The sequence below is a fragment of the Coloeus monedula genome (assembly GCF_965178545.1).
Source record: "Coloeus monedula genome assembly, chromosome: 5".
Lineage (NCBI taxonomy): Eukaryota > Metazoa > Chordata > Aves > Passeriformes > Corvidae > Coloeus > Coloeus monedula.
In genome coordinates, this window is record NC_138785.1 from 60,109,204 (window position 1) to 60,170,066 (window position 60,863).

The 60,863-nt window shown below is 41.3% G+C and overlaps 3 protein-coding genes across 3 annotated transcripts in view; 1 reads left to right on the forward strand and 2 right to left on the reverse strand.

Moving 5' to 3' along the window:
* Nucleotides 1–290: 290 nt before the first annotated feature.
* FGFBP1 (fibroblast growth factor binding protein 1) lies at nucleotides 291–1,007 on the forward strand (the record flags this gene model as incomplete). The annotated part of the gene is made up of 1 exon (XM_082281529.1): nucleotides 291–1,007. One exon carries the CDS (start codon nucleotides 291–293, stop codon nucleotides 1,005–1,007), a length of 717 nt encoding a protein of 238 aa, XP_082137655.1.
* A 16,866-nt stretch (nucleotides 1,008–17,873) lies between these two features.
* On the reverse strand, nucleotides 17,874–42,362 carry LOC309573151 (ADP-ribosyl cyclase/cyclic ADP-ribose hydrolase 1-like). Its single transcript, XM_082281873.1, has 8 exons — nucleotides 42,091–42,362; nucleotides 28,105–28,234; nucleotides 27,331–27,466; nucleotides 26,548–26,630; nucleotides 24,871–24,947; nucleotides 24,127–24,219; nucleotides 21,826–21,912; nucleotides 17,874–19,979 (listed from the first exon to the last, which is right to left on the reverse strand). Exons 1-8 carry the CDS (start codon nucleotides 42,321–42,323, stop codon nucleotides 19,898–19,900), a joined length of 921 nt encoding a protein of 306 aa, XP_082137999.1. The 5' UTR covers nucleotides 42,324–42,362; the 3' UTR covers nucleotides 17,874–19,897.
* A 14,612-nt stretch (nucleotides 42,363–56,974) lies between these two features.
* Nucleotides 56,975–60,863, reverse strand: part of LOC309572791 (ADP-ribosyl cyclase/cyclic ADP-ribose hydrolase 2-like) — a 15,802-nt gene continuing 11,913 nt past the window's right edge. Inside the window, exon 9 of the mRNA XM_082281257.1 lies at nucleotides 56,975–58,731. Coding sequence (XP_082137383.1) covers nucleotides 58,617–58,731 — 115 coding nt within the window. The 3' untranslated portion in view covers nucleotides 56,975–58,616. The remainder of the gene's footprint in view (nucleotides 58,732–60,863) is intronic.

The following is a 60,863-nucleotide window of genomic DNA, read 5'->3' on the forward strand; positions in this document are numbered from 1 at the left end:
TGTCCTGGGAGTGATTTTTCTGTTCCCCATTGCACAAATAACTAAGTAACTGGAAGTTACTCCACACCTACTTACAAGGATAATTCATAATGGTATTTAAACCGGGTATTATTTACACAAAGGACAGATCATTTTGCTGATAACATTACTTTAATAGGTATCAAAGAGCAGTGCGATGCCATATCTGAAAAACTTCAACTGTCAAATGTAATCCAGCATTAAGTGAAAATGTTTTCATCTTTTTGTTTGTTTGTTTGTTTCGAAGGCAGATAACAAGCAGAACAGAGACCATGAGGATCAAAAGCTTTGGACTTCTTTGTGTGTTGATGCTGGTCTCCCAGCTGCTACTAGCCAACTGTGAAAGACAGAAGGAAAGAAAAAAGGGAAGACAAGGCATAGAACATGGTAGAAAAAACCAGAAAGAATCTAACCAAGGAAATGAAAAAGGGCAGAAGTCAAAAGGAGGAAAATCATCTCCTAAAGGCAAGTTTGAAACCAAAGAAAATGCTGAGTGCACCTGGTCAGTGACGGACACAAATGGTGTTACTGTGCACGTACAGTGCAAGCACGGTGACAGTGAGTTCTGGTGTGAATTCTCTGGTGAACCTTCTAGCTGTGCACAGTATGCAGCAAACCAGAAATCCTACTGGAAACAAGTCTCCCGATCCCTAAAGAAGCAGAAGCAGATCTGTCAAGACCCCAAAAGTGTACTAAAATCTAAATTATGTAGGAAAGGCCCACAAAGTGCTCACCTCAGGTTGACTCACTCAAGCTTACTAACAGCAGTGGGTCCTGCCAAAGAGAACAAAATGCATCACACAAAAGAAGTTGCTCAGACTCCAGCAGATGCCTCTGTGACTGAAAATAAGCTAGAACACAGTCCTCAAGACTGTGTTGAAGATGTAGATTACATTGACCAGAAAAAGGTGGCTGAGGAATACTGTCCAGAAAGCTTGCTTTCCTTCTGCAACTTTTTTATTACAATGGTCCAAGACAAACGATGCTGAGGAGGTGTTTCTAAAGGTCTGAATCATGAAGGTCTGGTCTCATCTGAGTTACTGCAAACCATTCCAGATTTTATTCTTATGTTATTATTAGTGTATATAAGCAAGAAGGAATATATTTTTCTGATTTTGTATATACACAACAGACTACATTAACATAGCTGAAGATGTTATAGATGTTATGTGCCCACAGATTGCTACCCAATGGATGTGTTACCAGTGGATGTTACATACTCTGTGCAGAAGTGTATCAGTAATCTCCTTGGCCCTCTTTGGGGTGTGCTAGCCAAAGTGATGAATTCAGTGCCATGCACTTATGCACTCCTTGGTTATGTACAATGCCTTTGACCTAAAAGTTATTAAGAAAAATAAACTTCAAAATACATTCAAAACTTCAAAATAATAAAAATAATAAACTTCAAAATACATTAAAAGTACTCCCACTCTATCTCTCTGTGTTTTACTAGATTTCTCTGAAAGTGCTACACCTTTGTCAAAGAACGATCTTTCACAGTATCTAGGTGAAGTGCTCTTTATAAAGTAGCTTTAAAGATACTTCTGCAGATTTGCAGATTCAGGTTTTGATAGCGAGCTACATTGTGGTTAGACTTTCATCATCGTAGTAATGAAGGGCAATAAGATTTTCTGATTTGTCAATAAGTGTGCAAATCTTCAGTTTTTTAATCTCACCAAAGGATGTCAGAACACTTTAAAAATATAAACTCCCTCTTTTCTCCTACAGTCTGAAGCACATTGTACTAATTTTCTGGTAGGTAAACAGAGATGCAGGGATAGAATGAGTTATACAAGTTGGTACATGAGCCCAAGTCTGGATCCCTTATTCAACAGCTAAAGAACTCATATTCAACACTGCCTGCATGGTATTTTGAAATTTTATATTCTTTTATCTTCCTGTATGGACGACACTAATATTTTTCTGTTCATTAAACTACATCTGTATTAAAAAATCCAAACAAACAAACAAAAACCCACAACAAAAAACCCCAGCCAGAACTCCAAGAACAGAGATTTTAGAAAATGTAGAGTTAAATAATGACAATTGATCTTAGCTAATTTTTGAAACTTCAGCTGGAGGAAATGTAAAATACAACTTACACTTTTCTTGTGGATCTGAACACAAAAGTATGGTCTTCTGCTAGTGGTCCACTTGAAGAAACTTGAAACTTCATGAAAAACAATTTCCCTGATCGTTTCTAGCAAATTAAACTAGCATTTCTGTTTCTTGAGAAAATACAGCCTGTTTCCTTCTGTAAATATGTCATTGCTAGAATATTTTTAAGATGGGTAGTTATGAGTTGAATGTGGGATGCTGCTATTAGTCAGGCAAACTGTGTTTGAGAAGGATTCAAATGTATTTTACCAAGTACAAATGGCACATAAAGAAGCAGGTTCTTCCTACTGAAGTTCCAGTCTCTGCATGCCCTCTGGAAACACTGGCTGTTACCAGGCTATGCAGGATAAATTTGGTTGGACTGGTGCCCACAGCAAAGTAAAATTCCAGTAAAAAGGGCCATCAACACTAATAGCTGTGAGGCTTGAAGACACAGCCATTGTGGTGCCAAGTAGGGTAGGAAAACAGCTACCATCTCTTTATTATTAAGGTAGATTCATAAATACAGAAAGGGCAGCTAAGTTGCAGCTGTTAGACACTTTGTGTGTTGTTCTACAGCCCTTTCCATTAGGAGATAATTGAGATGAGAAAGTCAAAAATGCAGAGGAAGTATTAGGAGCTTTATTTGGTCCAAGCAATCATACACTGCAGTAGTTAGTTATTAATGTCTACTCTGGTATACAGACATATTTCTATTAGTTCCAGATTATAACCAGAGCACTGGGCTGGCCTGACTTAAGAGGTTTACTTGCTTCAGATATTTTGGAAAGTGTCCAGTCCTATCTACCCTTAGCTGCTGTTACTCTTGGGAGCACTCTGGTGAGGACTTTGTTGCCTGAAGCACGATCACTCTGCTCTGAGTTGCCAGAAGGCACTGCTCTCCCGTGGCTGCCAGCCAGGCAGGCACATCAGGCCACTGACATATCCCAGAGCAAATTCCAGCCCGGGATTCCAGAGATGTGAGTTACATCTCGGAGTGCAGGATGCAGCACCTGGACCCATGTGCTGGAGTTGCACGTTCCTCTCCACAGATGCACTGTATTTCTTCTGCCTCATCTTCTTGTTTCCATTCAGGGCTGGCTTTTATCTTCACGTGCGGCTCTTTGCTGGAGGAAGACATGCTCATTCTCAGCAGTTCACAGGTGCATTTCACCTGCAATGCAAGCAGTTGTGCAAGGACTGTGGAGCATCAGGAGAAAAAGGGGGTCTCTGTGCAGCCTTTTTCCTCAGAAGGTGGCTTAATGTGAGAGTGAAGATGTCAAAACTGTCTCAGCCAAAGTAAGGAATTTTTTACTTCCATGGGTGTATAGTTTTGATTGTTCTTCAGAAGGGTGCATTTCAGAATAGCAGGGTCTGAGGCAAATATATCTGGAGTCTAACTTCATTACAGCCTTTTCTATAATTGCACTGATCACAACTCTATGGCTAAGAGGATCTAAGGTCTCATTGCACCTACCAAGCCTTGTGTTTCAGCTAACATCCACAATCACTTGACAGCAATCACGTATGAGTCTTTCTTTGGGGCATTTACAGAGTCACTGAAGTTGGTAAAACTTTGGTGATTCTGGAGTCAAGCTACTTAACATCAATAAAACATTTCCTGGTGTTGTTCATCTGAGGACCTCTGCTCATTATGAAAAAGTTCACAGCTGAGCTCTATTCTCTGACTCTTTGTCCCAGTGGACCAGTTGTCATTGTGTCAGAACTTCATGTTCGAAGAACTTGATGGTAGTGACTTTTCTAACACCGTTTCTAGCAGGGCAGGCAGGACCGCAGTGAAGGAAAGCAATGAATGGGTTTAAATTTTAACTGTGTGGTTCAAGTCCTCTGTCCTGCCATATTGAAGAGATAACAACCTCAGCCGTCTTAGTGTTAATGTGAATTATGGAAAAATCAGTCCTATTTTACACACGGGGAAACAAGGTACAGGAAGGCTGGATGACCTTGACAATTATGGGAAGAAAATCAGCGGCTGGATCAGCAACCAGGCAGAGGTCTAGAGTTCCAGTGGTTCCCTTCTCCCACGCCTCATGATTAGACCATGCTGCACAAGAACTGCATGGATTTGCTCTTGAAGATATCCAGCTAACTTCTAGATACTTTAAAATTATTAGGAGTATCTGTGTGAAAAATTAGCTTACTTATTAGCAATATAGCTTGTTTTCCAGACAACCCTGGGTATTATAATTTAAATGTTTGCTTGGGAAGAAAGATAGGATTTTGAAGATAGTAAATTCATTTTAGCTTCAGACATGAAGCTTCAGGAAATTTCTCTTCTCCTGCAATATGGAATACTTATACATTTGGTAAATGCTTTAGATGATGCATGATCTTTTTAGATAGATCCAACCCCCGCATATTCCCACAAATTCTTAAACTCTCCTCAAACTTAGGAGAGTCAAAAAATTAGTTTATTTTAAAAAGAGAAGAGGCAAATTTGAAATTAGAAAGTTTTTTAACAGTTGTCTCCTAACATATGATGGTTTTATCTGGACAAAGTTACATGTTTCTTAGTATTCACTAGGAAATAGGAAGATAATGTTAATGCCTAGGAAATAGCTTTGGCAGTACAGCACTACCTAAGAACCTGTAGAATGTCAGCTCCTTCAAAGTTTTATTCATTACTATTTACTGCAGTATATTTTATGCCCACTTTCATACACAATTTCATTTGAATGAGTTTCCGCTCCTTTTGTAACCTCCTTTATTCATTTACCACTTTGGCAACGGGACAGATTACATATCTAATCTCATGTATTGCTGGACTGCTTGAAGGAGAATAGAACTGAGTAACCCAACCTTCCTGCTCCCAGTAGCTCCCCACCCTCCTCTTCCCCTGAGGGGGCCAATAGGTATCTACCACCTGATATCACCTCACCTGGATTTGACCAACCATAGTATAGACTGTGTTCAGACAAGACATATTTTGCACAGCCGTGCTCACTCTGTGTGGACAGAGCTGAACCTAGATAATGAATTCCACTCCCTTTTTCACTTTTCCCTTATTTTTTTCTGATGCTGCCCCGAGCAATGCAGCTCAACACTTGTTGGTTGCTGCTGCACCTCACTCGTACCTTTGCCAGGTTCGCATTCCAATTCAATATATTACATAGTTTGTTCCTCCAGGTTATTCCAAGAGTGATACCACACCAGGAATTGTTCAAAAGGAAAAATCCAGCTTCAAGGATGGGAAATTCAGCAAGTTCCAGCCTGCAGGGATTCCTTGCAATCTTGTCACTTGGATGGTGCTCCTGATGAGAGCATGCATGTCCTCTGCCTGTTATCACCATAAATGCTGCAAATCCTAGGGCATTTCTGTGTTCTAGCATCCTGAAACTTCTTTCTGCTTCCTCCGTGACCAAGCAGGGGAACTCTGAACCTTGGCTGCAGTCATGACCTCCCTTCAAAGAGCCAGAGAGGAGAAGGCAGAGTGCAAGCCTCCTAGTAAGGTGAGGATTATCAGACACTGAACACCTGGAGGGCTTGGAGGGATATCTCTGTGTCTCTCCTGCTCCTTCTGTTGCTATTACTACAGTGAGACAATACATGGTGACAGATAAAGAGAGGGAACTGGCCATATCATAAAGCTTTTTATGTGTTTGCAGAACTTTGTAGTGGTGCCATGAAGATTTTTTGCCTTTTCTTTTATACCCCTGTTATACCTTTTTACAACTTCTGTATTCTCAGTGCTTTTTGCCTACATTCTTGGACTTGTTTGTCAAGCTTGGAGTCTAAACATTCTAGAAGCTTCGTAGCTAGGGATCAGTGTGCCCCAGACCCCAAGGTCCTCTCCAGAACACATTTTGTAAACTAAGATAGAACCATCCAGGGGAAGGCTCCTTGGGGAGGGGGGCTCATTTGAGCCTCTCCTTGGGGAATCTTTGATAGATATGCTAATTAGTAACACCTATAATGTTATACCCGATCTTTCGGGGTGGGCTTTTTTTTTGGTGGGGTGCATTTCGGTGCATTTGACCTGGACGTGTGCACCTAGGGATCCTTAAAATAAATACCAAGGTAAAACCCCTTTTCCCCTTCTAACCATGTATGACTCTTGATTTTAAGACCAGGAAAAGGCATCAGCAGCAGGAAAGGATGCATTAGGGCCCAGCTTATCTCTTTAACACGGACTAATACGTAAGGGATTTCTTCAGAAAGATGCTGCTATCCATGTAAATTATGTATTTTATTTAGCTACAAGAACCTCTTCCAAACTTGCTTCCAAACCTCACTGGAAATATCTGGTCTTTAAAGAAGTGATAGTGAGTAGGTGGAAGAACAGTGAAAAGTTCCCATCAAGCCAATGTTACTTGTCTGCCTTGGCCACAGATCATACCAGGCCCCACATGGAAATGATAAACTTAATTAACCCGAAGCTCCCACTGGAACATGCAAGTCTCACACTGATCTCCAGGCAAGAACCACACACATCAAAGGGACTTTGTTATATAATGAGAGCCTGTGACATGCTCAAAGCCGTCCACCAGTGTGCGCATTTAAGTACTCTGTGGTTCTTTGTGTATGCCAAGGAAGAGAGTTGTTCCAGCCAGCCAGAACGTTTGATGCTAAAATTAATCTTAAAATGCAGGAATTACAATATTATCTGTAACAGGAATGTGTTCTATACATCCATAATATGTGCACTAATTATACGTAATAAGTGTGCTCAGATAATAGAATATTATTTAAATAATACGAGTTACCTTTACATCTTTTGCCTGAAGGTTCTGTGGTTTCTAGAGTCACTCTAGAGGTGGTGTGGTTCCCTGAAAAATCTTGTACTGCTTTTGGGCTACTCCACAGCAGCTGAATCCTCACAGATGTCGGTGCCATGGCAGCTCAGTTCCCAGTGCTTTTACAAAGCCTGCAGTCCTCTGTGTCTGACAGGGAGGCCTCCAGGTGAGCATTAAAATCAGAGGCGCTCTATTCCTCACTCACATGGGCAGATGACACAGAAGCAAGCTAAAGAGGCAAGTTTGGAGACAGAGAACAGTTGGAACACCAGGGATGCTGGGTTATGTGCAATTCCAAAGGAAATATTGTCTCAAAAAAACCCATCACATGAAGTTATGGGCTGCACTTGCTGCTGCAGATGGGGTGTTGGGGTGCAGAACCCCTCATCTGGGTTAGTGATCAGGTTGGTTGCTGTACAGGGTCTCTAGAGCTCCCAGGCCACTATCACTACAAGTGAGGATATCAGCTGATGATGTCCTGGCCAATGTCCAGAGAGGTAATAACATTGTGCTGCTCAAGCTCTTCTCAGAATTTCAATCAGATGCAGCTGTCTTCACTGTCTTAAACTGCTTTGTGCTCTGACTTTTAATTCTCTGGTGTGGGTGATCTCACATAGGCAAGGGACTGGGAAAATATTTATTGAAGTCCCCCAAGTCTGAAGGAGGACCAGTTATGAAGGCAATTTCCGAGTGATATTTAGAGAGAAGACATTAAAAAAAAATAGGTTAAAAGTTATATTTTAAACACAAAAGCAGAAAAGTTGTTTTCAGAGAGGCAGATTTCATATTAACAACTAGAAACATAATCTTGGTATCCAGTGGTTTTATCTTGAATGTCCTTGTGCTGGGTGTTTCTTTTATACTACAATCCACAGAAGCCTATGTAAATGGGAGTATCTTTGCCCTCCCAGAGTGAGTAAGGCTTAAAAACATAAATTAAGTCCACGCCAGCAGTTCAAAAGCCAAATTCTAAACACAAAGAGCCCCCTATTTATTATTACCTTAAGAATTGCTTTCTAACCTAATTTTATAAGGGTGATCCACAACAGTTGAGTGCTTTAAACTGTGAAGGGACAGATGCCAGGCAGTCAAATGCGAGCAGTATTAGTAGAAATTACATTTGTAAAGTTGACTTTTTCAAACTAAAAGGAGCGAAAATGTACCTGCAACAGAAATGTTAAGAAATGATCGATCACATGAGATTCTGTAGGAGTGATGCTTAGTTGTGAATAAAAGTATAATTCACAGAAAATTGAGACTGGTAATGTAGGAACTTGTGATCATACCTGCATGGCTCATCTGAATTTGCCCCACACTTGCTCCTGTAGACAGGTCTGGCAAGAGTACAGCTGACATTTCCATTAGCTTATTGGCTTCAGCCTTTAGAAGCATAGAAAGATATTTAGAGATCAAAGCTCTCTTACTTTCCTCATAGCACCACTCTACATATCATCCTTCCTATCTCTTGAATGCTGAATTTGACTTCTCTTTGCATTCATATTCCTTGAGTGGCCTTGTGTTTTCCTGCTGAGCTCCACCCATTTACAAGAGTACTGTTTTCAATGACATATATCTATTCAATGCTAGTGAAGCTGCCCTGGACTTGCCTAAGTACAGCTCAAAAGTAACTTTGGCTATCATTAGGATTAATTTTATCCTTTGAAACAGCTACTGTAATTTACTATTGATGAGTAAGTCAGAGGTGGCCAAATAATTAGGTGCTTGCTAACAGAATTAATTGAAGGACTGAAAACAGGATCAAAGGAGAAAGTAGCAGAGCCACAATCAATGCCTATCTCTCAACAGCTCTCTTTCCACACTCTCATATCCCATGTATTTTAGGCTATGTCTTTTAGGTTTCTTCATGAATACAAGACACAGCTGCTGCAGGATTTCAGCACACACTCCAGTCAGCATGACCCCACTGCTACCTAGAGATAATGTACCTGACCTGATGGATAGGGAACAGTTGTCTGCTTAAAAAGAGCCAAACATATTCATTCTGGCTGGCGTTGTGACTGGGACATCCAGTTATCATGGAGTGTTATTCCTCCCCTTAGGCTGATGGATCCTGATTTTTGCTGATGATGGGACATTCTTAAGGGTGTTAATGATCAGTTCAACTGATCATTGGTAGTGAGCAGTAGTCTATCCCAGCAGCTGCTGTCACAGTATCCCTCCTAATTTATATACAGAAGGAAACAAACTTCACTGTTTGCAGCAACACTTAAAATGTTTGCATTCTTTAGACATGTTCTGACTAGTTTAAATGTTCTTGTTACTGCAACCAACTATGATGACTTACTTCTCATCACAGTCACCTCAGCTTTCATCCACCAATTGCAGGTGTGCAAGAGATGACACGATATCTGATGTCTGTAAGAAACATCTTTGAGACTAGACAACTTCATGGTCCTATTTGCTCTCCTTTATTCGTGGTGATCTTGTTTCCAAATGTCTCTTGTCCTCAGAAGTCAATCAACATGCTCTAGAACTTGGCCTCTGAAATCTTAATGCCATAAGAAAAGATACTTGCATGGAATCTGGGAGTTTCTGGGTTCAATCCATCAGTTGACGAGATGGAGGGAACTGAATTATGCTTCAGAGCTCTGATGGAGGATGTTTAGTGCTCTTTCTACTGTGTTCCATTTAGTCACATGGTACTAAATCACCAAACAGATGTACTGCTGGTGCACAGGAAGCAACAAATAACAGGCACAATCTGGGCAGCGCATCGCAGTGCAGACCATTCAGGAGCCTCAGGGACTCCAGACAGGAGTTATAAAAGAAATTTCTTTTGAAAATCATTGTAGGAAAATAATTACCAATGCTCTTTTTCTTCCCAGTGGATTTATTGCAGATTGGATATGCATCTGTCTGGCAACAAGTAGGACATATGAGCAATGCTTTCTTTGCCCTTTCCAGAATCCAGCTTGCTTCACTGAGATTTAAGGAGATGTCTCACTAGGAGGCTAATAGGCAGTGAAGTCTGTCTGACAAAGATATCATTACTGGTGAGCTGCTAGGTAAATTTCAATTTGGAAAAAGAGTTCAAAATTACCTTTTCTCAACCACGGGGAAATTCATGTGCCTCTTTTGTGGTCAGCATCTCAAAATTCATGACCAAAGGATGCAGCAAATGAAACAAGCCAGCAATCCCAGCCACCACTGTGTGCAGCTTTTTGAAACACACAGGCAAAACCTACAATTTTTGGCACAATTTGAAAAGTTTCATGTCTTCTACATCCACATTTAAATCACTGAAATCTGTATCTTGCAAGAAATAACTTCCTTGGCCTCACTGTTACTTTAGATTTCTAGACTACACTGATAGCTCTGCAGTATTCATCCTGCCTTGGAGGCAAAGCACCACATCCCAAGAAGATCCCAGAGATGGAGGTTAATCTCTTTCATACATTTTACAGCTGAACTTTGCTTGTGCTTCCACTGCAGGGAAGACATGAATTCAAGTTAAATGCTGTTGGAATACACCACAGTTATCACAAAGCTGTACCTATAAAATATTAGTTTTCACCCAAATTTTTTGAAAAATCAACGAGCAGTAATAATACAACAATAGAATCAAGTAATGGCACCTGGTGCTAGACATTTTGTTCAATGGCCCTCATATGAAGAGGTGGATCAAACATGGAATTAAATATTCAAACAGTCACGCCTAAGACTTCAGTCAAAAGCCTGCAGTTATTCACTACTCTTTCATTCTATATCATCTGTTAATGAAGAAAGATGAAGTGCCTCAGGACGCGAGGGACGTGTTTGACTGCATGTAACCAAATATTTGCTGTGCTTGGTTACAAGCAGCAGTACAGAGTACCCTAATGGGACAAGGTGTTGGTGTTTTGGATCAGCAGCAGCAAGACCTGGGACAGGAATAAGGTGGGAAATAATGAGCAGCAGCAGAGCAACAGCCATGGTCATGCCGAGCAGCATTGCAGAAGGCAACGGGCAGGTTGCACAGGCTCAGCTCACCAGCAACCCTGCACAGGCACTCTCATCCTGTCTGAGGATGTTCAATATCTTGATGCTAGTAACAGCAGAAACCTGTTACAATAAAAACTATGGAGATAGGGGGAAAGAGATATGTGTTGGACCATGATTTTCCTTTGGGGAAATAAACTGTAAGACCAATGTGCATGGCCTTGCCTGAACTTCACCTATTTTTCATACAAGAAATGTAGTTCTGGATTTCTCTGAGGACTTCAGCATTCACCCAGGATTCTGGGCACCTCGTAGTTTAAACATAGCTGAGAGAAAACCACACATGCATAGTATATTAACATATTTTGCACAGGCTTGTGTCATTTCACATGCTGCCTGCAGCCACAGTAAAGGATGTTACCTTTCTTAGAGGAAACAGAGAGAGCAGAGAAAAACTTGCAGCAGCTCTAGGAGTGTGTGACACCAACGCTAATCTTATCTGTGCTTCTTGCAGTTTAGACACGTGCCTTTGATGTGTGCCATTGTCCAAGGTCCTATAGGTCACAGATTAGGTTTCTGTTACTGCTGTGTTATATTCATTGAAAGACTTACCCAAAATAACCCTATGGCTTGCAAGGAGCATACTTTTCACAGAAGCTGATGATTGCAGAAAATTTAAAAAATTAAAACTGAAGCAGTCAGGTCAAAATCTAATATTAATCAGCTTTTTTTTTTGCTCAGTACTACAGCCAGGAAAACAGCCTTTACCTGAGGCTGTCTTGTGAATTTTGCAGGCAGGAACATCCCATGAAAAAATGTTTCTGTAGGGAACAGTTTGTTCTGTTTCAGTTGTTAACAAGTGCTGTGGTTTTGTTGAGACCTGTATTAAGATACTATAGACATGACAGGGAAATATAGAATTACAAAATTAAAAGTTCTTTATTATGCTAGTCCATCATCATAATTAGTAATGCGTGTCGATTACCAATAAATATGTATTATTTCATTCAAGCAATGAATTTTTATTTAAATTTGCTGCGTTTGCTGAGCACTAAAAAAATGTGGGTGTTTGGAGGGCTTTGCTGACTGTTAAGTGTGAAAGTGGTCAGAGAAGCTGGCTAATCCCCCTCTCCTCTGGCTGCACTTCAGCTGCAGGATACATGGTGAAACCTCTCAGTGATTACATCATTTTTACCAAGCACTGACTTTTCTATGGCAATCAAAAATCCTGGCAATCACACAGAGAAGAAAAATTCACCACTGCCAATGATGCACCATATTTCTTCACTCCTCCTACAGCTCTTATTTCTGGGAAATGCTGGATCTCTGGTGACAGGGCTCCTATCCAGCTGCTGGGGGCTCTTTTCCCTGCAGTTGTTGTTTCCTCTTCCTCAGGTATGAGCTGCTTGAGCAGGCCCAGGGAATGGCTGATGCTCTCCTTCTCTGTAGTCTTCCACTGTCAGCACTGCTCTTTGCCGTGGTATTCATCAGGAATTCTGGCATGCCATGGATTGGGCCACTGTAGGACAGTCAGGACATTAAAGGTTCTGCTCTATCCACATGAGTGGGGCTGGGCTGTTTCCTGGTTGGACTCGGAACTGGGGACAAAGCAGCACAAAAGGCTGGGTTCTGTCTCAGTAATGATTAACTGGAATATCCCTGTCAGTACTACCTGGAGCTTTAACTGAATTCAGGTAATAACAACATTCTTATCTCTGATAGGGACGTTTTGCAACAGACTCTGCCTGGAGTTCATTGACCCCCAGGTGCCTGTCAGCTCACAGGATAGCCCAGGCATTAGTATTCAGTACAACCCACCCGCTGCTGAAAATAATACATGGAGTGATATATGAATAATTTCCTATTCATTTCTAATTTACTACATCAAGTTTTATCATGTCAAGTCATGACCACAGTAACCTTTCCTGAGCTAATTGAAGATTATGTCAGTGAAAAGAGTGAAAGGCAATTTGAGAGAGGCAGACTGGTATGTTTCTACTGTGGGACTGTATAATTTTTGACATTGCAATTAAAAAGCAGTTACTTTTAAACTGGCACGATTTGTCATGCTGTACTTCCTGAGATCAAAATCAGTCATCTCCCAATAAATTATCTCTGCTCCTTTGAGACAATATTGTGAGATGTGAACACAAACAGTCCAAACCAAAAGGACATCAAATATTAAGTGATTTTGCTCCTTTTCTTTGAAATGTAGATCATCTCTTTTTGGCTTCAGTGTTCAGTTATGTCTCACAGTCCATGTGCTGTGCCTTCCATTTAGCTTAGTTATGGACATCTCTGTTTTACTGGAGGACTGAATAAAATGGCATAAACAGGAAAAATTTGTAGAATTATGGACAAATTGAACACTTGTGGAACAGAACACACTTGTGGCACTTGAGCAGAGTTGGGAAGTTAAAGGTGACTGCAGAGCATCATCAGGTCTACAGCTATGTTTCCATGATTTTCTGTGCTTCAACTTAGCATTCAGATCAGGAAATAACTCAGACATTGGTAAAGAGTCTTTAATTTCCCAGGATTACTGTTTTTCTCCGGGTAAATTGAGATAGAGAAATGTTGATGCTGGTGAGATCTTTTAGGCCTTAAGGAAGGCTGATAAGTAAAGCTTGATACATATAATTTGTACTTGAATGTATATTACTGTGTAGAATTCTTTTCCTCAAGGAGGTTGTAGTGACAAATGGTCTGGATTAGAAAAAAAAATCAACTTGTTATAGCTGTGTTAAACTAGAATGTTTGGGCTAATAATTAAAGGGAAAGTTTATTTGGTTATCAATTAATCATGGTCCAATGATAAGAAAGTATTCTGGTGTAAATTTGAAAAAAAAAAACTTGATTACTATAATGTGTTAATTGATGTCAAGGTGTTACATTATGAAAAACAATGTGTGAAATAGATCAAATGAAAGACATACTGGAAAGAGAGGTTCCTTGAAACATCCCTGCAGCCAAGTATTTTGACTTCAATGCCCACCCACTTCTGCTGGTTATTACAACAACTGGGTTGGTTTTATATAGCAGAGAATCGGCCTCTCAACTTTGCCCCAGCAAACTTGGGAATACTTCTGCAATCGTTTTATTACAACTCATTAGTGATAAACACAGGAAAAGTAAGGACTGAATTTCAGTCTAGCTGGGTCAGTCAATAGGCCACAGGGAATACAAGATGAATCTTTGCACTAAAAGGATAATAAAGAATTGGAGAGGGTGAAGTAAAAAGACACAGGTTCTAACAAATGTATCATCCTGAAATGTTTACAAAGGTTGATCTCTCTAGTTCACCAGGAAAAGAGAATGAAAAGTGCCTGGATTAAGAACTCCTATCAGGAGCTGCCCTTCCCCACAGAAGAAGTTGTCTTTAGCACAGGATACAACAGGAAGTTGTTAACACCTAAGTATAATCATAGAATGAATCATAGAATGGCCTGAATTGGAAGGGACCTTAATGACCATCTAATTCCAACTCCCATGCCGTGGGCAGGGACACCTTTCACTAGGCCAGATTGCTCAGAGCTCTATCCATCCAGGCCAATATAGGCAAACTATAAATTAATGTCCCATAATGGTGGTAGGTAATTACTGGAACAGCCTGTAATGAAAAGTGAGTGCTTCACTGCCTCATGTTATCAGAGAGCACAAGACCAGCACTGCTCTGCAAAGGTTGGGTTAGCCTCAAGCACAATTTGAGGACACAATAGAGGCATAAGAAGAGTTTAGACACTATGATAACCCATATGATCTTAAAATTGTAAAATACCACCTTATCTTGCCACTCATTCAGACAGGAAATATCAAATCTGAAGATTAATTGTTTGCCCAGTGTCCCACAGCAAGTCCCTAGCAGCCATAGAAATTCATCCCTGTCTACACAGTACATTCAATGCAGCTAGAGCTCAAACAAAAAATGTAGTTGATTAATGAAAAAAGGATTTTAAAATCCCAGGACCTGCTTAAACGTATCAAGCCATGTATAATTATTTTTCTTCTTCACATGAAGCAGCCCCACATATCACGTATCAACAGTGTCTGATACTACTCATGAAAGTTAGGAACATTTGATAAAAATTTTTGGAAACTCTGTCTTCCTATTTCCTGTTTTTAGTAGCATTTTTAGCATAAGGAATGAGTTATCTGTATTTGTTTACTTATTTTATCCTTTTTTCTTAGTCTTACTGTTTCCCTACTGTAAACCAAGCACATAACCACAAACTGACGTTGTTGAAAATCTGACCTAAGGAAGCAAAGCTGGCTCCTTCTGGTCACCTAACACTGGATGTAGCCTCTTATAGCACAAAGTTATGGCTCTGTGTAAGGCCTCATCATCAAGAAGTTCATCATCCATCCCTACGTGGCTCCAAATGACTGTTAGGTGAGTTACACACCCCCTCTGTGTCTGACCCACAGAGACCAGAATTTTGCTGATGTTTTCATCATGCTGATGATGAGGCCTTTTGTTCATTCCCTGAAGGTTCAAAACTCAGCTGCAGAGGTCCCAGGTCTAATTGCAATGGAGAGATATTGATTTGATTAGTATTCCAAGAAGAGTACAAATGGAAAAATGTTTTTCCCCAGTTTTCCCAGTCCTCTACAAAACATTAGTGTCACTCTCTTGCATTGACTAATTTCTAAATTCATTGAGAAAACCTCGCCTCCTCATATTTAAGCTACCCTTTAAGCTATTTAAGGTGTAAATATAATTTACACCTGTTGCATTTTCACTCCATTAGGCAAAAGGAAAGAAATTGTAAGATTTTTCCCATGGCAGTTCCATCAGGCAATTTTGGCTGTGCTTCTGTAACTAAATTGGAAAAAAAAGGCCAAAAAATCTAAGCAAGTATGGCATGTGCAGAAAAAGAAAAATCTAAATCAAGCAAATGTGATCTCAGTCTTGGATATTCAGCAGTCAACAGAAAACAAGATATGATATAGAGTCAGCAGATTGATAACAATTTCTTTTTCTCTAGCAGAAAACAGCTTTTCTAATTGACTGCATTTGATATGCTCAGAAGACTTCATTATCACACAGTCAGTTCCTAAAATGGTCAGCAAATTTTAGAACCGTGGCTTTAGAAACTCACAAATTGGATTGTGAAATTATGAAATTTAAATATTTTCCAAAAACCTTTTATCTGCTGCACGTGTGAGGATGCTTAGATGTCCTTTCCTGCTTTACAATATTTCTCACTGGGAAATATATTTGAGATTAATTTTATGCAACTTTAACCACCTGGAAGCTAATTTTATAAATTTGAGTTGACAATCTGGGCAACTTTCATAGGGAGTGGAGAGAGATAAGGATCTTGTGTTGGAGGGCACATCATCCCTACTGTGCTGCCCTCACTGCTGCAGAGCAGGATAAGTGCTTTCAGGAGGTGTCTGGTTTGTTCTTTCGCTTATAGAGAAAGTCTGTACTTTCAGGTGACTAACCTTAAATGATAGCAATCCTATATAAAGTATTTAGCATGGATTTTAACCCTCTCTGCTCTGCTCTCCCTCCATGCTCACCCAAATCCCAGCAACAAAGTGAATCAGGGCCAAAGTAGCTGTGTTGCTGTGAAATATGCTGGTGTGCAGCTCATGCTGCTCTGTGTGTTTCTTGGGTCTTCTGAATTGGGCAATCACTGCCACACAAGAGAGAAGGACCAGCAAGCAGGCAGCTGCCCTCTCCTGCTCCGTAGTGCAGTGCTGAAAATAAACATGCTCTTCAAATTAAAAAAATGGGTTTTTTTCTGTTAGATATAAGACCTTTTTACAAGCATGGAAAAAAAATATTATCCCAGACCGTTTGCCTTTCTTGGGTCATCAGGAATTTAATGAAACATTTCTGTTGGCAAAGCAGAGGGATAACCACTCAGCCATACTATTTGTTTTTAATCTTTTCACCAGCCTTCGTATTTTACATGCAAAGAATTTTCTTTGGATTAGCCGTTACACCTCTCAAGCTCTTTAAAAGGAAGGATCAGCCTTTTAGTCCATTTAATTGTCACTTTAAGCCTGTAAATGATACTGCTGTTAAGAGAAAGCTTCTGAAATTCAGCCTGTTCACAGGGCTTCCTACCTGAATGCTTGCTGATCTCCTTTTTCTGTTCTTTCTACTGAGCTCTTTTACACAAGACAATGTCTGAGGGTCACTGTTTTGAATATCAGGGAGTCTTCCCAGGGACCTGCAAGAAGGGTAGCCCAAAAAAAGCAAGGGGAAATTTCTGCCTCATACTGATAAACACAGCAGTGCTGCCACTGCATCAGATTCCATCCAAAACCACTTCCCTGTTGCCAGAGTCCAGGGGGACTCAGAGCCATCGCACAATATGCTGCCAATACACATATAAACAAAATCAAAACCCCTCTCCGAGACTTTTCCCCATATTTCAATGCTCGTGGTCAGGCTGAACAGGGCTTTGAGCAACCTGGTCCAGTGGAAGGTGATCCTGCCCATAGCAGGGGGGTTGGTACTACGTTTAAGCCCCCTCCCAACCCAAACCATTCTATAATTATATGAAATCAAACATAACACCAAGTGCTGGCTGTCAGGGAAAACAAACCTTTCTATATTTCATTTGTTTCCTAATAAGTTTAATGATTGCAGGCTCTGGTCAGGTTAAGTGCCTCGAAGACTGGGGGAGCAGCAATGCTCTCATGATAGGGTCATAGAAGTACCTCTTCCAGCTCTGTGTGGTTCTGGGAGTGATAACATCGATATCACCCTGTCACACAGTAACTCAGATTCCTCTCGTGTTTCTGGGTAGCACTCTTTAGCAGTGTTTGATGTGGGCCTGAGGCACAAGCCAGCCTATTTACCTTGAATGAATTATGAGAGTTTGCTTTGTCAGACTAAAAGCATACTTTCAAAACCAAGCATTTTCCAAACCATATTAAGAAGCATTTATTCCACATAGTGGGAAAAATGGGTAATTATTTTTCCTTTTATTTATTTTCTGTGAATTTGGAACATTTTGTATTGGTTCGGTAGGTTTTTTTGGTTGATAAATCTTCAGCAGAGCAATAGGATTTGCAAGTATACTTGTCTGGTAGGGCATGTCTGCACAGCATTTCAGATGTGTGATCACGCATAATAAAAATGTTTGCTGGAAATGAGCTTGTTCATGTTCTGCCACGTATGTGAGCCAAGCAGCCCAGACTTGCCAGCCACCTGCATTACAAAGCCATCATTTACTCCACACAGTTGCCCATATTAATTGCACACCTCAGCCTCCAAAAGCACAGTTTGCTTCTTAGTATCTTAGTACACAACCACTGATAAGAACAATCATCTTTCTTAACTACTATGGCCAAGAACAATACATATATGTATGTCTATGTTCAAGATAAAGACTCAGGATGCTTCACTTCCAGCCACCTACAAAAACGGTGACTTCTCTGTATCAGATGGAGAACACAGCCTTGGGAGGATGGGCTCTGTTTCTCTGCTTTCCTGGGTGGTTGCATATAGTGTTTCATACTTTGAGCAGATTTCTGAGTTGTTTTTAGGAAGTGGCCGATTTTGGCCTTCTAGGAATCTTTCTTTCTTAACTTTCTGAGGTTACATACAATGTGAAACTGAATTAACAATATTTGTCATCAGCAATTTTATTATAGATCTTGATTTTACAGTCAATATTTTATATTGCAACAGAAGAAGTACAAAAATGAGCATGAATACAAACTTTTAACTGATAGTCAGAAAAAACCTATTTCAAAGTATTGGTATGTGTCTATGTTGATGCATCTAAGTGGTTACATAACAGCTTGCAAATAAAAATACATTTCACTTACTGTAAACATTATGGGTGAGGTCTTGGGTTGGTCCAGCCAGGCTCAGTGCAGGCCTTCTATTGCTACTACAGAGACGAGCTTTATCTAGAGATGCTCGAAGTTACACCAGCTTGTGTAGTTCCATAAGGATGTGCTTGGCAACTGCTGGTTACATTTTCACCTCAGCACCCAGGAGTGTATCTATAGCCAAGGCTGCTCTGCTCACTTATTGTCAATGGCACTGCACAGAGGCACTACAGCCATGGCCACAAGCTGGCCTCAGATACCTGCTTTGCTATAAGCACTGCACTTGAGACTGGTAAAATAGAAATCAAAGGAAATCAGTGAAACCTGCTGTTTCAGTGCACTATGGCGTGTTGGTGCTTGTGAATTATACACCTCAAGGCACCACCTTTCACTGCAGAAACTGAGGTCAAGAGAGACTCCTTACTGTGGCAACCGTTTGATGTTTGTTTCTATTCCAGTGGATGGCCAAGCTGTGGCCTGAGGGACCTTTTATGAAAGTTGGGAGGCTAGTGTTTACTTCTATATTAAGAACAAAATGTAATCTGACCAGCAGTGGTATATTCAGTAGGATTTTAATGGAGCTATCTGAGTCAGTCTCACAATTTTCTCGCCCGGCTGCACACTCAGCAGTTCTTACAGGTGCAGGCAACCCTCTGAGGAGTTTCTGTTCTTTTCTTGGCTCAGCTCAGCTGTCTTCCCACCAGCTGTTTACTGTGATACCCATTAAAAGGCAAGAACCACTCTGCCTATTCCATTGCTTGCTTTACTTGCTCAGAAGTGTCACAGTACCTGGGAAAGCCATTATTTATACTATGTGCCAGTAGGCAATGTTCCCCTCTGGGGAAGGTTGCACTGGGATGCAGGGAAAGCGTCGCATGTCCTGGTCATTTCCTACCTAACCTTTCAGCAGGAAGGAAGATGAGTGCTGATCTGGGCAAGGTCTGCTTCTCCTAGAAAGTCTCTTTCTTCTCTGTGCATGCCCCAGGGAGTCCCTGCTCTGTACCAGTGGGGAGCTGTATAGGAGGGAGCAAACCAGGGCAAAGCACTTGCCCTCAGTCACTGCCCACAGGCCCAGCCCATCTGAAAGAGTGTGTTTGTGTGTGTGTGTGTACAGTATCACACCTCAGGCATTGTCTCCCACTACTTGGCTGTTAGTGCCACAGCAAGGATTTCTGGTTATGGACTCAGTACACACCATGCTACTGTTATCACTCTTAGCTATGTAGCCACATCTTTCCCAGCTTTACACACAAGGAATGAAATTTTTCAGTAGTGTGGGGGACTCTGTTTCATGGAATTGCTGTGCCGTTGGTGCAAAGCCTGCAGTCTGTGTGGTCAGGGTTATGCACACACTGAAGGAGCTGAACAGGCCTGAAATAAGAAATGAAACCAAACAAATATTTAATAATCACTTTGCAAGTACAACAGAGTAACTTCACAGTTACTGAATGCAATGTGAAAGTCTAAGTGCATGTTACACCTGTGCTTATCAAGCAGATGGCTTTTCTTAGGGTAATTCTTTTTGATCTTGCTGCAGAAAGGTAATTTAGGTGTTTTTAGGGACAAGGGCAAGTCAGTAGAAAACAAAGTAGGATCTGACCTCACAGCATGTCAGCTATGCTGCAATATAAAAAATAATTGCAAAAAAGAAGCAACATGTCTTGCACAGACTGTGGAATTCCTGCCATGCTGGAAGTTCACAATCTGGCTTACTCACTGGTAACCCCTAATGCTACAACAGAAAGCTGTTGCTATGTCACATATGATGAGGTTTTTCTCTAATGCATCCAGTGAATCCAGTTTTAAAGAAACTTCTGGAAGACACTATTGACATGGACAAGAGCAAGAGAAAATTATCAGCTTCAGTTGCTAAATGGCATGAAAAGCCAGATGCCCAGCTGGTACAGACCCACACGTTTCTGTTTGCAATGACTGTAGGGGTGTGAAGTCAACTTACACAGTCTGAAGTTTGGCTTTACCTGTAAATTTCTTGTTTTATTATTCTGCCCATAATAAAATTAATTGTCCATGTTGTTCAATCCAGTTGTTTATATCTGTGTTAGCTGAGCTTTGACAAAAAGCCATACTTGTTACTTTATCTTCAGAAGTGAGTTGTGAGATACAGCAATGGGTGTGCCAGGTACCTTCCTGTGCTAAGACACAAGGGGTCTAAGCTATGATATATTTCCCCTTTCTGCCTTGCCCCGTGGGCCATTTCATCATAGGCTGAAATAATCTGAACCTACTTAAAAGTCCTGGGATTATTGGTAAAAGGTTCCATTTATCCAAAGAGAAAGTAAGCACACAATTTGGCAGATTTATGCACTACACCAGGGCTAATTTTTTCACGAAGTGCAGAGCACCCATTAATCAGGTTCAGCAATACCCAGACAGGAACATTTTGCTCTGCCTTCAGATTTAAAGACCTATCATTTGTCTCCTTTGCAGACCAATTTTTCCTTACTTAAACTATTGTCACAAACTCAGAAGTTCATAGAAATGTATGTTTACTTTGTAAATGTTCTTATCCCAGTATGAGTCCTTGACACTGAAAAGCTGTTCCTGACAGATAAGATATGAGCAATATTGAATGTTTGCTGCTTTTCTAATGTCTCTAAAGAACAATTTTGCTCTGTGTGAAGGTCTCTGAACCCACACAGAGAGATAAAGGGTCTCTGGCTTTTGTATTTCCTCAGCAGGAAGATGGAGATTTCAGACAAGTCAGGACTTGGGCTGCTGTTTCCCAGACTCCTGTTTTTAGCTGCTGACAATAGTAAATTATAGTAATTAGTAATGCTTATCATGTCTCATGCCTCACTCTCTGACAAAGCAGCAGGACAGAGAGCACACTCAAACCATGGTGAAGGAAGTAAGGACCACCCTTGGCACCCTGTGTTATCTGTATGCAGCAGGGAGGAAAGCTGCCTGTTTGGTTCAGACTATTTTAGGTAAAAGCCCAATCAGAAGAAAATCTGGCAGCTGGATTTCTCCCTCCCTGAAAACAACTGAACATGCTCAATGGGAAGCGTAGGGCAGAGAGCAAGCCCCAGACCCAGCCAACACCAGGGCTGCAGCCTGGCTGGAAGTCCATGAGAAAGACCCAGCCACACTGGAGGGATGTCACGGCAGGAAGGAGGAAGTTTTCTCTAGCTTGCTGTTAACCTGCAATATTAGTTTTATGTTAGCAAAGTTGTCACCATTATGAGTGGATAATTACCTGTAGTTGTCTTCACAAATGATCTTAAAGTTTCGCTCTTCTAAGATGCTTATTAACCTCTGAATGGAATGACCTGAGCAGGATTCACTGTAGAGAGAAGACTTCAGTTACTTGTGTTCCTTGTGTGTACAAAATGCTCACCTAAATTCCACATGCTTTATTATAGGTAAGACTCTTTGAAAGCTTGTTTGCTAATGTGCTATAAAGTCCATTGGGTTTGTGGAACTTTGCTACCATTGGGCCTTTGCTGGTAGAAACTATGGGATGTTCAGCTGTGCATCTTGCATAAGAGCTTCATGCAGGAGGACATCTGTGGGAAATGACCCAGTCCCATTCCCAGTTAGGGTGCTCTAGAACTGCTCCTTTGCTGCTGGTGGCTTCCATCCACAGCAGCACAATATAAGGCTCATTGAAATCTGTGAAAGGGCAAAAGGATCAAGTCCTCTGTGTGATAAGAAAAGGCCAATCATGAAAGCCAGCAGCCAAGTCTCAGATAGGAAGTAAGATAGGAGGACACTGATAGAAAGCATGGGAGGAAGCAGCTACCTCCTGTCTGACTCAGTTTATGGCTGCTGCTGCTGCCCTATTTTGACAAGGGGCTGTTTCAAGCACTATTGCTTTGGTAGGAGCCCTAACTTGTGTATTTCTTTCCCATCCAGGTAAAGGTTTAATGAAACATGTAGCACTCTCATACCTACAAAATCTTTATCTCTATGCTTAATTTAATTTAATAGCCCAAGGGCCCCAAAGCTGTAGTGAGAGGTTTGACAAGTGTCATAGGCACAGACAGAGACACAGCAAAACACTTGCTACCTCAGGGTAAAAATCATCTCCTCATCCAGAGTATAGGACACATTTCTACTGCCGGGGGCAAATCCAGCTCCTAACATATGACATTAGTGGAAAGCAAAGCAAGCTCTTTTTTGTTCACTAGACTTGACAAGCTATCAGAGATTCAACATGGAATACAAACCAGAAGATATAAGGAATACATACTATTGGGGCTACCCTTCCTCTCTCTCTCCTTGGAAGCAAGAAGAAAATAAAAAGGGAATTGCTATGAACTTGTCACAGGAGAAGGATGTGTCCAGCCAGTGGGCTGGCAGGGCACTGTCTTTTTGAAGCTGTTGAGGGGGAGCATGATGGCTTTTCTGATGTTGGGAAATCATGGGACAAAGGATCCAGTGCAATGTCTGGGGAAACGGATGTAAAGACTAGTCAATGTCCTTTTCTTCACCAAACCTTTATGCAAAGGACCACAAGAGTAAGTCTGGTATGCTGACCCCAGCATAGATGCACACCTGTGAACCATGGAAGGTATGTCAGCTCATGTGGAACGGGGACATTCCTGGGTGTCTGGGCTAAGGGAGGGGCTGCAACACTGGAGCTGGAACTGTGTCAGAGAGTGAGGCTGTCTGACCAAGGTCCACAATCCTTCCTAAGCAGCACTGCATCATCACAGCCTGCTTCCTGATCCACGGTGCCGAGGCTGCTGTTTCTGTCATGGAGATCCTTAAGAATGGGGGAAACTGTGGAAGTGCACTATGATGATGGGAGCCACAGAACTGGCTGTGAAAGGAGGGGTCAAAGGCACAGAGCCTCATGCTTAGTGCTTGAAATGTGATAGATCTGCAAATGAATCTAATTGGGATGAAAAAGATCACTCAGAAAGGCTCAGATGTGATTTGAGGCCACTGTTCTGGTATCAGTAATTCCATGGTAAGCATTTCAACCACAGATTTGTTCTTAAAAATCACAGACTCATTTAGGTAAGAAGGGACTGCTTGACATCACCTAGTCAAACCAATATGAGCTGGAGAAGGTTGCCCAGGTCTCAGTTACGTTTTGAGTATGTCCACAGATGGAGACTCCACAACCTGTTCTGGCAATCAAAAATGGCTGTGCTCAGGATCATTATGCTGTTCCTGTGGACAAGTATATTTCCCAGCTGTTTACCCTTGCAAACAGCCTGGTCTCTGACTTCAGTGCTGCATCCATAGCAAAGATCTGTAGGAGCTCAGTGGGGTTGAGAGGAACTTAAAGGTCATGGGACCTCTAGAAAGCAAGGGAAAAGTCATTGTGTCTTAGCTATAACTAAGTTGTCTAAGCTATAACTTAGCAGTACCTACAAAAAACAGTAGAGGAAACAACAGTACAAACGTTATTCTTTCCTGCAGAGTAAGCATCTAAAGGGTGAACACAGAGCAGATTTCATGAGTTTAAGACAACGTCACTGTCAGACGTGAGCTGTGCCCCATGCCTTCCACACACCTCTCATCACTGTGCACCAGTGTGACTTACCTCTGGGGTCCACCAATGTCTTGCATAAGCCAAATGTGCACTTCAGAGACTTTATCTGGATTCAGGTTAAAGACCTCAATACTTCCAAAGGTGCTGTAAGAATGGAGCACAAAACAGCAAAACACTCTTGGTTATCTCAGACAGATGTAGAGAGTACACTCCCCAAATACCAGTGTTTATTAGTGTTGCTATTACACTCAGTGGAGAGAACATTATCTTGCCAATGGATTTTCATAGATTATTTAATTGCCTTATGGTCAAATGTTTTCTCCCCATTCCTGTTTCACTTTCAGGAGGACTTCTGAAACTGTTTGCAGACAGAAACAAGCTGAACTTTTGCCATCTTTAATGCCTCTTCTCCTGTTCGGTTTCCTGGCTATTGATTTGGTTTGGTGCCAGGGAAATGACCATGGCTCTTTCCCCAGAGAGCATATTCTTCCTCTTTTGATATTAATCAAGACTGCACTTCCAGCCAGGCAGCCCAAGGATGCACAGTCTAGTGGGGTAAAACCAAAGAAATTGTAATAATCAAGTTACTTTGTGCAGTGAGAGGGCACTGGATACCCCATCCACATACCCTCGGAAGGATTTCAGTTACAGTCTCTGTATAGAAGGAGTTAAAAGAATCAGCTTTACATCAGCCAGTGGTGAATTTACCAAAAAGCCTTCTGCACTGGGACTCACAGGCAGACATACCACATGCAGCCCCACAGAAACACGAATGATTGTGTGCTGAGTGAATACCTGCTGCTTCTGAAAGCTCCAGCTTCTATTGATCCATTGAGCATCACCTGAACCACACCACATGCTGATTCTGCAAACTGAACAAAACAAATGGACATTATACTCTGACCCTACATGCAGTGCCAAGTCAGACTTGGGGCTGGTAGAATTCACTGGTGTCCTCAAAACTGTCTAATACAAGCAGAGGATCTGGGCAATATTTCTGCAGAACATTTCAGTGCAAAAAAAAGCCTCCAAAGGCTATGGCAAAACTGTGATAAAGCCTCATTAGGCAGCTATGAATTGACTGTCTAAGGTTGCATGGGATTGGTACAGCAACTTGGCTGGTTTCAGTCTCTATAGGGCTTTCCAGAGCCCCAGCAGTGACAGCAGTCTGTAGTAATTCACAATAATCCTATGACTGCTTTAGCTCTGGAAGTAAGGTCAAGCCAGAACAGAGGTACCACTAGTTTAAGGACACACAGACCATGACATACTTGTTTCCTTGTGACTCATGCTCTTTGTTCTTTTGTGGCTTGGGATTTTTCTCTCTTGGTATTTTACTAAAACTCATCACTGAGTTTTGTTTGATTTGATTTTTGATATACTGGATCATGTAATCACTGCTTTTTTATTCTTTACAACTCACGTCCAAATATTTAAAGTCTACTAAGGTCTATAAAGTACTTACTCTAGATATATAATCCATTGATAAGACAAAGAATTTTTAAAAAACTTTATGCAGGTGACTGTACTTATCAAATCTTTCATCTCCTCTTAAATAGTGTGGCTCAAACTCAGATCTTGAGAGCTGCAAAGTTTCAAGAAGGAAGGAAGCCTGCACCTGAGCAAAGCTCAGTCTGTATGGTGGTTTTATCTCTCCCAGACTCTGGAACTGACCCATTTTCACTTCCAGTTTACCCACAAAACAATTTCTTTTTTTTATGGTGAGTAGATTTTTTTCTTACATACATGAGAGCTGGAGCATACAGGAATGCTTGTTTTCCACCTGAGCAGTCACCTACTGATAGTCATACCAAGGGTGAAACCTTGAGAGACATGTAAAATTAAAGTTAGACAGGACATCAGGTTTTTCTCTGGCCCTTTGTTCCCATAAAGTGCTGACTCAACAAAGCCAGGCTAATTGTTTAGCTGGGACCAGCAGGATCTCATTCTTGTGATGGGAGCTGGCATGTGTCTATGGGTGGGGACATCACAGGAACCCTGCCAGATACTGATGTGGGAGGATGTGCTCTTCAGGCTTATACCAGGAAGTGCAAGGGGATTCTCGGCCTCTTGGAAAACTTCTGTGCCAATTTGGGTACTGTTTTCCCCATTAGCATGCTAAAATATATTTTACTGTATCAATTTAAGTCCTGTGATTTAATTAAGGTGATTGCTATAATTGTGAATATTACTTGCAGAGCTCCAGCTCTCTGCCAAGGGTTGTTCTAGACACCGACACTCAGGCTCTGTCCACAAAAAGAATGCCCAAACTACAAGGACATTAAATACTGTACATTAAATATGGGACCTTGGATTCCAACACAGTGATTTTTGACATCGGGAGCTAAAGCTTTTGTCAACTTCTACTATTCCATGTTTTAAGTCCAATCTGCAATATCATTTTTTGGCAATGTCAGGAACTTAGCGCACTTCTATGCTTTTGGATTCAGGGAGATTTATTCTAGATCTCACCATCTTGGATGCCATTTTCCAGAACACAGAGCCAGGGTTGCTCTCACATTCACTTCGTTTCGGACAAGATTCATAGTTGATTCCTGAGAAAAAATACATTTATAGAATAGCTAAGGTTAGACTGAATATTTTTGCAAGGCTTATGTGGCTTTGTGAGCACAAAGATTTGCCCTCTACCAAGAAGACTACATGAGGAGAGGGCTCTAAGAGGAAAAGGAATTTGCATCTCTTCAAAGGTCTTCCCATTTGCTCACAGTCTTTTCAGGGAGGGAGTTGCAGACCCCATACCAAAAATAATTCTCAGAAAACTGAGAAGGGAAAACACACAGTCCCAAATGTGAGAAACAGGTTGGCTCTTGACAAGTGCTGTCTGATTGCACAGAAAAATTAAGCTTTGCCCAACATTTTCAGCAATTCCAGCCCAGTTTAAAGCCTTAAGCACCAACCCAGGAGTCATGTGGGCAGTGATATCCCCAAGGCACCTGCACACTGCCCCAGCACTTTGACTGGCCTGTGGCCAGGTCCTGTTTGAATGACACTCCTGCTTTGCAGTTTGTCCCACAGGAGTCATAGGGTGGAAGCAAGCAAACTAAGTAAAGAGGTCTAGATGTCACCATAGTTCAAGCAACATCTTGGTGTTAAAATAACATCCAAAGCTGTGGTTTTTAATCTAATCTGAGAAATAGGTATTATTTTCAGACTTCCAAAATATTGGACATTTAAGGTTTTAAACTAAATCACTAGAAAAGAATGTGAAAAGGATTGTGTTTAGGTGTCGATTACCTGGGGCAGAGGGGTCTCCACACCATGAAATTTTATCAGCCATATAACCCAACAAGGTGTCCTCCAAGGTAAGGAAATTTTGGTTGGATTTTGTATAACGATGAACAAGGTCATTTGTCTTGCTCCAAAACAGTGACTGTGAAATAAGGTACGATGTCTGGTGAGTGATAACTATACTAGAACTGGTCAGAAGTTTTTTCAGGAGAAAACCAGAAGGTTCATGATAACGAAGGAGTTTTAGTTTATATAAAAATGGAGGAAGTTCACCCTAGTGGGTCAGTTCTTATTTGAACACTCTCATTTGCAAAGTATTTTGGGTGGGGTTTTTTTGTGGAACGGGACATGTTTCGCTTTTAAAGGATTTTGAAAGAAAGGTTTGACTAGTTCTCATAGGATATATACCAAATTTGTTGTTTGCTTTTGAGCTGCATATGGAAGAACAGCTTTCTGGAAGCAGTGTCCCTCTAATGACATGATGGCTTGCTCCTTACAGACAGCCATATGCTCAGGGAACAGGGACATTTGTGTCACTTCACTGGGATGATCTCGGTACTGGCTTGAGGCAAGCCTTACACAGGGATGATTCCCAGCAATAGGGCATGGACAGGGTTACGGGGCTCCAAAGGTGTAACCACAGGACTGTGGCAATAAGTGCAAAAGCAAAATATCGTCCTCACCAACCTACAGACCCTCACAGTTGTTATGGATGAGATCCCACCGCTCAGAACACTGCCCAGACCTGCCATGCCACCACAGCCCACCATGCACTGTTACCTTGTTACAGGGAATAGGATGACTTGCTAGCTCCATCAAAGGCTGATAATCTTCTGCTGTGATATTACAGGGATTCTTGTAAATGAATGCATCTTTCAATGATTCCCATATTTTTAGGCAATCCTTATCTCTGCCGAAAGATTAAAACATAGTTAATAAATATTTACGAGTATTTGTGTCTGTGAAAGGTTCTCCCTCTGTTCTAGTCAAACACTCTGGACCAGATGTTAGAAGAATTCCAACTATGCTCAGGCACCAAATATATGATCCATTACAAAAGCAGAGTATCTTCAGCCAAGTAAATATATACTGAGGAATAAACAGTTCCAAATCATCTTTCTCTCTCTCCTGCATTTCAAATTACTGTTTATTGCAATATCCAAATGTCATCTATGTTCTTATCCCTTAAAATGATCCCTGCTGATTTCACATAACCAAAAGATCAAATTTCTTGATTATTCATACCAAATCATGAGAAGCAAATAGCTTCTCAGACTATAGGTTGTACATTTTAAAAGTATGGCCAAAGGATGCTATCCCCTCAGATACAGCAAGCTAAAAATATGCCCATGTGTCTCCCTGCAGAGAGTTTGACCCTACAGAAAAAAATCTGTAAAATAAAACTAAATTTAATATAAATTTTATCTAAAACAAAAGCAGTGATTTAGCTGTTTGGGACCAAACCAAAAGCAGTTTTAGCTGAGATTATTTTTGTTCATGCACTAATTTGCAGCTATTGGCTTTGCTAGAGGCATGGTGGATTTGCTCACGTAAAACCAGGATCCAGATCAGGTACCACTGTACATTGCTGTCTGAAACTGAGCCTGGGAGCAGGGACAGGGCACGTCAGCCTGGAGGGTCTCCAGCTAAATGGCCAACTGAGGCAGCTCTGGTGCATCCCAAATTTCCTTTCATGTCATGCCAGTCTGTTACAGAGCCAGCCCCAGTTGCATTAGGGACCACACCTCTCTTTTATATTAACCAAATTTACTTCTTGGTAAATAAAGATGAGTAACAATGATGATTTTTAACAGGACTATTATCTTTCATTCAAGAGCCTAAATGCACTTTCAGTTACATCACTGTAGAATTAAGAAGCCAAACTGCGGATGCTGCAGGGAGCACGGTCATTGTATTGCTGTTGCACTCTTGTGTCAGCAAGAATTCATGTTCTACTTAGCAGGATTTAACTTGGGTGTATTAAATTTTGTCCTGTAGGAACCTTTCTCTGGCTGCAAAGTGTAAATAACCCACAGAGACCATGCAAACCCACATGCAAACTTTGGTACTTTATTTAGGGGTTGGGAAGTTGTAAATACCTCTCTCTGCCACCAAGGATTACAACATGGAGACATTGAATCATCCAAAAGAGAGGGCTCCTGCTGATTGAGGGGTGACATTATAGAAATGCAGCTGTCCCCTTTGCTCTGCACTGTCAATGGTATCATAAAGATAATTTCTAGGGCTTGGCTGGAATCACAGGCACATCTCATAGACATTTATATGGCTCACACTTTCTAATTTGTCAAATGATTTGTCCTCCAGGCAGTATTTTTTTTTCTTTTTTTTTAAGCTACTCCTGAAATCTGCTTTATATAAGAGCGTTAACAGCCACAGGCGACAGCTGGGTGCCTGGTGATCTATCCTTTCATGTGGCAAAATTTTTATGCTGGGTCTCAGAAGACAAAATATTTTTCAAGAAACCATAAAAAAAACCATGATTTTTTTTATTTCCAAAGCAGAGAAGTAGGAGATAGACACAATATAAAGCATTTCTGCTGCTAGGCTCAATTCACGGCCATGAGAGGCACAAAGAAAACCATCCAGGAGATTCATGATCATGCCAAGACAGTTTGTTGAGTCACTAATCCAAAGCATCAATGTTCTGTCCTTTCAAGACACCAAACTCAGCACTGGATGATGTCTGTCAGTGTCACCAATACCTCAGAGAAGAGTCTTTATGCACAGTCCTGGCAGAGCTAAGCCAGACTGTATCTTTAATATCACAGAAGTTTGTAGGTCATAACCTGCAAACGGAGGAGTCTCTTCTACAGCTGCTAATCAGTGTGGTACTGTTAGCTGTAGCACACAGAAGAATGGTAAGTCACAAAGACGGGCTTTTATGGAAACTAGGCAATTTCAGCATTGTTTTAGAAATAAAAGCACAGATCATCAATGTAAAAAAAAATACAAAAGCTGAACAAACTTTTATTTTTGCTGTTTTCAACTATCAACATGTATTTTTTTACAAATGAATAACAATAAGTAATTGATTTGCCACTGGAAAGCTATTTCTTTGATATGAAGCACAAATTTTATCTCACATCCTCAAGAGACTACCGGGCACATAGAACTGTGATTTTGGTTTACATATGATAAGCACTGAGAAGATTTGAGGACCTGCAAATCCCAGCTCCAAGAAGACATGCCATTCTTTCCAGTCTCACTGTTGAGGCAGACTCTGTTAATAAGGTTTCACCTGATCCTTTTTCCAGCACAGAAAAAAAATATTTGTCTGGTATGCCGCATTTAACTCACACTGAGTAGAGGTGAGGGCAGAGACCTGGTGTAGCACTAGGCCTTCTGAACCAATATAAGAAGTTTTCTGGCATGTGGTATGCTAAAAATTCCAGCAAGAACAATTTCAGGTTGAACATATGCTTTGCCAAAAAAATGCCGGAGAAACAAACTTTTCTCTTAAGGCTGCTCCCAAGTCATAGAATGTGTTGACTTAGTTTTTTTTCTGGATATACAAAAGAAAGAAAACCATCTCTGCAAAAGAGATCCTCACTCTACCAGTTAATAAAATGTATCCAATTCAGATAATTCTGCTGTGGGCCTTGGGTGCTCTCTTTCTCTGGTTTTTGTTTGTGTATTTTGGGTTGTATATGAAATAATTCTGCATCCTATCTGCAAATATCATAATGTCATCTCTTTCGGCATAATGGATTTCTTCCTTTGAGGCTAACTTTGTTTATGCTGAAATATTTAAGGCCTTTTTTTCTACTATAGACTCTGAAATATTAAATCCAAATTCACTGATATGTAACATAAATATACTCTAAATTTGTGTTTAAGTTTTTCATTTTTATGAATAGAGTCTGGGCAATGCTGGTAATAGTGAAATAATAACTAACTGAAAGAACGCTGTGAAATCTATAAACTTGAAAACTGCAACCTTTTTCTGGAAAACAAGGATTGAAGAACTTGCCGTAAGACATTTTTGAGCCAGAGACTCTACCCTGAACTCTGTATAGCATACAATAAGGGCTGGGATACAAATAAACTTTTCCATATTAAATCCAAATGTTATACATACTGCAAAGCATATCCTCCATTTGTCCCTACATTGGGATAAAATTTGCATTTTCCAATAAATTTGAGTATTTCTATCCATTTGCCTTGTATATGAATATCACATTAATCTTATCAAGTGAAAGCTGGGGCCAAGAATATTTCCATTAGCATCTATCCCAGCAGCCAAATTTTAATGTGCATATTAGAAAAATGGACAGCTTCTGCATCATTATTTCTTGCATATCTATACACTGGTCAGGCTAACCTTGAAAGAGTAGCCTTACACTGGAAGGAATGGGATGGCATTGAGCTATCTGGTAAATCACTGGGTTTTTTTTCTTTGCTTTACAATTTTATTTTCTTTTCTTCAAATGGACATGACGGAGCAAATTTATCCCAAATTGAAACTGATTTAATTGGTTTAATATCAAGGATAAGTTTCATCCTGCTGATTTCAGTTACATCATGAACAATGTCTTACTCTCAGTTCAGCACTGGGTTGACACTGAATGCTGAAAATATCTTAAGAAGGGCAGCGTTCCCTCGGGCTGTGTTGCTTCTAGTTTTCTACTCAAGAATTTGATAGAGATGCTTCAAGTATGGAACCCATTTCAAATTTACAAGTAAAGAATTACTTCCAGACTTTGTTCTGAAGAACTCAACCAACTCTGCCCATGTTTTCAAATCACCCTTCCAGGCAGAGACACTTCACTGGTGAGACCTGTTCTCCCCTGCAATCAATATCAGCTTTTCCAAGGTCCAGAATTTTATTTCTAAAGCATTGCAATGGCTTCAGGACAGCCTGAAATTTTAATTGTGGCTCTGTGGTGACGCTCTGAAGTTAGAGCTGGAAACAGTTCCCTGAGCCCATGTACCTAACCCGTGCAGTGATCAAACCTCTGAAACTTGTGTAAGAAAGTCCTTTTCACTTGCTACCACGGCAAGCCAAAACTGTGATGAACCTAAGCACTCAGAAATCTGACCCTTTAAAAAGGCAGCAAGATATTTGTGGTTATAACATAGCTCCTCAAAGACATAAAGCCAGTTGTCACTCTTCTGGGGATCTACGGCATGGGCTTCACCTGTAAAAGCCCAGATATCTCAGAAGGAGAATGCACATCAAAGGAACGAAATGGCACAGCAACATTTCTGCATCTAACAGACCCCTCTTTGCCTGTGTCAATTTATCTGCTGCATTTTGGTAAGCTGTGGTGGCTGTAGACAGCAGTGAAATCTGTACATCCATATCCAATCTGTTTTTCATGCGAGCTTATGCGTAGCTATGTCTTTATGTCAGAGATTATGCAAGGAACAGTAACATTTATGCCTGTGTTGAGAGGAAGCCCTCTGTAACTCAGAACCCTTTTGCTACCTTTTCTGCCCTAAACATTTCTGGGGTTTTATTTCTTCAGCTTTCCCGTCCCTGCTTCCAGCCTTGCCGTGTCTCACTGCTGCTTTGGAGCAGATTGATTGGAGCTGCTGCCAAGGACAGCCCAGGCAGCTGTGGTTGGCCGTCTCCGGAGTGAAGCTGAGCTGGAGCTAAAAGCAAGGAGAACACTGCCATCAGGCGGGAGAAGGAGCTCCCCAGGAGCAGCAGCTGAGGTCAGCCCCAAAGGCGCGGGTTCCTCATGCCGGGTGGCAGCGTGACACATCTCCAGGGCACGGAGTTAGAAAATGGGGCCGTGCGTACGAGGGATCGGCTTCCTTCTTGTTAGTGCAGCACCTAAACCCTCCCATCAGGTGTCTTTGTCCTAAAAATCAGACACATGTGAATTAAGAGAGGTCAGTCAAAACACTGTCGTTGCTGAGGGTTTGAGGACACTACTGTCTGCTGGTTTTAGCCTTAGGATAATGGAAGGGGGGAAAATCAGCAAGGAAAAAGATGAAGGAAAAAATTGGGCCTGTCAGTCTCTGTGTCTTCAATAAGCACAAGCCTCTTGTTCCCCATTTAGCTTAATTACTGCAAAGTGTCTGCCACCATAACGCTTAAGGTAACAGACTTTTGTCAACATGAAAATGACATGCTTGATTTTTTTGGCAGCTTGATTTGGTAAGTATTGCTTTCTGCTAGTTAGATAGTTCAAAAATCAGTAAACAAAGCATTGGAGGAACTGACTAGGGATAGAGAGGGCGACCCAGAACCCTGCCTCAGAGAAAGGTGACTTCTGGAAAAGTTGCCTGTAGGCAGAGCAATTAAATTCTGCATGGCAAAGAGGGGGAGCCTGGAGGTCTGGAAAAAGTACTGAGATTGCTGCGGGGTGCACCTTAGGGCTTTGTATGATCCTGTACAGGGAATGACCTGGAGCAAGTAACAGCTCCTCATCACACCAGTCCTTCACCTTTGGCAGCAATAAGATTTTAAGGGCAGGAGTATTTGTGGCTTTGGTTTATAGCTCCCAGAGTATTTTATGTGAGTCGGGAATTGGTGCTGCAGGACAACACTGAGCCTTATCACCCTTCCGGGAAGGGTCGAGCCAAGAGGCGGCAGCTGTAACCAGTGAAGAGTTCATCTACATAAGCAGATTGTTTCACTGCCTGGATTTCAGCCTCCCTGGGTGAAAAACAAGCTGCTAAAGCAGATGGTGTTTTCAGAGATGCTCTGTAAGTGGAACAGAGCCTCCAGAAAGGCAGAAGTCTCACCTGGACGGCATTTTGACAGAGGGTCATAGTTGCTCTATAGTTTAAGTTTCCAAGTGAGGGCCATGTCATCAACAGATATAGAGGGCATAAATTTAAGCTGGCATCTCGCCCCTTGATCAGAAAGGGTATTTTTAGAAGAGTTTTAATGTTAATATTAAACTTGTAAAAACACTTCTGTAACAGTGATCTAAATTAAAGTATGTTGATCTAAATTAAAGTATGTTACAATAGGGAAATATTCAATAGGTTAATGAAGCTTTACTTTTTCCCGCCCATAACGTGAATTTTCACTATATTGTTTTGTTTTGTTTTGTCTTGTCTTGTTTTGCTTGTTTGTTTGTTTTTAATAGAACTAAAGCTACTGGGATGTGGCATAAATGCAGTAATTTGGGAGAAATCCCTTCTTTAAGGGTGGTCTGTGTGAGCAGGACACAGACAAGGGAACAAATCAAAGATTTAGTTAAACTGTGAGTGAGCTCCTTGCTAATTCCTTATTTTGTTGTCATCTCCTGGGATGACAGAATGCATCTTCAGCATATGTTTTCAATCCTTGGACACTTGAGACAGACTTTCATTTGACCCTAGAGGGAAAAAGGATCTATTCCTCCTATCCCTATGGATAAGCAGAGTTATATTTCCTCACAGTGCTCTGAGGTGTTAAATAGCTCTTGAGTTTTAGCTGTACCTTGGCAATGACAGCTGAATGATACCACCTCTGAGTATGGGTTTTTTTCACTAACATCTCTACAGACGTTACGGAGAGCTGAAGCAGGGAATAGTGGGAGGGAACAGTATTCCCCTTTTCAGCAACAAGCTCATAAAAACATTTAATAATTTCAATCCTAGGGTGGTGCTATAATTTAGACAGCCACAAGACATTGCCCTGTACAGTCAATCCTATAAAATCAATAAACAAGAGAGAAGGCAAAGAACTGACTGAGAATGACTAAATAGCTGCAAAGAGTTACAGTGGAAAACTAAGTAGAAAAGTATTTCATCAGCAAATACTTCTGATTAACGCGTAGAAGGCCAGCACAGACAGAATAATATTCTCTCTAGTATCAGGGATGAAAACCAAAGGAGATTATGACTGCAAGGATATTTTAATAGAGTGATGCAATATGGGTAGACTAACCCAAATGTGAAAAAATATTTGAAATTTTATGGAATCTTGCACCATTAAATACCTAAACACTGTACAATGAATATAAAAAGTTTGAGTATATGAGAAATAGAGAGTAATTTAATGACAATTTTTATATTATAATAACTCAATGTAGAAAACTGACAGGTGAGTTGACATATGACTGTCAAAGTGAGAGATAAATTCAGATCTCAACAATATTTCTGTACTTTAGCAGTCCATTGATGTTGGCCATGGACAAAAGGCAATATATCTTGTGACATCTCCCCCTTAAATCTGCTGGACTCTCAGACCTTGGTTTGTCTGTGGAGTTACAATATGGGAGGGTAGATTTTCCACACAGAACTGAGCCTGAGCTCTGCACATAACTGGATGGCTTTTCACAGCCTAGTAGTGGCATTTATACTCCAGAAAGGCAGAAATAAATATGCTGGTGATTAGTTAACTCAAGAACAAATACATGATAGCTACCCACTGCCCTATGAACTTGTCTCTTGCTGAAAGAAAATGAATTCTTTCTAATGAACTTCCTTTAGAAAGAGATGACAATAAAACCCAAATAGACTTCTATCTTACAGCCCCGAGTATTTATGGAAATTAGCTTTAAACTAAATGAGGACTCGCTTGAAGGACAAACTCCATAGCCAGTAGCCCTGCCTCTATATTCTCATGTACTAATCTCTGTCTATTTGTGCCTACGAAACATTATATTCCAGTTCCCCATAAAAGCTCAGTACAGCATATTTCAAGAGAAGTGTACTTTTAAGTAAGACTCAAACAATTGTTAATATTAGTAATGATGTCTTTGCTACCAAGAAATTACAAGAACAGTTGAAGTCACTTGTATACAATTTCAGGAAGAACAATGGTAGAAGAAAACCTTGCTATAAACATTGAAGGACAGAAGAAATGAAAAACAGAGCTATGCATGTTTCATATAACAAAGGCTAACACAGAAAAGGTATTAAAGTCAGCACACAAGCACATGAAATAGGGAGGGGAACATTAACAGCATACACAAATGTTAGGATTTTGGTATTTTAATAAGCAGTGTGTTATTATGATTATACAGTGCCCATCTTAATGCTGAGAGACAAACATCTAGGAACAAGATATCAACACCATTTCCATTAGAGATGAGCCAAAACATTTTTTCACTGCTGTTTGTCCTAGTTTCCCAGTGGACCTCTTACAAGTCTAAAAGCATTTCCTAAGAGATGAAAGATAAGGAAGGCACCTCTGGTGATCATCTAGTCCAGTCTCTGGGTCAGAGAAGGTTGCTCAGGACTAGCATCAGTCTGGTTTTGAATTTTCTCCAAGGATGGAGCCTCCACAAAATCTCCAGTCAACGTGTTCCATTCTGTGATCACCCTCATAGTAAAAAACCCCTGTTTTTTGCCCTATGTTTAAATAGAATTTTCTGTACTTTAGTTAGTGCCCATTGCCTCTTGTCCTGCAACTGAATACCATTGAGAAAACCTTGACTCTCTCTTCTTTACTCCCCTCACCTGGTATTTATCACCTTGAGCCTTCCCTTCACCAGGCTGGACAATCTCAGCTCTCTCAACCCCTCTCTGTATCTCAGACACTTCAATCATCCTCATGGTCCTTCACCAGATGTGTTCCAGGTATGTCCCTGTCTCCCTTGTAGTGACAAGACCAGAACTGGACCCAGCACTCCAGACACATCTCACTAGGGCTGAGCAGAGGGGAAAGATCCCCTCTGTCCCCCTGCTGCCAATGGTCCTTCTCACGCAGCCCAAGGCACCACTGGCCTTTGCCACAAGGGCACACTGAATGGGTCATGTTCAGCTTGTCACCAGGCCCCCGTGTCCTTTCCACAGACAGTGCATATAAAGCCTTTTCTTTGCTCTGGGACCAAAAAAGATGGCACAGCAATAGTAACAGATTTTTTTAGAAAGTGTATTCTTAAAAACAAAGAAACATTAAATCCTTTGCAGTTTGATGGATATCAAATTAGGAAGCTTTAGAAATCGGCAGAGCACTCTAAGAGGGTTTAATGCCCTACAGTTGGGTAGTAATTTGTACTCTTCAGAAGACTCGTTCAGTAATGGTTTCTCTTATGTAAGGCATGTTTTCTTAATGAAAAAACAAATCTCAGGTAAGTTTCAATATAATATCATGTCTACAAAAAATAAAGCTACGATTTTTGTGACAATGAATCATATCATGGGTATTTAGTACCATGCTTGATGGGAAAGTATTAATAATCAGTGAACAAACACAAGAAAACTAGATTAAATATGCCTAATAAAGCATAAAGGCAAAATGCAAAAGTAAGCATACAACAAACCCCAGATTTCTTTCGGGAAGAAATTATGCTGTGAATGCAATAGTATCTCACACAAAATCATGGTCCATATTTCTTTTTGACAAAATGTATCTCCATCTCTACAGGCTGCAAAGGAATAGAAAGCCAAAATGTGTTCATGATTGTGCAGTCAGAAGACAGCTCTCCTGGACATGCACCAACTCTTACTTAATTTAATGGAATTATAGGCTCTTAAAATTTGTTATAACAGAATTTGCTGTTAACGATAAAAACAACATTGGTTGATCTAATTATATTTAAGGGGAAAATATATTCTGTGTCCACACAAGATTGCATTAAAACTATACTGAAATTTTACCCTTTCAGCTTCATCATCAGGTTTTTGCACTGCTTATTCAGGCACAGTAGCATTGTTGGGCCTGGCAGTTACATGTGTTATTGAAACTGCTCCCTGTCTGTGTCCTTGGTACTCTCTTCCTGTCAGAAGACAAAAATTAAGCTGGTTTGACTTCAAACAATTTTGAAATAGTATGTCCTTGCAAGGTTCTCTGGATGCAACCCTGTGCAATGTGCTCTAGGATGATCCTGCTTGAGCATGGAGTTTGGACCAGCTGACCCTCTCTGGTCCCTTCCAATCTGACCCATTCTCTGATTCTGTGTTTCTGTGAATTTACAACTGAGAAGTAACAGCAGATATGAGGGGGGAGCAGTCATTAGCTGGGAATGAAAATTCTCTCAAGATGCAAATGTAAAATCAGTTATTTCTAGATCCAAAAAATGTATCATTTATGCTTTGGGCATTAGTGACTATGACCTTTTAGATAATGTGTCTTCACTCCTTCCCCAGGTCACAAAGTGCTGATGGTTCCTGATCTCAGCCTGCCAATTCAAACGTGGTGAGGAGAAAACCTAAACCAGTTAACTTCGGCTACAGATGTTGCCACTTTTCCTCCCCCAACAGGCACCGAGGTGCCAAACCATCATAAGCAGCATCCTCGGAGCGATGGGTGAGTTATTGTCTCACCAAAACTGATCTCTGTCAGCACGGATCTGCTGAGTGCCCTGACCTGTGCAGGTGAGCCTGCAGTGCTGACCGCCTGCTGCGCTCCTCACTCTGCACCAGGGATAAATTCTTGGAAACTTCGCGTTGCATGAGACTGGAGGTGAGATTTGCAAGCGGCTTGTTAGCCACAAGAGGGAGTCCTTATTACTGGGAAGGAGAGGACGAAGTGATTTGAGGTCAAATTGTTTCTTCAGCTCAAACTGCCTTTGGTTTTATTCAGCCAAAACTACCGCCCATACTGATGGCCACGCAGGATTTTTACAAGGCCAGTGAAATCAGAACTTCTAGTTTCTGTTAATGTTGAAAAAGAGGTAAGACTACCAAGCTGTGACAAACTATTGCTTTGGAGCCAGTATTTTCCAGGGAATTCAAAAGAGAAATGTTGTTCTTTACTGTCAGCGTGTAGGTGTGTGACTCTATGTGCAGGGAACAAACCCTCTAAAGCCTGCTGCTATACCATCCACATTTTTGTCCTTAAAAAGAGGGCTAATATTGACAATGCTTTATTGAACTGTTTGGTATTCCCTTCCTCTTTCTCATGAACTTTGTCGTGACAACGGTTCTATGCAGGAAGACTGAGGAAATTGAATGTGTACAGATGATAACAGTCAGCCAGCCAGCAGCAGAAATAAACCTGAGGATTGTATTGCACACAGGCAGTTGAATAAAATTTTTACCAGGAGATGCTGTAATGCAGTACCAAAGAAATATCCTTTGGTGAGCAAGTTCAATGCAGAGTTTTGATGAATTTGAAGAATAAGCAAATCAAATCAACAAAAAATCAGGTTGTATGAGGTGGTTACAAAACTCGACTGCAGACAGCAGCAGCCCTTCAGTGGCCTCATTGGTCTGGGGTTCAGCCCAAAGATTGTACTGGAAAAGAGAAGAGCATGACCAGAGCCAGCTGGCTGGGCATGGTGTAAGGGCTCCAGTAAGCTGAGGGAGAGTGCAAGGAGGTATCCTCAAGGATTGAAGAGTTGTGATAATGAAGGTGTACACTAGCCCATCAGAGGCCTTCTCACATGATTTACAGCACGCAGTTGCAACAGCAGAGCTAAATGGGGGCTGTAGACTTGTGAACTCTGATAAATCCATCTGTGAGAGCTAGAAACAGTATAAAATCCATAGCTGTATGTCAACAATCCCCCTATTTTTCAAAACCCGCCAGCTATTCCAATTTGAAATACGGCACTCCAAAATGTTGTAAATGTCACGCTCACTAACTACCACAGTGAATAGATTTTATGTTCAGAAAATATCATCAAAGGTGGAACTTACTGACTCTGACATAAAAAAAAGGTAAAAATAAAAGGAAATGTCCATTAATTTCCTAAAAGCAGATCTTTTAAAATAGATGTGTGTATCACTGTAAGATTAAAAGGGCAAGAACAGAGTATGGACAAATTTCTGACAAGATAGTGAAGTTCCCATGGTGGGAAGTAGCGGCAGCAACAGTTCTGGCAGAGTATAGGGCACAGCTTGCTCAGCTCATAAGGCTGCCCATATTTCTGCAGTTCCCTGCAGAGGTTCCCTGTTCCTATTCTCTTTGATTAATTGCACCACAGATCCCATACAACAGAGGATCCAAGGCCTACACTAATGATGAAAGAGAGATGGATGAAAGATCCCACTCTTTGATGTGTCCTAAAGGCACCCATGTCATTATCAGAAAGTGCCAGTGACAGAAGTGGTTGGTTACATCACAAACTGCACAGAGCTCTGTGCAGTCAGAAATGAGCAATCTTGGGTTTGATTCCCAGAAAAGCACCTAGATTTAATTCTCCATTCATGAAACCTCTGAACATTTCAGATGTACAAAACAAGCATATTTTTCTTCTTCTGTTCTCTATGCCTTGGAAACAATTGTCTCTTAAATAAAATAAAACAAAAAAGGGTCCTACTATACAGAAGTCATTGAATCTGAAAGAAAGTGAGCTCACAGCCACAAAGCTAATTAAATATTGTTGGATTATGAATAGCACAAAATATTACCCCTTGTAATAACAAACTTTTTAGAAAACTTGTGATCATGGATTTGTGATACTTTTAAAGTTGTCCTTGAATTAATTGCCTAAACAAATCATCCCTAGTGATATTCTTGGTCCAGATTCAGACTGTGTTGCCAGTGAAAACATACGTGGCAGTGGCTGAAAGCATATTCATACAAAAGTGGCTTTCACATCTTCAGCACCCCAATTTGAATGAAATGTGCCCATGTAATAAAGGCTATTAGGCTTGAAAACAATATCAGATTTAAATATTGAGTGTATACTTCTTTAATAAATAAATGTATCCTGTTAGAAACATGCATATGATTTTGCAAGTTTCAGGAGCATTTAAATTTTATTTGTAAAAGAATCTTTCTTCCCCTCACTAAAGCCATTCAAATATTTAATGTAAAGCATGAATAAGTCTCTGTGTGCTCAGGTCATGATTTTCCATGTGACCCTTCAAATACTGCAAATCAGCTTTTTCATACAGCACAGGATATCCAAAGCCAAAAGAAACCCAAATGCAAGCAAACTACATACAGCTTTGTTCTCATCAGCTTAATGTCATGAAAACAAGTGGTGGCAATTGCCTTTTTTACAGCAAAGACCAGGATGGTTCTGTCACCTGGCCAAGGTGTGGGCAGCCCCACAGCACCCAGCCCAGGGCGCTGGAAAAGTCTGCCAGAGGCTCACTGCAGACACAAAGCAGCATGGCTGGTGCCACAGAAGGGATGGATGGTTCCCTGCTGAGAGACCCTGGCTACTCTGGCTCCTGTCCTGAGGGTCTGGGTGCCCCAGTATCCCGTTATTTCATATTTTCCCTTTCTCTGCAAAGAAAGGGATCAGAAAATCAGTTCTCAGCTCTAATACACTATTGCAGACCTGGGCCCATGGAATCTCTTCTGCAGGAGAGGAGGGATGGGCTGCCTGGGGTGTTGCACTACCCACTGTGATGTGCTGAGCAAGGACCACCTCCGGGGTAAGGTGCTGCCTGGGACTGCTGAGCTGGTATTGTGATCCACCTCTATTTCTCCATGCAAGCTGTCTGTGCTCATCGGGAAGTCTTACCCACATGCTAAAAACATCAGTTTTGAATAACCCCAAGGTACTTCTCAATGTTTTTCTAACATTTTTGTCTGTCCTATAAATCTGTGTTGAACCTTCTCCTTTCCCTCCCTCCTTTGTAGTTTTGGTTACAGGACTGCAGTGTCACATTACACGATTTTGGCAGATCAGCTGTACAGCAAATTGCTTCACCTCCATGTACTCAAACCTGTTAGAATTCAAGCTTTTATTTCAGCAGGCATTAGGGAAGTTGCGAAAAACATTATTATGTTTTGACATAGGATTACTGTTAGTTTTATTGCCTCTCCAGGTAGTTTCCTTAAAAAGCCACCGCTGGGGCACCGAGTTTCTGCCTGTACATTTTTCTACGAAGCAGGGGTTTTAAGCCCCTGATTTCTCCCTGCCACTGCAAACCCAGTGGTCACGGCCAGGTGGAGGAGAGAGACAGTTCTGTTCACCTCACACCTGAGGCGTGACCCAGACCTCTACTCACCCCAGCTCTGGGTACTGCGCCCTGATGTAGTTGTAGCATCTTCCCAGGATGACTTCTTGCAAGTTCTTGGTGGTCCCCCTGTCCTTCCACTTCAGCATTTTGACCTCGTGCCTTCCGTGGGTCAGGAGAGAGGCCAGCACCACGGCGAGGACGAGCGCGGCCAGCAGGACCGCGATCCCCACCAGGAGGACGGTGCGCTGCCGCGTCCGGGCAGAGCCCTGCTGCAAGGGCATCGCGCTGAGGGGCGGCGGCAGCTGCTCCGCCGCCGAGGGACAGCGGCTTCTGTCCCCCCGCGCCGCCCCCGCCCCGGCGGATGCCCGGGAGGCCGGGCTGACCCCCGCCCGCCCCGGGTCACCGGCCGCCCGCGGAGCGCGGGGCTCTCCGGGGGTCCCTGAGCTCTCCGGGCACCCCGGGGCTGTCCGGGCACCCCTGGGCTGACCGCGGCCGCCGGGGGTCCGGCGGGGCAGGGTCCGGACCGCGGGGCCGCTTCCCCCCGGCCCCGCCCCGCGGGCTCCGTCCGTTCCACCGGATCTAGAGCCAGACCGGGGCTTTTCGGGGCTCGGAGCGGGAAGGTGAGAGCCTGGATGCTGTTTGCTCTCTGTGCCTTACTTTGCCATGACCTCCCCGAGTTAAGCTTCGGGAGGTTACCGGTGGGAACGCACACAAGTGACCCCAGGAAATAACTCGTAAATTTCCCGGAGTCCTTGTTCAAATAATTGCAGCGACAAATAAATGCTGTGTCTAACGTGTGAGTAAAAGATTAATTCAAACCATCCCAGTCTGTTTGCTCGAAATTAATTTGTTTGCAAAAGACAGGCGTTGACTCTGACTTTATCTAAGGCAGAATCAACTTTGCAGTACTTAAAAAAGCATACTTTATCAACACACGGTGGGTTATTTTACTTCTCTCCCTTGCCCATAGGCTTGGATTAGCTGTCACATCAATTTCTAAGACAAGTATGTAAATTATGGGTGTTTGAGGCTGTGTGAAATCATCTAAGGAAGCGTTAAGTCTTCACTGAAAGAGGGAAGTTAGTTCCTTACTGTACTTTCCCAAGTGGGCAATTCTACTTCCTTAGTCAAAAAGTCAACACCGAATAAGACTCAAATCTCAAAAGCTTAACAAAAGAAGCTATGCAATGCCAGAATGTTAACTAAAAATTATTCATAGGTTTTTAATAATTGCTTACCAAGCACCTGTCTTTAACAGATTGACTGTGAGAAAGGACATTTGAGACACATCTCAGCCAGGCCAAAGTGGTTTTGAAAGACCTGAGAAATGCTGTGCTCTGACCAAAGCCTGTACTGGCAGGTGGTATGCTAAGCATTTTCCCAGAAATCATGTGAACTTCACAGAACTGAAACCTCAGTCTTAAAGGGACACATCAGGCTGCCAGACCCGAAGTGGTCAGGCAGTTCTAATAGTATTATCTCTTCATAAGAGAGACAACAGTGTTCTCTCTATGACACTGCTTGTGGCTCCTGTGGTCCCCATTGCTGATAGTGCACAAAGTGCAGGAAGATTTGTAGGAGGCAGTTCTGTAAGAATTAGCTCATAAAGGAAGTTCTTCCCCGTATTCCCTTCACCAAGCACATGGGTTTTGCCTTGACAGGCTCTGATGATTGTTCTTTATTTTCATCATCCTGTAAATGTGAAGGTATGGTATTGACAGCTGAACTGTGTGATATTTTATTATATACAAGTACAAGAGGAGTTCTTGATTTTAATGTTTTTGGGGGTTTTTTTGGGGTTTTTTTCTGCATGCATTTTCTACTTGTGATTTTAGCTTCATTAACTAAGAAAATACCATGTTGGGAAAACCAGCTAGTTATCCTAAGCAGTTTATGCAGTTACACTGCAATCTCTGCTTGCTCTGGATATTGAAGATACATAGCTTCAGTACATCTGACTCACTTTTAGAGTGGAACAATGGAATAGTTAATTTAAAGGTTTAAAACTTTAAACCCGCTATTTTTCAGTAGCCTGATTTGTGTAAACTTTTTCTTCTCTTCAGATATGACATTGATTCACCGAGAATGAATAAGCAAATAAGGTGAGTGCAGACTCAAGGCTCTAGAAGGTGTCCTTGCTGCTGATTTTGTAAGACCTCGAACTACATAAGGAGTGTCAAAGACGAGTAAATGTCAAGCTTCCTTTCAGCAAGCCTTGGCAGCCTAATCAGGGTGAATAAATAGGACAAGCAGAGTTGAGCAGGCAGCACTAAAAAACAGTAAAAGCTCATACTCCCAGTGTTTCAGAAGGTGGTAGATTCTTTCCCACCATGAACGTGAGCATGAAATCACTCCTTGCAAACTTTCTGGCCCTCGAGTATTTCCACAAGAGGCATGATTAAGATAATAACAGTGCCTCAGCAAAGAAGAGATGAGACATTATTCCCTTAATGGGATGGTAGGGAAGAACAGAAGATAAAGTGAAATGAGGAAGGCTGAAGGGAGGTGAAAAGCAGTGCAAGGGCCTTGCATTCCCTTAGGTCTGTGGAGTGAGCTGGATTTAACTTTTTTCCTAAGCAGTTTTCCTAGTGCCAATGACCTTAAGCTAAATGACTTTATTCCACAGGAATTCAGTACTGTAAACAGGACCCTGCTGAAATCCAAACTTAGGATTTCCCCCATGATTGCAGTTAAGGGTTCATGGATCTCTATTCCTCTTGAACTGTTTTACTGGGGCTTATTTTTGCATTCTATAAGGAAAATCACAGTTTTTGAAAGCACTGTATCTCATAAACAGATAGCCAACTTCTGGAGTCCTTTGAGCTGTGTGAATTTCCAAGACACCAAATCTAAACAAATCTTTTCAAGGTGTGTGTATTACCTTTCTGAAAGCCTTTACACTAAACCTTCAGGTGGGGTGATTAGAAAGCGGGTGTAAAAGATCAGAAGACAGAAATATTTCAGGAACCTAATTGCCAGCCTCTGCCTTGACACCATGTATTGCAGCAGGGAACTTGATAAAAATGGTCCTGTATTCAGTACAATTTATCCAACAGCATAGGAGTATCATATGGGAAAAGCAGCAAGCTCCCACTTCTATCTGTAAGTTCTGTGGATAATAGTTTTGAGGCAACTAGGGATAAAAGACCATCCTCCAGCTCTTCCCAAGGCCTGATCACTCAAAATTTTGATTATCCTTTTCTTTTTTTACTGTCAAATGTAGCTAGTTCTGGCACTCAAAGCATGGCTGAGAAGAGAAAGAATCCTTCATGGTAGAAATTGCTGATAAAAGGTGGTGTGCAGCAGGTGTGACTGAATCTTTCCAAAACAACCACAATATTCACAGTGCCACTTAACACTCCCACTACTGTGGACACCTGTAACTTCTGGATGTCACTTCTCAGCAGAGCTTACAAATGAGAGAACTTAATCTGAAAAGAGTAAAAGCTGCTATAATAATTAAGGAACATAGATATTTCCTGGATTTTGTTGGAATAGCAGTGACTGTAACGTTCTCCCTGCTTCCCAAATTCACAGGGCAAATGCTGTCTTAACATTTAAAGAAGGTTTGAGATGGACACTGAAAACAGAGTGATAAATGGGCTGGGACAAGGAAACCAGCTAGCACAAAGTGACAGCTGTGAATATGTGCCATCTACTCACACACACCAACTCCTGCAAAAAAAGCTGTTGTAACTCGGTGTCTGGGCATCCAGTTCAGCTCTTCTTTCTTTCACCTCCTCTGCAGGCACTGCAAAAATGTAAATTTTCCTGGTGAGCTGTCCTCTGGGCCCAGTGCATGAACTGCAGCATACAGGAGTTATTTAACCTGTAAGTTGCTCTCTATTTTCCTGGTGGCAGCCCCCACTGCAACTAATCTAGAGCTATAGGCAGACAAAGAGACTGGCAGACAATGGTGCCTTAACTCTGAACCTCAACTGGTGGCCATCTAAAGCACATGAAAAATACCCCATTTGTGCTGTCTTCAAAGCCATATCTGCTGCTGGGAACATGGGACATGTTACACTCCTGCTTACCAGATGAGCTGCCTGGAGATGGACTGAGCATCAGCCTTCCCAACCCAAAATCTTTTTTGCTCACTTGGTTGATGTCACCCAGTTTTCTTCTTCCGCATAGTTGTATTGTCTTGATCACTTTATGTTACTTCACACAGATTTCTACTCTAATTACACTTGCTTGTCCTGTAAATTCTTAGATTACTTCTGATGACAAAATGCTTTATTATATGTTCAGGTCTAAGTATCAGTTATCAGGGAGAGTTAATCTCTTCAGAACAGGACAGTGTGGCTTCCATTCACAGAAACAACAACAAAAAAAAGAAGACTTCTGCAGCCCAGTCTGTAAGATTCTGATTGAAATTGGCTAATTAGTTCACAGGAATTTGGGAGGAAAAAGGCTGACAGAGGAACAGACAAGCAAACCAAGTGATTGCATAGGCCTCCTTTCTTTTGCAAACAAGGCTCAAGGGAAATTATCTTCCCACTTGCAAGGCTGCAAACAGCAGTAACCCTGTGCTGTGCGAAACAACTGACACCACTTGGTGCAGATGCATCATAAAATCTATCTGATGGATGAGGTAATTGGCTGTCAGACCTCTGCTAGATAATCTGATACTACAATGTTCCATAATGGTTTATAATTCTTTTTTAGTCTCTTCAGCATTTTCTCAATTCTCTGAAAGGATATTGCCTCCTTTTCTCTCTGTGCCTTGCTGCATAAAGAAGCTGTTTGAAAGTTCATAGCCTTTCTGTGTTTCCTGTGTGGTTTGTATACAAAGTTCAGGGCTCTGCTAGCACACAGCTGCCCTGCATTAAATTGTGTAGAAAGTAGAGATAGACTTTGCTTCCTCCAAGCAACTAAAGCTGAGGGTTTGCTGCATTTATCTTATAATTTTGGACTAATACATTGAATTCCTGTCTCCTTGTGATTTAATTTGTACTGGACCTATGTCTAAGTAGTTCACTGAACCAATCAGTAATGTAGATGTAAAATTTACCATTGAGTTTAAGGACACATACCTATATTTTCACTGTTTTATTTTAGACACTTGCAGCTTTTCAAATATCTAAGATTTCAGTCCTGAATGCTTCTTCTGAGTATCCTGAAAATCTGGAGAGAAATTAGTTGTGCACCAGTCCTCAAAACTAGAAATGCTTTCTGTGTGTGTGTGGGCATGCACATTGTCTCACTGCTACTGAATTTTTGTGAGGGGGTGCTCCTGAACTACTTTGTTGAGAAAATTGGTAATTTCTGAATTGCTATCTGCCTCTGAGTGGGCACTTCTGGACTTGCTAATGCATTTGTGTTTAAGCACCCAGGACTTTTCAGTGCAAACAGAAATGCTATTAGACCTTAGGCATCCTTATATTTAAGAATTGCTGGATAGAAAGTGGTGTGAAACTACTTTCCCAAGTCCAGATACCTATATTACTCACAAATGTGACTCCGAGTGCTCTCAATATGGCCACTTTATTCTTAGTTTTACTGCAAGTAAGGTCATCATGATGACTATTACCCTTCTCTAGGAAGGAGGAGCGGTATGGGGCAGATCATTGTCATTACCTGCTGCTGTACATGCTGCCACTTGGGCAGGAGAACACCAGCTCTCCTCATTGTTATTGCTGCATCTAGTTGTGGATGCACACACATTGCTCTGTGCTGAGGGTACCTTTTGGGGTTAACCCTCCTGGGTTTGGGACTGGGAAGTCATCCAGGCTGCCTCATGCACAAGTCCTCCAAGGAGTGCTGCAGGCAAGAGCAGACCCAGCTGACCCGTTAATGTTTGCACTCAATGATCTTAGAAGCCTTTCCAGCCTAAGTGATTCTGTGGTTCTATGACCACAGAGCAACAGGCTCAAGCTGCTGGACCTAGGGGACAGGAATTCATCCCAGAAATTGGTGAGTCATTATTTGTAGTTTGCCCACTACAGGCTGCTGGGGCTTTCCATCTCTTTCATCTGTATTACTTGTAAGCAGCCTGTTTTTCCATGTGGAAGTTGATTTGTTTTGTTTCATGCACTGCAGAGGGGTTTGGGTGGGGAAACGAGAGTGCTGGATCAGCCCATGCTGCCGAGCACAACGCCTGTGTCCTCTCAGTAATGCACTCTGCTCTCTCGACTGGAACCAACTATTTTTTCCTATGTGTTCTCACACAAAGAGAGTGTGGGAGGACCAAATGTCACCACTGTGCCTTGTAGCTTTTGTTGGTGACCTTTTTGCTACCCTACATGCACGCCTGGCTATACTGGTTGCTTCTCAAGACTTGAGCAGGAAGTTGAGGGTACAAGGAAAGAAAAAAATAACAATACAGATAAAATCTAACAAATATGATAGTGCTTCCGCTTTCCATGTAAATAATGTGGAAAAGTAGACGCATAAAGAGCTTGATGCTGGACTGCACCTCAAGGCTGATACACTGATTTGGAATTGTAGAATCAGAAAGAGCCAGCACAACAGCACATGACAAAGTAACCTCTAAAATGAGAACTCTTGATTCAAGACAAAACCCTCCTGTATTTGCACAGGCTCATGCCAACATCCTTCCCCCATCCCCTTTCCCTCCTGTTTCCCAAATACAATACTTGTGTACTGTTGAAGGGCAGGGTGGGACATGACATAAGGCCACTAGCACAAAGCTGTTTAATTCTGGATGATCTGGTCCATCTGTCAATCACCTCTCAGATCTGCAAATGGGAAGAAGCTTACACAGTGCCCTGTGGACCTGCTTGGGGTGCTCATGAAGATCCCCCCTCCATGCTCACAGCTTCTTTTGCCATCTTCTGCAGCTCTCTGCCTCAGCCCCACTTCTGCAGTTTGTATATGCAAAACCAACCTCTCAGGGCAGATCAGTCCACTGCTCTAGTGCTGGGCACCAGCAGTGAGCGGGTTGTGTTTCAGTGACCTGGTACAGCAGAGGAGTGGTGCCCCCCTGTGTTTTATTGGGGATGAATTGATCTAGTAGTAGTTTTCTCAAAACTCATAGAATCAGTGACCCATTTCAATCAGCAGGGTGGGAAATTTTATGATCAGAACAGAGTATTGGTCAAAAATTACTGCTTAGAGAATGTTGAAAAATTGCTTTATGAAGGACAACATATACAGAACTGTAAATGCACAGTTTGGTGTGACAGAAATATTTGTCACTGAATGACTGTGGTTTCTCCAGAGACCTGGTGGGTGTGAGCCAGGATGTGATGTTCAGGAGCCACCGAACATCAAAGGAGGCCAAGAGAGCAAGTTGATTCAAGGACAATCTCAAAGCATAAGAGTAGCCAAAGGGCAGGAAGTTAAAGCTGGCAGGAGTCCAGCTTGGCCAAATATGGAATTCCTGACCAAGCTCAAATGCTGGAAGAAAGAATAAGGGGAGAGCAAGCAGAAGCAGGAATGGACTCTCTGGGAGGAATGTAGAAGCATTTCCCAGACTGTTAAATTATGTTGCAAACCTTATCTGCACATCCACAAGGGAGCTTGGAGAGGCAATGTCAGGGTGGGGAAAGCAAGTGATTTTCTTCCTGGGATATGTTGTGGGATACAGGAGAAAAGCAGATCATGATTACAGAAGACTTAGAATAAGACATTTAGGAGGGGAAGCAAAGGTGGAACAAGAGAGGGATTTAGGTAGATTGTGAGGAACCAGAGTGGTAAAACAGACAGGTAAGGGACTAAAAAGGGCAACTGCATATGAATAATTGGCTGGTCAGTTTGCCTGGCTGTGCTCTGTGCCTGATTGGGGCAGTCTGTCCTCACTTCTCCAGCTCCTTCCCAGCTCTTCCCTGGGTGATGGTTTTCCAATCTGTGTGTGCACAGGTGTGTGCAGGGGTGGAGTACAGCAGTGGGTCCATGTCCCTGGTGCTGGTGGCTGCAGTGAATGTGAATGTGGGAGTGATTGTGTGAGCTGGTGAGCAGGTGACATGACTTGGGAGCAAGGGGGTGAATGTGTCTCTAAGGGTCCATTCTGGATGTAGCAACACCTGGATGTCTCTAAAATCAGGAACTATGGGACCAGAGGAGTCCTAGCTGGCCCTGTGTGTGTGACAGAGATGCAGGGAAGGAATTAAGAAAGCCAAACCTAAATCGAAGTTAAAACTGGTGAGGTGTAGAAGGGCACTGGGAATGGCTTCCACAGACACATGAAAAGCCAAACAAACACCAAGAAAAAGAGGGGGCCACTGCTGAACAGGGTAGGTGACTCAGTCTCAAAAACACTGATAAAGCAGAGGTGACTCAAAAACCTAACATGCTCTTCAGTGGCAAAGGTCTGTTCTCATGTCTCATAGGGTCTTTGTGCCTACAACACTCACATAGGAGTTTTGGGCAGAAAATGACTACCCACAGTAAAGACTGAGTTATGGACCATTTAATCACGCTTGTTGAATACAAGTCCCTGTGTCCAGGTGAGACACATCTGAGAGTCTAAGGACAGGCTGGCTCACTGCAAAGCTACTCTTGTCTCTGAGAGGTGACTCAACCTAGGATTCTCTGAAGCTATCATTTTGTGATAATGATTTACAGAATGTTTTCTAAAGACTAACTAGTGGAACTAAAGAACTTTATCAGACAGGTCCCCAAAGACACTGTGATTTAGGGAATTGAAGACAGAGGGAAAACTAGCTAATGTTTCCTTGAAGACAATAGCTGAAGTCAATTACATATAAGAGGAACCTCCGGGTAGCTTAAGGTTGACTGTGAATGCAACATGCTGTGGAATATTATTTGTGCTGCCTAGATTAGAATTTTAAGTGTTCTTGATAAAACATGTTAGCCATCAGGTTTTAAAATAAATGCATCCAGTATGACTGCTAAAATTCTATGGGTGGCTGAGGATGTTATAAAAATAAAGCTGTCTTTCCAGTTTTGCATTAGCATTATGAAATAAAAAAGAGGACAATGTCTGTGTGACAGGCCCTTCCAGAAAGAAGACATTTAGTCATTGCCATTCTGGGAAAACTCAAAATATCACTGAATGATGTAGGGATATCTGCAGATTATCTGGCCCCAGCAATTGCCCAAATCATGGCTAAGTGTAAGGTTAGATTTGGTTACTCAGGGTGTTCTTCAGTAGAGTTTTGAAAACCTCTGTGGATGAAGAGTTGAGAGTCTTTTTGGGAAGTCACAAAATCTCATGGTAATTTTTTTTAATGTTTAATCAGAATTTCCCTTGCTTCACTTTTTCACCATTGTCCTTTGTTTTTTCACTGTGCATCCCCAAAAAAGAGTATAGCTTTATCTTCTTGACAATGCCCTCTAGACAGTAGAAGAAATTATCCTTTCTGAATAACTTCCTGATATTCTTTTGGGAGATTTGTTGCTCTAGCATACAGAAGTGTCTCATGGACAGCTGTGTTGTTCAGACTTTTACAACAAGGTTCTGACGCCCATCCACATGATTCTGTAAAGATTTTTAAGAAATGCTTCCTCTTAGATTAATATTTTTGGAAGAAATTGATGATACTAAGGGAAGCTGGGGTAAAGAGTTATAGCAAGGCTGTGTCAGGATAAATTAGTTTTTTCTCCCCAAAAATTATTTCCATTTGGGATTTGGTAAAGCAGACGTTGTGGACTCTGAGTCCCTGAGTCCTAGAATACAATCTCTGTCTCACCTTATTTGTGTCCTTCCAAATGTCCTTACTTTCACATGGGAGATCACAACTGGAAGAAAGGAAGCAAAGTATCTTTTCCTCTCTTCAAACACTGTGTTTTAACATTGACGAGATATCTTTTATCAGTACGTGCTAAATTTTCCTGATCAGTAAATTAACTTACAAAATCTTTCTGATTGCCTGGATAGGTAAGGTATGTTTGTCTTCGTATGGATTGTTATTTCTGTTTGCCTGTTTACCTGTGAAGTTCTTCTTTAATTAATGGTTCAGGGATGTTTTGAACAGCTTTTTAAAATTTTATATATATATATGTTAATTTCTCTAAAAACCTTCCTGATCAGGAAACTCCTACCAGACATCCCATAGAAAACTACATCAAATCTTTTCTATGACATTGTTTCACACCAGGCTATGGAGACACCATAAGAGATAAGAACTTTTCAAGGCCAATAACAGAGCTTAAGATTCCTGAATTAATTCCTTGCTTTTTCCATTGGTGGTGTGCTCTGCTGAAATGGCACTAGAATGACAGATTTTAAATTGTTTCTTTCTAGGATGTGATTTATGAACAGTCATATTATTTCAGCAGAATCAAGTTACTGGTGAGATGCACTGACAAGAACATAGACATACCCTAAGCAGTCTCAGAAGTGGTGACATCTGTCCAGCTCAGATGTTTCAAATTGTACTGCAGTTTTGACTGCCTTACAAATAAGTAACAATATGACTGGATGTGCATTTAAAGCTCCTGTCCAGGGAATGGTTGTTTGGGAACAGCTATTCCTTGATCATTCTCTGTGCAGACATGCACAACCTAGTTCCTCTCCCTTGTCTGTCAGAGCAGCACTGGCTTCTCTGCGTGTTGGCTGTGGGAGCTCGCGTGTCGCCAGCTGGAGCCCTGACAGCACTGTCTGTTCTCTGGGAGACAGGGTGACAGACTCCAATTACTGATTTTTTACTTTGTTTATTGTAAACAAAGATCCCAAAGGGTCCAAAACATTCTCTCTCTTTGGACCAAGTGTCTTCCTCCCATTTCTGTGCTTGTTTCCCCTGCTGGCTGTCTTCAGTGTCATCCCATCTGCTCCTTCCCCTTCTCTTGGAGAGCCTGCAGCTTCTACAGGTGCATCCTTTGCTGTTCCTGAAGAATTTCCTGCTGCCCCCAGTGCTACTTCTTGTATTTTGCAGTTCTCAATTTCTTTTCTCTTTAGCCAAAGTGGTGGGTTTGTAACAAAACAAAGTTATAGCTGGGGTTTGCAAATTGATTTTGTCAAGGAACAAGGCAACATGCCAAGAGATCTCCTACATACAAACACACTGCTCTGGCGCAGAGGGAGGTGGAGTAGCTCCAGAACAGTTTGGGGAAACAGGTTGCTTCATTTTTTTGTATCACCTTCACTGCTTTTTGTTATGCCTTTCTAATTAGACATGTCAGAAAATGATGTCCAAGGCAAACTAGAAAAACACATTCAAAAGTGTATTGTTTAAAGCACTGCTCTGCAGAGTGGGAGACCCATGTTTAATGACTTATGCATTCTACCTGAATCAGGATATGAAGAAAGTATTTTTTAAAGACATATTTATAAAAAAATTTAAACAGCTGTGATAGTTGAGTTTGCAAGTAAGTGAGAGCTGTACCAAAGCTACATCCTATCAATGAGGGGTTTTTTCATGATTTATGATAAGGCTGCTGTACTTTTCCTGTGCAAAGTATTTTTCAAGGTTTAATTTAGTGCAGAGGAAAAGCACATGCAGTAATCTCACCAACTTTCATGAAACTGAGTGCTTGTTTTCTAGCCAGTACTAATTGTTATGCTGCTCACACATTCTGAAGAGAAATACCCATAAGGCTCCCATCCCACTGAGGCAGCCAAGGAAACAAAGTTGATAGTGGGCTCTGTGACTCCAGGAGTGAGTAAACAGCACAATTACTCCTAAAAGAACTATACAGGGTAGGCATGCTGCTTGGAAAGGCTTCATGGGATGTGTCAAAGGTCAAAAAACCAAGAAACTTGACAAAGATCCTTTCTAGTTGACAACTATGTAAAATATGCTTTTGTATACATGTGTATAAATATTTGTCTGGGATTTGATGCTGCATTTTACAAGGCTATTGGTTATGCTTCCCGTCCTTAATTACTTTTCAAGTGATATATGTCAAGTGATACATGTCATATAACCCCCTGCTGATGTGCAGTGGTGACAGAAAGTTCTGGGTGAAAGCCCAGAGCATACATTCTAAGTTGAGGAAATACCAGCTCTTGGTTTCGTGGCACCTTTCATCAAAGCAAACAGATAAGTAAAAATGAAACTTAACACAGGCCAGTATGTCCTACAGTTGGACTTCGGTATCAGAAAATTGAAATTTCCATGCAATACTTATTTCTACTTATTTGCTTCTTTGCTTGCTGCTCTTCAAAATGGCATGAAGCGACCTAGGAGCTTTTCCCCATCTGTACTCTGATACAGTGTAGCAGATAGAACAGTCCTCATTTCTTTAGCACTCCAGACTTTACCTGCTGCAAATGGGAAAAAAAATATCTTCCTGCAGTTTGGTAATCCAGCATTTGTCACAGTCTTGATTTATAATTCTGGTTTCTGTCTACAGTACTTAGATCCTTTGTTAATTATTTATCAAAGCACTTATGCCTGATGCCAAATCATATCAAGTCTAATCACTGAGAGATGCCCAGACAAACGCAGTTACTGGGTTAAAAATATTTCTTTGTTAAGTATTGTAACTAAGAGCATAAGACACTCCGGACATACTGGAGGAGTTCTGGAGGATCATCTCTGTCTGCAGTCAGGGAACTTACCACACTTACTGCTTCCACAGCCCACAGCTATTCCCAGTCAAATGGTCACAGGTGAGAGACCACTTACTTCACTGCACTGCCTCCTGCTGAAAGGAAATGTATGCTATAATTTCCGCCTTTGTTTTCCTCTTACAGAATTTCCAACAACATCATTTCCTGCTCACACATTCTGCTAAAAATACAGAGTAACTCATCTGAGCTGAGCTCAGGTTCACCTTAGCTGTGGCTGCAGAGAAAGGGAGAAAGTAAGAGGAAGGGGGCGGCCAGGCAGCACAGGCACTCTGGCACGGTGTGAGGGGACATACGTGCCACACTCCCAGGCTCCAATTTCCTGCACCAGTCTCCCTGCCAGCCTGCACTGGAACTGTGCTGCTGCTGTAATGGAATGAGGATCTCTGAGCTTGTCTTCATAATTTTCAGGAAACTAGGAAATCAGATGCCTGCAGATTATAAACAAAATCTGATAAGATTATATTCTTTGCCTCTTACATAAAATGGCAAGTAAATTTAAACTGGGCAGAAGCTGGAATTAGGAAAAACCTGAAAATCAAAAAAAACCTGTGAAGTGTTTGAGCCACCCTGACATTTGGCTAAATTAAAATACTGTGCCTCCCCATACTGAGCTATTTTAAACCAAACTTCTTGGCTCTGCTAAAAGCACTCTTCTTCCACTTCACATTATTGTTGAAGCAAAATACATCAGAATTATTTCTAGGTAATTCAGTTGAGAAGAACACTATCAAAAGAATTAGATTTAATGGAACAAAAAGTATTATTCAAATTCTTCAAGTTTCAGGTCACATTTCACTACATTTAAGATTGTCGATTGAACCATAGTTATGTCAGCTGAATATCACGTCAAGACCAATATGACAAAAATAAACACCAGCAGTATAAAAAGGCCAGAGAGGTGATCAAGTTGTCCTTGCTTTATTCTCATAACTTTTTACTCCAGAGCACGTAAGAGTTTGCATTTAAAAATAGGCAGAGCAGGTGTGAGCAGATGTATATGTGTGCATGCACATACATGCTGGAAAAAGGAACTACTCTGAATTAGTTCAGCTTTTGTCAGATACAATGACTGAAACACATGTAGCAAAAAAAAAAAAAAACCAAAACCAAAACCCAACCAGATTAGTAGGAGGGGAGATTATATTTACTTTTATACAGGAATGAAGAAAGTGAGATAACAGAGTTTTTAAGTGGTTCACAAAATGGGCACAGCAGGAAATACTGCCTTTGACTTGGTAGCTTCCACAGGTCTGTCTTCAAAAATGCAGAACACCTTGTAATGCTCCTGTACATGATGTTTTCATTTGCCATAAGTAGTTGGGTATTAGTAGATCTACACAGTGTTTTGGCATTCAACGGGACTCAAAATTAAGTGATATACATATTGTTTTCATCTCAAACATTTTCTCCCTTAAAATCACACATAGAGACAGCTGTTTTTATAGTACTGCTAGTACAAATAGGAATGGTTGAAACATTTTGAATATATATTTGTGAACTTTCCCAGGCTTGCATGAGTTTAAGGAGAAGGGCAGATTCCTTTTGGACACTATGATTTCTCCCCATTTGGCACAGCTCTTACATAAGACATTGCTAATCAGAGCATTTCCTGAGCGTTCAAGACATAACACAGGCTCACCTGGCTGATTGTCACCACTTAGGTGTAACATATATCTGTAAATATATTCACATCCTTATAGATGTAGAAATAAAAAAAAGACATGTTCATGTCTCTCCCTCCCTCTGGGAGCAACAAATGACCTTATTGTTTCTTGCTTTGCTGACACCTCTGCCCTTAGCTTCCGAGATGCCAGTCACACTGTTCTTTTGCACAGATTAAAACCGTTATGTCAAACTCAGAACAAATGATTCACACTCCGCTTGAAATTTGCTGCCTCTGAAGATCTCAGGAAACATATGCATCTAGAACTTTGCCTTGTTGCTTTTTTTTACTAGCTATATTAGTTGGTTAGCTAAAAATCTTTACAGATCTTCGCAAGATTTTTAAGCAAGTTTAGTCACTTTATTGAACAGGTATTAGAAAAGAAATTGCTGTCTTTGCTACTGAGTTGAAGTAATGGGAACAGAGGAAAGAACATTAGAAATAAGAAAACATTGCAGGAGCTGAGTGTGCTGTTCTTGACATAAGGTTATGCAGTAAGCAACCTCAATTGTTTGAATTGTAGCTATCCTACTTAGTTTGTTTTTATTTTTTTTCAAAACAGAATTTTATAGCACTTTCTACAGTGTGTTTGGTACCATGTGTAACTGCCAGCACTGACTGTGCTGCTGGAGTCAGTTACATGCAGAGGCTGGAAAGCTTTCATAAGCTGGAAAGCAAAAGTTGGCCAGCTGGGATGCTTGGCTTGTGGACGGAAGTTGCCTAAGAGGCACATGGCTGGTTAATGGTACTGAGCTGCTCTCTGGATCTCACACACACTGTCACATACAGGGCAGTAGGTAGGACACACCAGCCCTGATGACGGCTTCGACACCTGGGAGTCTCACACACACTACCTCTTCAGCCTGTGGCCCAAAATGTGTCATGATGTGATCTGCTCTGGGCAAATAGAAGATTGATCAAAATTGCTTGCTTTTAGCTATCTCAGATGTGACTGTGTTACAGATACCTTTCTTACTACTCTGGCAGCTGCTGTAAATAATAAAACATGAAACAATAAAACAATAAAAAATGAAGAGAATGTTGAAGGAACCAATCAAAGGACTAAAGTTACAGCACAGATAGGGAACAATTTTGAGGCATAATACAGCCCGGATTTTCAAAGGTCAGTAACTTCTGATTTCAGTACTTTTGTAGTTTCAGTATTTTTTGTGTCTGAAACAGACAAAAAAATCCTTCAAGCTGGAGCCTAAACTCACCTGTGACCTAGGCAAACCCAAAGAGGTGTGTAATATAAAGAAATTTGCATTAAAACCCAATTAAAGATTATTACAGGCAGGGAAGCAAAACAAATAAGCAACAGCAACATATTTTAACTATTTTATCTTTCAAACATACAACATGATACAGTTGTATCAAGGATTGAAAGGATGTAAATCTATTATGGACCCCTAAATCAGATTCTCTGAGATAAAAGGAACATCCTCTCCCAGTTTCCTGGCAACCAGTCAATACAAACACAAATAATGCAGAAGCTAACACAGAATGTCCAAAAATTATCTACATAAAGTTATTCTCTAGTAGAACAACTATTTATTTCTGAAGATTTATGTGTCAGCTTGGTAGCTGGATGTCTTGGTGATTTAGAGGAGCATCTAGCTGCAACACTGGAATTCACATAAGTAATTTAAGAAACCTCAGGATGGCATCTGCTCTCTTCTCAGTGTATTCTGAACCCTGCTCTCTGAGTTCACTGCAAGCAGGCCAATGTCTGACTTGGCAGGTTCTTATCTGAATTTGATATACCATAAATCACATTGTGGGGAAAAACTGTGGAACTTTCTAGATCCGGTATTTCTGACTATTTGCTATCCAGTGGCCAGGAAACAGCCAGCTGAGGAACAGCTGTGTGGATGATGAAGCAGTTGATATTATGTGGTAAAATACTGTATGGAAGTATGCAGCCAGAATCTTGCTGTACCCTAGCTTTTAAGTTTGGCCCAAGTACTGTACCATTTATGAAAATGAGTTTACTTTTCCACTGTCTTACCTATTGCCTCCTGTATCAAGTAAGCAATCTAAGATCTCTCCCACCTGAATGTATGATTTGCCTTCCCAAAACATGATAATCAGTTATCTAGTTTCAAAGGTCAAATGCTAGGATGGTTTTACAAACAAGTAATCTCTGTGGGTGATGTATGACAGGCATAGTGTCACTTTTCTTTCTGAAATATGTGAACAGGGGGTATTATTCTCAGTTTAATTCTGGAGAATAAAGATAAGAGGAAATAGCAATGAACTTCTACAAAGAGAAAAGAAAATGAAGGATGAGGCTTTCTAGCAGCAGGATAATTTTTGATACTAAAAGAACCCAGTATCTAGTAAGCAAGGTTTTAATATGCAGGTTTGCCAGACCCAAAAGCAGGGTGAAACTGCAGTTAGAAATTAGCTGAAGCCAAATTTATAGCCAGCTAAGGCAAACAGAGGATATGGATTCAGTTGATTAACTTAGTACACTAAAGCAAATCTGAACAAAAAGCCTACAAAAGAAACAATCATGAGCTTGTTCCAGCTGCATCCTCTGTCTGAAGATATAGGTCCTCTTTGTGCTGCTGGTGCAGATCTGAAGAAGAGAAAACAAACAGGATGTTCACAGCCCAGAGCTGAGTTAGGATTCTTTTAAATATCAGGGGTTTGTTGCCAAGGGTGAAGTTTGTGGTCCAAGTGCTAAGCTAGAAGTTTCTTTATATGAGCCTGCCAACGGATTCCCTTTGGCTGTCCTGATTCTATAAACAGAATATCTTTGCAAAACCCTGAGAACTCTTCTTTCTACCCTCACACAAGAGCCTTCTTGTCTCTCCACATCCATTTGCCATCTCTAGCCTTATGCTTGTGATTTTAAAATGCTCTTTGAGACAGCAGTGGTTCTGGAGGACTGTATTTTCACAGCACTTGGTACAGCAGTATGCAGATCCACTTCTAAGTCTCCCTGACATTGCAATAATGCAAGTAATACATACCACCACTAACAGGTTGCATTTGGCTTCCTTCCTGCTTACATTTGTAAGCCATCTATGCCATCTAGTGGATATTTTTCACTCACAAGTTTTTTCTAACATCAGGGTGTCACCTTAACAAGCCAAAGTCCAAATTTGACTTAGCAGGAACATAGTTCAAGTCTGGCGAGGAGTTAAGGGGCACTACCACTATGCAAGAAGCCCCAAGTACATTAGAGCACGTTCTAGGCCATCCTTCTGCTACCTTGACCCAGCTCTCTCAATGTAACAGGAGTAGGGGTGACATAAAAAGTCACTTGTCCAACTCTGATATTTCTGGGCTCAGGACATAACTCTCTGGAGGCTGAGAGGGCAGCTATCAGCCTTGTAATAGCAAATAGCCCTCATGAAATGGGATGCATCAGAGCCTGCATGCCTGTTTCACTGTTTATTATGGAAGTATGAACACTGAGAACATCTACCCTGCACGGGAAACTTTTCCTAACATATACACCCTCCAAATAGTGATACCCCTACTGACCAAACTGCCCCCATGTCAGTTAATGGACCATCACAGAGCAAGGATCCACCCACACAGAAAACGTACCTAAAAAGATACATCATCAAATAATTTACATGCATCTGCTTAAGGCTCTTTCTGAACAGGAAGCTAGTTTCAATGGAGGTGGTGTTATTTACTGCAGGGAATCAAGTGATTTTGGGAAGAATGTAAGTATTCATTGGCTTGTAGTATTTAAGTTACTTAAATTTCAGAGAGAGGCAATGATAGTTTTGCATTCAGACTGGGAAGCTCTATTGTGATTTGGGATAGATATGAAATGAATCAAACTTATTGCAGTGCCATGCATATAGGATAGAATACAATGCTCATGAAGGAAACAAGCAAGGAAACTTTTCCTAAGGAGGATGAGAACAGCTGAGTTGCTCAGTAGCTACCCCAGGAGAGTGTGAGACTGGTGTTTCAAATACACCAGGGACTATGTTACTTTAAGCACCGACATGGATGGAAAGGCTGCTCCCCTGCTTGCACACTGCAAACGCCAAGTAGCAATACTGCAGAACTGCATGCTAATCACTTAGCTGAAAGTAAAGACACGTTTATGGTTTCCAAAAGCCTTCTCATCCAGGTTTCCTCAGCTGAGTAACATACCCACATCACAAAACTTTGAGGAAAAATATTTAAAACCTGGGAGAGGAGAAAAAGCTTCTGTTAAGAGCTCACAATACTGTATTTTGCAAAGTCCTGTGAAGTGCTTTTTCTTCCAGTTTGTTAATATTGTCACTATGTTCACAGCTATTATTTTGAAAGGGATAACTGTATTTTCTTTTGACATGTAAACAAAAGCCTTACAATTCAGTCTCAGAACAAGAAAACCCTATTTTAATCCATTGTGCAAGTGGCATTTTGTAACCAATCAAAGCCTTAACAGGAAGTCTGTGCTATGATCTGCCGCCTAGAAGTCTGGAGCTATCAGTGGTATCTATAAACCCACCATTTTCATAACATTTATATGCTGGTGCTAGGATGTAATTTGCCTGTGAGAATAAATGTTGCATGGCAAGGTGAGTAAAAGTTTTCAGTGACCAGCAAGAACAGGGAACTCACTTTCTCTGTATGTGTGCACCAAAAACTGGACACATGTGCCTGAAGGTGATACCCACCTCCTTTTCTGTGCTGCATGAAGCACTACAGCCCCTCCCCAGAGGGAGGCAAGCTGGCGTAGCACCTCTCTGCTGC

Coding starts and splice junctions, on each gene's coding strand:
- LOC309573151 (XM_082281873.1), bottom strand. CDS start 42,323: ATGCCCTTGCAGCAGGGCTCTGCCCGGACGCGGCAGCGCACCGTCCTC. Junction 27,467..28,104: donor ATCCTATTCCCTGTAACAAG/GTAACAGTGCAT, acceptor CTTATTTCACAG/TCACTGTTTTGGAGCAAGAC. Junction 21,913..24,126: donor GACATTGGTGGACCCCAGAG/GTAAGTCACACT, acceptor TTCTCTCTACAG/TGAATCCTGCTCAGGTCATT.